The sequence below is a fragment of the Cibotium barometz genome, chromosome 3, assembly GCF_041138505.1.
Source record: "Cibotium barometz isolate CiBa-2024 chromosome 3, ASM4113850v1, whole genome shotgun sequence".
NCBI classification, from domain to species: Eukaryota; Viridiplantae; Streptophyta; class Polypodiopsida; order Cyatheales; family Cibotiaceae; genus Cibotium; species Cibotium barometz.
Genome location: NC_141048.1, coordinates 47102597 through 47165202, shown reverse-complemented (window position 1 = coordinate 47165202; position 62606 = coordinate 47102597). Strand labels below are relative to the sequence as shown.

The following is a 62606-nucleotide window of genomic DNA, read 5'->3' as shown; positions in this document are numbered from 1 at the left end:
TTCTTTTCACCACGCCCTACTTTTCATGATGTTCCATACCCTATTAGCCTTCTCAATGATCTAATGCTTATCTTCCACCATCATATGGTACACTTGATTTGTTGTATGCTGGACAATGTCCTTAGGCTTTCTAAATGCCCAAGCTAACCAAGGTTGCTAATCCTCCAATCACCAATCGGTGTAAGGCGTACCCTCACCTTCTCCCATAACTCTACTTATCCACGTGGAACCCAAAAATATTGATGGATTTTTCGAAAAGACAATAAGCGGCCTCTACATAGCAACAAAGCATCCATAATTCACACTAGTCCCAATCAAGCCATTCTATTGAATTTTGGTCGCTCAACAAGTTTGTTATGCTAATCCAGAAGTCGTGAAGTAGCCAACACCTCAATTGCCATAGAATTCAACTGTAACCGTTGATCTAAAGGCTTCCATTTAGTGTGTGCCAACACCTCCTTCCATGAGATCATCAAATGAGAAAGGAGAGGTGAAGCCACCACTCAAACCTGTTGGGAACCATTCACTACATCCCACCATGTACCATCAATCCTGGTATTACCATGTACAAGTGTGACCTCCTTTATGAGGGCCTTAGTAATTACCATCCATGGCTCTTAAGATACACACATATCTTGCAATAAAGGCCATCTCCTAGCGACCATATGTAATCTGACATCTAATAGGATTGCCCCTCCACTCCTCTTCGAAGTAGTAACATGGTCCCAAGAAATCCACGTCTACTCTAGCTTATTTCCTACTCTTTTCCATAGCATAAATCTAACTGGTTGTTGTATCTGATGCAAAACTTTACCGATCCATGGCAATAAAGGCAAGAAAAAAGATATCAGGCTAATCATAATGGATTGTGCCACTTTGAGCCGAACATGCCATAGGCCCCAACCCTGAGATTTCCAATACACAAACTTATCATTTATCCTTGTAGAAATCCATGCCAACAAAGCCTGTGAATCAACATGTACTCCAATTGGATAACCCAAGTGGCGGGTGATGCATCCCCTTGTATGACTTGCCCAATCCATCCCAAACCAAGCAAGTCGCTCTCAGTACAACTTATCAAAGAAGATTTTTGCATATTAACGTATAACCCTGAAGCAAGACCAAAAGTATCCCAAACAGCCATAGCCTTCTGAACATTATCTCTTTGAGCCTTAAGGAATATAAAAGAATCATCTGCCAATGCTTGGCCAAACATCTGCTCTCCACTTCAAAGACTAAGCCCTACAACTTCACCGTCCTCCACTAGCTTATCCAGTCGAGGAAAGATTGAATGTGTAACAATTGCGAATAAGAGAGGGCTAAGTGGGCATCCCTGCCTGACGGATCTCGTCAAATGAATGGGCTCAATCACCCTACCATTAATCATAAGCCTAGCACTGCATGTTGGCTACTAATAGTATAAATCAAAGAAGACATGCGAGGGCCAAATCCCATAGCCTACATAAGCTGTGAAAGAAAAGACCAACTAACGTGATCATAAACCTTTTCAATATCCAATTAAATCATAACCACCTCTTGCCTCTCGAAGCCCTTGCATAATCAATTCCAATTTTCACATTCAATATATTATGAAAAATATTTCGACCTTTAATAAATCCATATTACCTTGGATGAATCAAAGTAGGAAGAAATCATTGCAACATGTTGGCCAAGACCTTTGTAAATATTTTATACATGGCCCCCCTCTCCATTGACGTAGATTAGCTAGGGATGGAACTTTATACAATAAACGTACAAGCCCAATCTTCCAACTCGTAGGCATGATACATGTATTCCACACCTCCTAAAAAATAAAAGCGAGAGGGACCTTCAACTCATCAACATACTTCGTGTTGAAAAGCTCATTGTTGGGAAGCCCATCCCATCTTGGACTTTTCCCTTTATGCAAATGCTTCAACACATCTTCCACCTCATCCAAAGAAATATCTCTTTCCATTTGCAGAAACGTTTGATACCTCTGCTGGTGTGTGACGAACAAAGTGAAACAAGACTCTTTCCATTTGCAGAAACGTTTGATACCTCTGCTGGTGTGTGACGAACAAAGTGAAACAAGACTCTCTAGTTGCAATGACATCAGAAGATATAACCTCCTGTGGACCCAACAAATGGCAATAAAAGTCCATACACACATCTAGAACACAAGTAGGATTAGTAATCCATACTCCTTGCCTACCTTGCACGCTAACAATATTCTCACGTGCATGCTTTTGCTGCAAACAAGCAAAGAATGTATGTAACTGACAATTAAAATCCATTAGGGCATCCATTTAAGCCATAAGCTTATATCTCACATATTGATTCTCATGTAATGCTGCAACCTCATGGGACAACCAATCAATAGCTATCTCAATGTCAGGGCAAGAACTGTCCTCTTGATGAATGACCTAGTTCAAATCAACCAACAACAATTCTAGGTTCCGCAACTTCTCCCTAAAATATGATGCATTATGAATTCCATACTAGCGAGCAAGCTTTTGAATATTGAACATACAACACTCCCAAGTTGACACCCCAACAGAGATTACATGGCGTCGAAAGTTTTGTAACACCTGCAACATAAACTGATGGAAAACAGTATGCTCCAAGAAAGTTTGGTTAACCTTAAGAGGAGCCTTTCCCTAAATGACCTATAAGTATCCACATAATGGCTATGCATCTCTAATACCAAAGGGAAATGATCTGACAAAATATGATTATATTCCACCTGTATGGACAATATCTCTGGCATAAACAAATCATGCTGGCAAATATACATTCGGTCCAAATAAGCTCTTGTACCTACCTACTATTGAGAGGCATATGTAAATCCTCTCTCATGCGGGTGTAGCCATGACCATATATCTTATTTCAAAACTTGATTGGCAAACACATTCCAGCTGAGCCTCTCCAGCCCATCCATAATAGAGTGAGGTGTAGAAGCATGCTCCAGCAATTCACATACATTAATAAAATCACCCAACACAAAGCCAGGCTTAGTGTTGCACAAAGACAATAAATCGTCCCATAACTGATGAGACGAAGTGCAACACCATTAGGCGCATATAGTCCCCCACAAGCCATAATGTTTCATTCATAAACTCCACTTCCACAACAATGAACCGCCCTCGGACATCCTCCATAACCAATGATGGCTTAAACTGAGATTTCACTGCAATCATGACTCCTGATTGTGTAGTGGGGTGCCCACTATAAAACACACAAAATTCCTTGTAACCATACACTTGTCCAACCATGCAATGTTGTTTATGCTCAACAGCACAAAACATATCCCATTGACCTTGAAACATAGTACGCCACATTAGATAATTCTTGGATAGTGAACACACATCTTTTACATTCCAAAGAGCACATCAAAACAGAAAGCCAATCAATGAGAGGTACCACCATCGACCTCTCTTTCCTTAAAATATTGTATAGGATCATCAATGCCTTCTCTCTCCATCTGTTCCCATACTCTTCATAGCAAAACATCCACCCGTTCCTTCTCACCTAAACTGCAGGCATCATTAGGTGATGTATCATGTCTCCACTTGACATCCGGATACTTCTTGTCCTAGGTTGAGACCATAGCCCCTTTTTTATCAAATAGAAGAGGAAAATTTACCTGATTTTCTTTCACAACTCAAGGTCTCAGATTATATTGAGAGTGTGATACCCTGCCTTGGTTATCTTTCTCTCGAGTCCATCTTGTGGCACCAGGACAAAATGATGAAGAGGCACCATGACCAGCACCCACATTTTGATTACCACTAGAGGTAGATGTCTGGCACCTCTCTTTGCCCCACCACAAGCCAAGGTCTATCTTCTGTATCTGCCAAAACTTGTTGACCTTTATCTACCACTTGCTCACTTTGTTTTACTACTTGTTTGCCCTTCTCTATATTCAAACCAGATGGCAAAACAGGAGCTAATGAATCCTTATGAGTCGGGACCCTGGGACACATTCGGTTGTGGTTGAGCATTCACCTTCTCTCTTGATACTCTAAAATGAAGTAACCCATCTCTCTACAACGGAAGCCATGGCATGCAAACGATCCCCAGTTTAAATCGAAATACAAAGGTTCAAATCCATCCATGCCTAACCTCAATTCTCTCTCTCTCTCTCTCTCTCTCTCTCTCTCTCTCTCTCTCTCTCACACACACACACACACACACACGCACGCACGCATGCATGTACACACAAAAGAAGCTATAGTAGTCAACAATACACAAATTGTTGTATTGCAAGCAAAAAATAATGTCACCAACTAGCATAATGATATTCTATAAAAGGAAATGCATCAAATAATGTTTGACAAAATCAATAAGCTAAAGGAGTAAATGCATCAAATGTTGTTTGACAAATCACTAAGCTAAAGGAGGAAATGCTTAATTTACAAGCAAAGAATGCACAAACAATCCTTGGCATGCAAGTAATGTGAACAAAATTATATGAAATGCAACATCACAAGGACAAACAAGGTAAATGGTTGTACTAGCATAGCAAGAAAACATGTGTCTTTGCAAGCTAGTAGAAGAGCTACATAAAGTACATCACAAGGACAAACAAGGTAAATGGTTGTACTAGTATAGCAAGAAAACATGTGTCTTTGCAAGCTAGTAGAAGAGCTACATAAAGTACACACTAATACCATGGAGGAAATTAAAAGAGTAGAAGAGAAGGTAGATGCTCAAGCAAAACAAAGGTTCATTTGGAAGGCAATCATGGTCAAATATAGGCCAACTTAAAAGTGACAAAATATGGCTCTTACCTTGAAGTTCATGGGAACTACAATGATGAGACAATCACCCAACCATAGTCGAATTTAGACATCAAAGGAGAAGGCAATCACTAAATAATGAGGACACCACTACTAATAGAACAACCTACTCTAATTGATAAGGGATGTCTTCTCCTCATCTAAGGGAGGTGTGATTTAATGATGAAACATGTTAAGTGGCTCTTGATATAGCAAAATTGTTAATCATCTAGGATGCATCATCCGTATCAAAAAATTAGCAAGAGAAATGGAGAGCTCATGAAAACCTCATAACTATGATCCCATGTAAAAAATGTTGAAGGTGCAAAAGCCCACCATTCTTCTTAGGGTAGGAGGATGCAAATTAGACAACAGCCATGTGGTCAAAATATGGTTCTAAACTAAAGAATGGGACATTGTGGATTATTTTGTCAAAATGCAAGGCCATTGGCACCACATGGGTATCCAAAGTTAAGCATCCTCTCACGGATCTCTCTAGGCTTAGATCATGACCAAGGGATTTACAAAAGTCGAAGGATTTGGATTCCAAGATACTTTTGTCCTCATAGCCATGTTCACCACAATTTGCATCGTCTTAGTCTTAAGACCATAGGCACGTTAGCCTAATGTCAAGTTGGCTTTGCTCAAAGGTTATCTCAACGAGAATGTATATGTTGAGCACCCATCATGGTTTGTGGTTCCCAAATTAGAATGTATGGTTTATAAGAAATTTATATAAACCTTACATGTTGAGCATCCATCACGATTTGTGGTTCCCAAATTTATATGCTATGAAAAGCATTAAACAAGCTAAAACAAACCCCTCGAGCATGAACCAATGAATTGCTACACATGTATAATTATTAATTTCACAAGAAGCACTTCAAATGCAAACTTTGTAAGAAGTTATAGATTGTGGCACACATAAATATATAAGATCTTCCATGGGTAAAGAGTCAAGGTAAGCTACTTCTTATTGATCCATGAGATAGCTCCAAATCCTTGAGAGAAATAGAAGCTTGTCACTAGATTCATGCTATCAAAATAACTTGCACAACTTGAGTCCTAGAGTCCAATCGAGCTCGTGTCCAAAGTATTGGTGATGTTGTTACCTTTGATTTATTCCAACACTTCATCCCTACTTGAGAACCTACTCAACAATTTTGTTCCACACACACCTCCTCCATTAAAAAAATCGATTTTACATCCACCTACATGAACCTTCTTATTCCACCTCCTATGGAGTGGGAGTATCTTCACTTGTAATTCCACCTCCTATGGTTTGCACACTCGTTATCTTCACCTTCTAATCTTTTTCCTTGAGAGAGGTAGCTTACGTGTCTCCTTATACCATTCTATTTGCTGTACAATGGTTTCTTGGTCGGTTGATGAAGCAGAGGAAAATTCCACTCCCTTTGATATGGGTGTCCCAAGAACACCACGTCACAGCTCACCACAATCTTCCTTACTTTAATTAGAGTCGTAACCCTTTGACTTCTTAATTATCTATGCAATTATTATGTTCTCATTAGTTTCTTATTGGGTTACAAGAGAGTTCAGACTCTTGGGCCCAATTCTTAGTAAGAAGTACATTAAAAATTTGAAAGGATAAAACAAACACATGAGAGAGAGAGAGAGAGAGAGAGTAATGAAGCAAACTAGAACAAAAATGTTGTACCCATATAGAATATGGCATATGCACATATGCATAAATGCATGCTCTCAAACATACATCCCTAAAACTAAAAGAATGTAGACATACAAGATCTCCACATTGGCTATAAACTAAAACTACACATTCCAAACCTTGAAAATCCCCGAAATGATAACAAATAGATCTTCCTACAATTGTAGCCCTCAAATGCAAAGAAGTAAAAGAATCAAATTTAGTAAATTAAGTAATAAAATTCATTTAACTATAAATAGATCATTGAAGTAAAAGAATCAAACAAGTAAATTGCGCAATAAAATTCTTTTTACTTGTGCAAAGATGAGAAAGAAAGTAATTTCTTCATATTTACCATATGTTTACCATCTTGCCACACATAGAAACATAGGCATACCCGAGCTTAAGACATTTCTTATATATTTACCATATATTCTTACAAATAATCAAGGTGATGACGGTTATTCTTGCCATACATACATATGCATAGTCGAGCTTAAGACGATTATCATATAAAATTTTCTAAAACTTATACATGAAAGGAACACAACACAATCAATACACATAGGGATTTCAATTGTTTACCAAAACAAAGAGTCATTGAAGGATACACATAGGTTATCTACTAGCAAGAAAAATACCATCAAATGAAATGATTTATCTCCTAGTTTTTGAGTCTATATCATGCTTTCTAGCCTTGGGCCAATGTAAAGGTGTTTTTTAAATTTGTGAAGCTTTACATTTATCCTCCTCAAGTCTATAACCAAACACATGACCTAGAAGCATTTTTGCATGAATTCTACATAGAGAAGCTTTATCACTTAAAGAGACATAAGTTTGATGAGCTAGATTCACTACTTGATTGAGCTTCATTTTCACTTTTTCTATTTTCCTTTGGTATAGAACAACTTGTATCCCTAAGGCTTTCTTCAACTTGAACGGAAAAGTTTTCTCAACAGCCTTCAAAAGAAGAGTCCTTTTGGGAAGAAAGGTGAAACTTAGTACCTTTCACAAAAGCTCCTTCAGATCAACAGAGAATTTTCTACAATGTGATACTCAAACTCAGAAGTCCTGTACAATTTTTGAACTGGTATGTTACAAATGGGTAGATCAAAAATCATGTGTGTGCACGTCCGCCCCGCGCCCGTGCCCCCATTGAGGGAGGGCTATTTCGGTGCACTATTTTGCGAGCACCCAGCCCGCTCGACCATCACATCATACAGCTGTTTTCCATTTTGTGAATGACAAAAGAAGGCAAGAATCAAACCGTGCACAATTTTCATTTCCATTTTATAAACAACAAAAGAAAGCAAGAGTAGAATCATGCACAATTTTTATTGAGAGCACGAGAACTTGCACTCGAAAAAGCTTTGGCCTCTTTTACAATTTAAAACTCAAGAATTAGGTGAATCGGAGCATGATTGTGTTTACATCTACAATCTCATTATAGCTCCAAAAATGTGTCATTGATACATGACATACCTGCCCCCAAACTCCCTTTTCTCCCCCCTGTTTAGCTAGTCTGCCCTTCCCTTGCTGGGGCACCTAGTCGACTACGCTGCCTCTTAGTTTTGAGACAAGCTCTTTCGTCGACGTGGTGGCACCTCTCCAAGCTTGTGTTGTCATGAACCACTCCTAGCTTGTTAACCATGACATAGAGACAACACCACAGTTGACACCCCTATCCGAGATCAGGCCATGGGCTTTTTCCAGTTATTGGGAGACCTCCAAGACACAGGTCATCAACAAACCATCACCCACCGAGCCTCTCCAACTTCTCTGGCTTCCATTGCCGTGCTGGTGCCCACCACTGACTTGTCTGGCTGCCATTGCCGTGCTCGTGCCCACCACCACTGACTTCTTTGACTGCCACCACTGGGTCCATCGATGGATGGCCGTGTGCTCTCCCTCATAATGTGCATGGCCACCTTGGGCTAAGTGATGCGAAAAACTAGGGTTAGGGTTAGTAGATCCAGCAGCTATGGAGGCTTGAAGATATCCATGGTGATGTGTGTGATAGAGAGAGAAAGAAAGAGAAAATAACCAACTGAGCAATGATTGCACGACTCAATGAACTGTTCATTGATTGATAACCTTACATCAATAACACATGGCTAGCCCTATGACATCACTGGTTATTACATTCACACACAAAATGGCTATAAGAGGTTGTTTACACACATACTCACATAAGTGACTGTTCACACACACATACAAGTGGTTACACAAACAAGGGTACATATATACGATGGATACACACAGAGACTCCGAAATACCCAACAAGTGATAGTCATGGCTCGCACATCTCTTTGGGCCTTTTCCCAATGTGGGTGGTAAGGCCACACATGTGAAGGCGGCCAGGCATAGCAGCAGTCAGCCAAACAGCACTTGAGCAGTCATTGGCTCATATGAAGCAATCATGGAGCATAAAAACAGGCTGACAGCTTTTTAACTACCGACTAAGAGGATTGGTGCATATATATACCTGGGTAGCCAAATCATCATATTTATCTACTTTTCTCAATGTTGGACTTCACAGAGCGTTCTCTATAGGCGAAGTGCTAGCCAAGGGAGTGCAGTAGGTCACAAGGCTGTAATTTGATGTCTCCAATCTTAGCCACATCTTGTACTTGAATTTCAGTTGTATTACTTCTTTCTTGTACATAATACAAAGCAATAGTTTAGGACTCGTGTGTTTTGTATGTGTGATTCCACCACACTCTTCTTTCTATCTCTAGACAACCCTAGCACATAGACGCAAATGTTCTACAGTTGGTATCAGAGCCTAGGGAACATGTATTTTTTTTTCCCTTTTTGGGCACCCATGTGCGTTGATTGCTTGGTTAGAGTAGAGCACTTAGATTCCAAGAGTGCACAAGTTTGGATTTGAGAAAAGTGACTATTTGGGTTCTCTTCATTGCACCTGGGTTAATGAGGGTATAATTCGCCTCCCTATCCCACCAAACCTGGTTTGGAAAAGTGAATATTTGGTTTCCCTTCATTTCACCTAGATTAATTGGCTTATACTATGCTTCCCTGCCCCACCAAACCCAATTTGGGAAAAGTAAATATTTGGGTTCCCTTTTCGCACCACCTAGGTTAATTAGGGTATAATGTGCTACTTGGTTGGGAAAAGTGAGTAATTGGGTTCTCTTCATTGCACTAGGGTTAATTGGGGTATAATGTGCTTTCCTGGTGAGCTTAGTTTATCTTACTACCCTACACAAGATAATGTTGCAGATCTATTTACGAAGGCTTTGCCACCAAGAGAGAATTTTTAAGTTTTTCGAAAAGCTTTAGGCTTGCTCTCATACAAAGAGTGATTTGATACCTTGTACAAGTTCACACTTGGAAGGCAAATGCACACTTATGGTAGTGCTACGCGTGAACAAGACCTAACCAAGGACACTTTTTCCAATGTGGTTTTTGCCCTTGGATATCCATTATGAAAGGACACTCTATCTATTGCTTTGTACTTTCATATTATTAAGATAGATGGATATATGTGGATGGTTGACTCCACCACCCCAACCGATTCTCACTCTCACAATTATGTGTACTATGCCTATCTCCATCTCTCATGTGTGGTTGTGAGGTGAAACCCTCTCTCTCTCTCTCTCTCTCTCTCTCTCTCTCTCTCTCTCTCTCTCTCTTTGCAGGATAGATTGTCATACAGAGCTTTTGAGGCATCTAGACAACTGGCTGAGGTAGGAGACAGAGGCTCATGGTATGCATAGGTCACACATGGGTTCTCAGAGCATGGCCTAGACATGGATCATCTACCACCATTCCCAGTATGACAGGGGATGCACCACATATCCGTCTCTCTCATAGTGAGAGGAACATATTATTGAGACAGGACCTATGGCAGCTCTATACACGAGAGACATGGATATCACCTACACAGCCTCTTCCACCAAAGATGCTATACTACAGAGATCACTTCATAAGTATCACTGATGATGGATTTATAGAGAGGCCTAGATACATGGAGGGCTTTTTACCACACGGCTCCCGAGTAGCTATTGGTCGGCTTAGAGTCTCATCACATCGATTGGAGATCGAGAGTGGCAGAGCAGCACGGATCCTCCGAGAGGAGAGGGTATGCAGATTTTGCAGAGAGGAGGTGGAGAGTGAGGAGCATTATGTATGCAGATGCAGAGCATATACAGCCATCAGAGAGATATCCCATTTTATTTAGAGAGCCACATTCCCTATGCCAGATCTTTGAGGCAGCAGACCAGCGCATAGGAGATTCATCCTAGACATACAATGTCACAGAGAGTCATCATTACAAGCTCAGACAGCTCCAGAGGGGGGATGACAGACACAGATTACTACATTTTTTCAGAGATCCACCCCACTTCCAGCCCCTACACAGTAGGGAATTACTCTCCAGAGAGCAGAGACACTCAGAGCCCATAGGAAACAGAGGACACCTGGCTTTCGGACACCACGCCTATACCAGAGAGAGATGACAGAGATCAGAGCTCAGTTTCATAGAGGGTGTAGAGCGACTGGCTCGCTTCAGAGCAGACCCAGGCATGTTCTTCAGGGAGTTGTGGACACCCCCTTCAATGATGTATACCATTCTATACCCCTAGTATGGTATAGGATGGAGCTAGCTAGGTTGCATATCATGATTGTATACTCCATGCATATAGCTTTGCATTCTCCTAGTAGTAGAGCTCCATCACCTCCCCCACTCATTGTACTTATTGCACACCCAGATTCAGCTTTTTTAGTTCAACACTTTTTCATTTTGTTGGGATGATAGAGGATACCCCACACAGGTACACTAATTTGTCTCATAGGCCGAGTTCGGTCTTTTAGAAGACGTTAATAAAATCTCTCTCTCTCTCTCTCTCTCTCTCCTCGTTGCCCTGCTGAACTGTTCGCCGATTCGCTTCGCTACCGCCCACTAGCCCTTCCGCCTCGTTGCCCTGCTGACTGTTCGTAGATTCCGCCTCGCGCTGATTCGCTTTACTTTTGCTACGGTGGCCCACCTTCCTCTCCGGTAGGCCCATGTGATTCTGCCTCGCTGATTCGCTTCACTGTTCGCCGTCGCCTTGCTATGCTGGCCCGCCTTCCTCTCCGATAGGCCCTGTGATTCCGCCTCACTGATTCGCTTCACTATTCGCCGCCGCCTCGCTATGCTGGCCCGCCTCCCTCTCTGCCGCTAGGGTCTGTGCCCCCCTTTCCCCACCCACTCTCCTATAGAATTAAGGCTAAGATTGTGGTCAATTCGGTTGCAAGGGCAATTGTATGTTGTTAGAAGACAAATCCTTTTGCCATCAGTTGAGTCTTGTATAGGGGCAATTGTATGTTAGAAGGCAGATCCTTTTGCCATTAGTTGAGTCTTGTATAGATCCATCAGGTTTCTACTTTTACAAGGGCAATCGTATATTACCCCCTCAACCTATGCAAATCCTTTTGCCATTAGTTGAGTCTTGTATAGAGCCGTCAAATCTATACTTTTCTTTGTATGTGCACTTAGTGTTGATGACCTTACATTTATGTGGATACTTCATAACATTGTCCTAAGTGAGGTTCTTCGTGATGGAGTCTCTAAGACTGCGTAGCCCCCATTCAATTTGCATCTTCTTACACCTCAGCAAGACTTATGGGACTTTATTCCTTCATCATCGCTATCATGAGTGCGTAAGTAGTACTAAGGTTTTCTTGGGCCTTTTTTGCACCTCTAATTGATGTGTGTTGTTCCATACATTGGGGATTATTATTATCATCAAAGAGATGCTTCCAGAATGACTTCCTTACTGGTTCTACACACTGGGGTTATGTTCACCTTCTTATTCCACCTCCTATGGAGTGGGAGTATCTTTACTTGTAATTCCACCTCTTATGGTTTGCACACTAGTTATCTTCACCTTCTAATCTTTTTCCTTGAGAGAGGTAGCTTACATGTCTCCTTATACCATTCTATTTGTTGTACAATGGTTTCTTGGTTGGTTGATGAAGCAGGGGAAAATTCCACTCCCTTTGATATGGGTGTCCCAAGAACACCACGTCACAGCTCACCACAATCTTCCTTACTTTAATTAGAGTCGTAATCCTTTGACTTCTTAATTAGCTACGCAATCATTATATTCTCATTAGACATACAAGATCTCCACATTGGCTATAAACTAAAACTACACATTCCAAACCTTGAAAATCCCCGAAATGATATCAAATAGATCTTCCTACAATTGTAGCCCTCAAATGCAAAGAAGTAAAAGAATCAAATTTAGTAAATTGAGTAATAAAATTCATTTAACTATGAATAGATCAATTAAGTAAAAGAATCAAACAAGTAAATTGCACAATAAAATTCTTTTTACTTGTGCAAAGATGAGAAAGAAAGTAATTACTTCATATTTACCATATGTTTACCATCTTGCCACACATATAAACATAGGCATACCCGAGCTTAAGACATTTCTTATATATTTACCATATATTCTTACAAATATTCAAGGTGATGATGGTTATTCTTGCCATACATACATATGCATATACGAGCTTAAGACGATTATCATATAAAATTTTCTAAAACTTATACATGAAAGGAACACAACACAATCAATACACATAGGGATTTCAATTGTTTACCAAAACAAAGAGTCATTGAAGGATACACATAGGTTATCTAGCAAGAAAAATACCTTCAAATGAAATGATTTATCTCCTAATTTTTGAGTCTACATCATGCTTTCTAGCCTTGGGCCAATGTAAAGGTGTTTTTTAAATTTGTGAAGCTTTACATTTATCCTCCTCAAGTCTATAACCAAACACATGACCTAGAAGCATTTTTGGATGAGATTTCAAATCTTCCAAATTTCTCTAAGTCTAGAGAGAGGTGAGATCAAGAGTCTGAAGAAAAAGAGGTGTGGCTGAGAGGACATGAACCCTTTCTATAAGTAGGATACATCAAACTCTCTAGGTAAAGTATTCCAAATCTCATAGTAGACAAAGGGTAACATTGCTTCGAAACAAAAGCTCAACTACTTAGAAACATATGTTAAAGAGGCCTTACAAGCTATAGCTATGAATATTGGCTTTTAGACTTTTATGGAGTTTCCACACTTCATAAAGATAAGAAAGCCTCAAGTTATAGCTAAAAGTGAACAACTGGCAAAGGTTTTTGTACCCTATAACAACTATTTTTTAAGATAAAGAGCAAGCAGAATACATTTACGATGAGGAATTAAACTGCTAAAATGCACCTTTTTGCAACAAGTAATAACAAAGCTGTGTCTATGTAGAAAATGACGAAATCATGAATTCTACATAGAGAAGCTTTATCACTTAAAGAGACATAAGTTGCATGAGCTAGATTCACTACTTGATTGAGCTTCATTTTCACTTTTTGTGTTTTCCTTTGGTATAGAACAATTTGTATCCCTAAAGCTTTCTTCCACTTGAATGGCAAAGTTTTCTGAACAGCCTTTAAAAGAAGAGTCCTTTTGGGAAGAAAGGTGAAACTTAGTACCTTTCACAAAAGCTCCTTCAGAGCAACAGAGAATATTCTACAATGTGATACTTAAACTCAGAAGGCCAGTACAATTTTTGAACTGGTATATTACAAACGGGTAGAGCAAAGAGCGTGTGTGTGCAGGTCCCTGCCCGCGCCCGTGCCCCCATTTAGGGAGGGCTATTTCGGTGCACTGTTTTGCGAGTGCCTAGCCCGCTCGACCATCACATCATACAGCTGTTTTCCATTTTTTGAATGACAAAAGAAGGCAAGAATCAAACTGTGCACAATTTTCATTTCCATTTTATAAACAGCAAAAGAAAGCAAGAGTAGAATCATGCACAATTTTTATTGAGAGCACGAGAACTTGCACTCAAAAAAGCTTTGGCCTCTTTTACAATTAAAACTCAAGAATTAGGTGAATTGGAGCATGATTGCGTGTACATCTAGAATCTCATTATAGCTCCAAAAATGTGTCATTGATACATGACATACCTACCCCAAAACTCCCATTTCTTCCCCCCTGTTTAGCTAGTTCGCCCTTCCCTTGCTGGGGCACCCAGTCGACTACGCTGCCTCTTAGTTGAGACAAGCTCTTTCGTCGATGTGGTGGCACCTCTCCAAGCTTGTGTTGTCCTAAACCACTCCTAGCTTATTAACCATAACGTAGAGACAACACCACAGTTGACACCCCTATCCGAGGCCATGGGCTTTTTCCAGTTATTGGGAGGCCTCCAAGACAAAGGTTATAAACAAACCATCACCCACCGAGCCTCTTCAAGCCCTCCAACTTCTCTCGCTGCCATTGTCGTGCAAGTGCCACTGACTTCTCTAATTGCCACTAGGTCCATCGATGGATGGTCGTGTGCTCTCCCTCATAATGTGCATGGCCACCTTGGGCTAAGTGACGCGGAAAACTAGGGTTAGGGTTAGCAGATCCAGCAACTATGGAGGCTTGAAGATATCCATGGTGATGTGTGTGATAGAGAGAGAAAAAAAGAGAAAATAACAAACTGAGCAGTGATTGCACGACTCATTGAACTATTCATTGATTGATAACCTTACATCAAGTGCACATTAAAGGGGGCAATAACACATGGCTAGCCCTACGACATCACTGGTTATTACATTCACACACAAAACGGCTATAAGAGGTTGTTCACACACAACCTCACATAAGTGACTGTTCACACAAACATACAAGCGGTTACACAAACAAGGGTACATATATACGATGGATATACAGAGAGACTCCAAAATACCCAACAAGTGATAGTCATGGCTCGCACATCTCTTTGGGCCTTTTCCCAATGTGGGCGGTAAGGCCACACATGTGAAGGTGGCCAGGCTTAGCAGCAGTCAGCCACCAGCACTTGAGCAGTCATTGGCTCATATGAAGCAATCATGGAGCATAAAAACAAGCTGACAGCTTTTTAACTGCCGACTAAGATGATTGTTGCATATATATACGTGGGTAGCCAAATCATCATAATGGAGCAGCGGTATGGGCGCCAGGCCTTGCTACCCATTGGTGGACACAGATAGAGAGACCACAGGCCCTCATGATGGCATGCATGATACGCAGCAAACCATCAGTACCTCATGACATTATTCGAGCAGAGTTTGCTGCGCCTCCTATGATGGTAGAGGCCATATTTCAGACTATATGCCTGCTAGACAGATTCAGAGAAATGCCACATGACAGATTGTCATACAGAGCTTTTGAGGCATCTAGACAGCTGGCTGAGGTAGGAGACAAAGGATCATGGTATGCACAGGTCACACATTGGTTCTCACAGCATGGCCTAGACATGGATCATCTACCACCATTCCAGTATGATAGGGATGCACCACATATCCGTCTCTCTCATAGTGAGAGGAACAGAGTATTGAGACAGGATCTATGGCAGCTCTATACACGAGAGACATGGATATCGCCTACACAGCCTCTTCCACTGAAGATGCTATACTACAGAGATCACTTCATGAGTATCACTGATGATGGATTTATAGAGAGGCCTGGATACATGGAGGGCTTTTTACCACACGGCTCCCGAGTGGCTATTGGTCAGCTCAGAGTTTCATCACACCGACTGGAGATTGAGACTGGCAGAGCAGCACGGATCCCCCGAGAGGAGAGGGTATGCAGATTGTGTAGAGAGGAGGTGGAGAGTGAGGAGCATTATGTATGCAGATGCAGAGCATATACAGCCATCAGAGAGAGATATCCCATTTTATTCAGAGAGCCACATTCCCTACGCCAGATCTTTGAGGCAGCAAACCAGCACATACTGGGAGAGATTCATTCTAGACATACAGCGCCATAGAGAGACATTATTACAGGCTCAGACAGCTCCAGAGGGGGGACGACAGACACAGATTACTACATTTTTTCAGAGATCCATACCCCTCCTAGTCCCTACACGGCAGGGAATTACTCTCCAGAGAGCAGAGACACTTAGAGCCCGCAGGAGACAGAGGACACCTAGCTTTCGGACACCACGCCTATACCAGAGAGAGATGACAGAGATCAGAGCTCAGTTTCACAGAGAGGGTACGGAGCAACTGGCTCGCTTCAGAGCACACCCAGGCATGTTCTTTAGGGAGCTGTGGACACCCCCTTCACTAATGTATACCATTTTATACCCCCAGTATGGTACAGGATGGAGCTAGCTAGGTCTCAACTACTTAGAAACATATGTTAAAGAGGCCTTACAAGCTATAGCTATGAATGTTGGCTTTTAGACTTTTATGGAGTTTCCACACTTCATAAAGATAAGAAAGCCTCAAGTTACAACTAAAAGTGAACAACTTGCAAAGGTTTTAGTACCCTATAACAACTATTTTTTAAGATAAAGAGCAAGCAAAATACGTTTACGAGCGCAACGAGGAATTAAACTCCTAAAATGCACCTTTTTGCAAGTAATAACAAAGCTGTGTCTATGTAGAAAATGACAAAATCACCATGAATTCTACATAGAGAAGCTTTATCACTTAAAGAGACATAAGTTGCATGAGCTAGATTCACTACTTGATTGAGCTTCATTTTCACTTTTTCTATTTTCTTTTGGTATAGAACAACTTGTATCCCTAAGGATTTCTTCCACTTGAACGACAAAGTTTTTTCAACAGCCTTCAAAAGAAGAGTCCTTTTGGGAAGAAAGGTGAAGCTTAGTACCTTTCACAAAAGCTCCCTCTTCAGAGCAAAAGAGAATATTCTACAATGTGATAAACTCAGAAGGCATGTACAATTTTTGAACAAGTATGTTACAAACGTGTAGAGCAAAGAGCATGTGTGTGCACGTCCGCGCACGTGACCCCATTGAGGGAGGGCTATTTGGGTGCACTGTTTTGGGAGCGCCCAGCCCGCTCGACCATCACATCATACAGCTGTTTTCCATTCTATGAATGAAAAAAGAAGGCAAGAATCAAACTGTGCACAATTTTCATTTCCATTTTATAAACAGCAAAAGAAAGCAAGAGTAGAATCATGCACAATTTTTATTGAGAGCAAGAGAACTTGCACTTGAAAAAGCTTTGGCCTCTTTTACAATTTAAAACTCAAGAATTAGGTGAATTGGAGCATGCTTGTGTGTACATCTACAATCTCATTATAGCTCAAAAAATGTGTCATTGATACATGACATACCTACCATTAAACTCCGTTTTCTTCCCCCCCTGTTTAGCTAGTTCACCCTTCCCTTGCTGGGGTACCGAGTCGACTACGTTGCCTCTTAGTTGAGACAAGCTCTTTCGTCGACATGGTGGCACCTCTCCAAGCTTGTGTTGTCCTGAACCACTCCTAGTTTATTAACCATGACATAGAGACAACACCACAGTTGACACCCCTATCCGAGATTAGGCCATGGGATCTTTCCAGTTATTGGGAGACCTCCAAGACACAGGTCATCAACAAACCATCACCCACCGAGCCTCTTCAAGCCCTCCAACTTCTCTGGCTGCCATTGTCGTGCTGGTGCCACTGACTTCTCTGACTGCCACTGGGTCCATCGAGGATGGATGGCCGTGTGCTCTCCCTCATAATGTGCATGGCCACCTTGGGCTAAGTGATGTGGAAAACTAGGGTTAGGGTTAGCATATCCAGCAGCTATGGAGGCTTGAAGATATCCATGGTGATGTGTGTGATAGAGAGAGAAAAAAAGAGAAAATAACAAACTGAACAGTGATTGCACGACTCAATGAACTGTTCATTGATTGATAACCTTACATCAAGTGCACATTAACAAGTGCACATTAAAGGGGACAATAACACATGGCTAGCCCTATCACATCACTGGTTATTACATTCACACACAAAACGGCTATAAGAGGTTGTTTACACACATACTCACATAAGTGATTGTTCACACACACATACAAGCGATTACACAAACAAGGGTACATATATACGATGGATACATAGAGAGACTTCGAAATACCCAACAAGTGATACTCATGGCTCGCACATCTTTTTGGGCACTTTCCCAATGTGGGTGCGGTAAGGCCTTACATGTGAAGGCGGCCAGGCATAGCAACAGCAGTCAGCTAGTTTTTGAGCAATCATTGGCTCATATGAAGCAATCATGGAGCATAAAAACAGGCTAACAGTTTTTTAACTGCCGACTAAGAGGATTGGTGCATATATATACGTGGGTAGCCAAATCATCATATTTATTTACTTTTCTCAATGTTGGACTTCACAAAGCGTTCTCTATAGGCGAAGTGCTAGCCAAGGGAGTGCAGTAGGTCACAAGGCTGTAATTTGATGTCTCCATTCTCAGCCACATCTTGTACTTGAATTCCACTTGTATTACTTCTTTCTTGTACATAATACAAAGTAGTAGTTAAGGACTCGTGTGTGTTTTGTATGTGTGATTCCACCACACTCTTCTTTCTATCTCTAGACAACCCTAGCATAGAGACGCAAATGTTCTACAGTTGGTATCAGAGCCTAGGGAACCTATATTTTTTTTTCCCTTTTCGGGCACCCATGTGCGTTGATTGCTTGGATAGAGTAGAGCACTTAGATTCCAAGAGTGCACAAGTTTGGATTTGAGAAAAGTGACTATTTGGGTTCTCTTCATTGCACCTGGGTTAATGAGGGTATAATCCGCCTCCCTATCCCACCAAATCCGGTTTGGAAAAGTGAATATTTGGGTTCCCTTCATTGCACCTAGATTAATTGGATCATACTATGCTTCCCTACCCCACTAAACCCAATTTGGGAAAAGTAAATATTTGGGTTCCCTTTTTGCACCTAGGTTAATTAGGGTATAATGTGCTACCCGGTTGGGAAAAGTGAGTAATTGGGTTCTCTTCATTGCACTAGGGTTAATTGGGGTATAATGTGCTTTCCTGGAGAGATGAGTTTATCTTACTACCCTACACAAGATAATGTTGCAGATCTATTTACGAAGGCTTTGCCAAGAGAGAATTTTGAAGCTTTTCAAAAAGCTTTAGGCTTGCTCTCATACAAAGAGTGATCTGCTACCTTGTACAAGTTCACACTTGGAAGGCAAATGCACACTTATGGTAGTGCTACGTGTGAAAAAGACCTAACCAAGGGCACTTTTTCCCCTGTGGTATTTGCCCTTAGATATCCATTGTGAAAGGACACTCTATCTATTGCTTTGTACTTTCATATTATTATGATAGATGGATATATGTGGATGGTTGACTCCATCACCCCAACCGATTCTCACTCTCACAATTATGTGTACTCTGCCTATCTCCATCTCTCGTGTGTGGTTGTGAGGGGAAACCCTCACATTCTCTCTCTCTCTCTCTCACCTTGCTGCCCTGCTGAGTGTTCACCGATTCGCTTTGCTGCTGCCCACTAGACCTTCTGCCTTGATGTCGTGCTGACTGTTCATCGATTCGCTTCACTCTCCCCCACTAGCCCTTCCGCCTCGCTGTCGCCCACCACTAGCGTTGCCCTGTTGACTGTTTGCCGATTCGCTTCGCTTCCGCCCACTAGCGCTTCCGCCCACTAGCCCTTCCGCCTCACTGCCCTTCCGCCCACTAGCCCTTCCGCCTCACTTCGCTTCCGCCCACTAGCCCTTCCGCCTCACTGCCCTGCTGACTGTTCGTCGATTCCGCCTCGCTGATTCGCCTCACTGTTCGCTATGGTGGCCCGCCTCGCTGATTCGCCTCACTGTTCGCTGATTCGCCTCACTGTTCGCTATGGTGGCCCGCCTTCCTCTCCGGTAGGCCCTGTGATTCCGCCTCGCTGATTGGCTTCACTGTTCGTGGCCGCCTGGCTATGCTGGCCCGCCTTCTTCTCCGGTAGGCCCTGTGATTCTGCCCCCTTATTCGCTTCACTGTTTGCCACCGCCTCGCTATGCTGGCCTGCCTCCCTCTCCACTAGGGTCTGTGTCCCCCTTTCCCCACCCACTCTCCTATACAATTAAGGCCAAGATTGTGGTCAATTCAGTTGCAAGGGCAATTGTATGTTAGAAGACAAATCCTTTTGCCATTAGTTGAGTCTTGTATAGGGGTAATTGTATGTTAGAAGGCAAATCCTTTTGCCATTAGTTGAGTCTTGTATAGATCCATCAGGTTTCTACTTTTATGAGCGCAATCGTATATTACCCCATTAACCTATGCAAATCCTTTTGCCATCAGTTGAGTCTTGCATAGAGCCGTCAAATCTATACTTTTCTTTGTATGTGCACTTAGTGTTGATGAGCTTACATTTATGTGGATACTTCACAATGTCCTAAGTGAGGTTCTTCATGATGGAGTCTCTAAGACTGCATAGCCCCCATTCAATTTGCATCTTCTTACACCTCAGCAAGACTAATGGGACTTTATTCCTTCATCATCGCGCTATCATGAGTGCGTAAGTACTAAGGTTTTCTTGGGCCTTTTTTGCACCTCTAATCGATGTCTGTTGTTCCATACATTGGGGATTATTATTATCATCAAAGAGATGCTTCCAGAATGACTTCCTTATCTGGTTCTACACACTGGGGTTATGTTTAATATTATCATCAAAGAGATGCTTCCAGAATGACTTCCTTATCTCGTTCTACACACTGGAGTGGGAGTATCTTCACTTGTAATTCCACCTCCTATGGTTTGCACATTGGTTATCTTCACCTTCTAATCTTTTTCCTTGAGAGAGGTAGCTTACGTGTCTCCTTATACCATTCTATTTGTTGTACAATGGTTTCTTGGTTGGTTGATTAAGCAGAGGGAAATTCCACTCCCTTTGATATGGGTGTCCCAAGAACACCACGTCGTAACCCTTTGACTTCTTAATTATCTATGCAATCATTATGTTCTTATTGGGTTACAAGAGAGTTCAAACTCTTGGGCCCAATTCTTAGTAAGAAGTACATTAAGAATTTGAAAGGATAAAATAAACACATAAGAGAGAGAGAGAGAGAGAGAGAGAGAGAGTAATGAAGCAAGCTAGAACAAAAATGTTGTACCCATATAGAATATGGCATATGCACATATGCATAGATGCATGCTCTCAAACATACATCCCTAAAACTAAAAGAATGTAGATATACAAGATCTCCACATTGGCTATAAACTAAAACTACACATTCCAAACCTTGAAAATCCTGGAAATAATAACAAATAGATCTTCCTACAATTGTAGCCCTCAAATGCAAAGAAGTAAAAGAATCAAATTTAGTAAATTGAGTAATAAAATTCATTTAACTATGAATAGATCAATGAAGTAAAAGAATCCAACAAGTAAATTACGCAATAAAATTCTTTTTACTTATGCAAAGATAAGAAAGAAAGTAATTACTTCATATTTACCATATGTTTACCATCTCTCTCTCTCTCTCTCTCTCTCTCTCTCTCTCTCTCTCTCTCTCTCTCTCTCTCTCTCTCTCTCTCTCTCTCTCTCTCTCTCTCTCTCTCTCTCTCTCTCTCGCCTCGCTGCCCTGCTTATTGTTCGTCGATTCGCTTCGCTGCTGCCCACTAGCCCTTCCGCCTCGCTGCCCTGCTAACTATTCGTCGATTTGCTTTGCTGCCACCCACTAGTGTTGCCTTGTTGAGTGTTCGCCAATTCGCTTCGCTGTCGCCCACTAGCCCTTCCGCCTCATTGCCCTGCTGACTGTTTGCCGATTCCGCCTCGCTTATTCGCTTTGCTGGCCTGCCTTCCTCTCCACCGGTAGGCCCTGTGATTCCGCCTCGCTGATTCGCTTCATTGTTCGCCGCCGCCTCGCTATGCTGGCCCGCCTTCCTCTCCGGTAGGCCCTGTGATTCCGCCTCGCTGATTAGCTCCACTGTTTGCCGCCGCCTCGCTATGGTGGCCCGCCTCCCTCTCCGCTAGGGTCTGTGCCCCTTTCCCCACCCACTCTCCTATACAATTAAGGCCAAGATTGTGGTCAATTCGGTTGCAATTGTATGTTAGAAGACAAATCATTTTGCCATCAGTTGAGTCTTGTATAGGGGCAATTGTATGCTAGAAGGCTAATCCTTTTAGCTGAGTGGTGTAAAGATCCATCAGGTTTCTACTTTTACAAGGGCAATCGTATCATATAAAATTTTCTAAAACTTATACATGAAAGGAACACAACACAATCAATACACATAGGGATTTCAATTGTTTACCAGAACAAAGAGTCATTGAAGGATACACATAGATTATCTAGCAAGAAAAATACCATCAAATGAAATGATTTATCTCCTAGTTTTTGAGTCTACATCATGCTTTCTAGCCTTGGGCCAATGTAAAGGTGTTTTTTAAATTTGTGAAGCTTTACATTTATCCTCCTCAAGTCTATAACCAAACACATGACCTAGAAGCATTTTTGTATGAGATTTCAAATCCTCCAAATTTCTCTAAGTGTAGAGAGTGGTAAGATCAAGAGTTTGAAGAAAAAGAGGTGTGGCCGAGAGGACATGAACCCTGTCTATAAGTAGGATACATCAAACACTCTAAGTAAAGTATTCCAAAGCTCATAGTAGACAAAGGGTAACATTGCTTCGAAACAAAAACTCAACTACTTAGAAACATATGTTAAAGAGGCCTTACAAGCTATAGCTATGAATGTTGGCTTTTAGACTTTTATGGAGTTTCCACACTTCATAAAGATAAGAAAGCCTCAAGTTACAGCTAAAAGTGAACAACTTGCAAAGGTTTTGGTACCCTATAACAACTATTTTTGAAGATAAAGAGCAAGCAGAATACGTTTACGACGAGGAATTAAACTCCTAAAATGCACCTTTTTGCAAGTAAAAACAAAGCTGTGTCTATGTAGAAAATGACAAAATTACCATGAATTCTACATAGAGAAGCTTAATCACTTAAAGAGACATAAGTTGCATGAACTAGATTCACGACTTGATTGAGCTTGATTTTCACTTTTTCTATTTTCCTTTGGTATAGAACAACTTGTATCCCTAAGGCTTTCTTCCACTTGAACGACAAAGTTTTCTCAACAGCCTTCAAAAGAAGAGTCCTTTTGGGAAGAAAGGTGAAACTTAGTACCTTTCACAAAAGCTCCTTCAGAGCAACAGAGAATATTCTACAATGTGATACTCAAACTCAGAAGGCCTGTACAATTTTTGAACTGGTATGTTACAAACGAGTAGAGAAAAGAGCGTGTGTGTGCATGTGCGCCCCTCCCCCGTGCCCCCATTGTTGAGGGAGGGCTACTTCGGTGCACTGTTTTATAAGCGCCCAGCCCACTCGACCATCACATCATATAGCTGTTTTCCATTCAGTCAATGACAAAAGAAGGCAAGAATCAAACTGTGCACAATTTTCATTTCCATTTTATAACAGCAAAAGAAAGCAAGAGTAGAATCATGCACAATTTTTATTGAGAGCACGTGAACTTGCACTCGAAAAAGCTTTGACCTCTTTTACAATTTCAAACTCAAGAATTAGGTGAATTGGAGCATGATTGTGTGTACATCTACAATCTCATTATAGCTCCAAAAATGTGTCATTGATACATGACATACCTGCCACCAAACTCCCTTTTCTTCCCCCCCCCCCCCCCCCCCCCCCCCCCCCCCCCCATGTTTAGCTAGTTTGCCCTTCCCTTGCTGGGGCACCTAATCCACTACGCTGCCTCTTAGTTGAGACAAGCTCTTTCGTCGATGTGGTGGCACCTCTCCAAGCTTGTATTTTCCTGAACCACTCCTAGCTTATTAACCATGACATAGAGACCTCCAACACACAGGTCATAAACAAACCATCACCCACCGAGCCTCTTCAAGCCCTCCAACTTCTCTGGCTGCCATTGCTGTGCTGGTGCCCACCGACTTCTCTGACTGCCAACTGGGTCCATCGATGGATGGCCGTGTGCTCTCCCTCATAATGTGCATGGCCACCTTGGGCTAAGTAATGTGGAAAACTAGGGTTAGGGTTAGCAGATCCAGCAGCCATGGAGGGTTGAAGATATCCATGGTAATGTGTGTGATAGAGAGAGAAAGAAAGAGAAAATAACAAACTGAGCAATGATTGCACGACTCAATGAACTGTTCATTGATTGATAACCTTACATCAAGTGCACATTAAAGGGGGCAATAGCACATGGCTAGCCCTATCACATCACTGGTTATTACATTCACACAAAAAACAGCTATAAGAGGTTGTTTACACACATACTCACATAAGTGACTGTTCACACACACATACAAGCGGTTGCACAAACAAGGGTACATATATACGATGGATACACAAAGAGACTCCGAAATACCCAACAAGTGATACTCATGGCTCGCACATCTCTTTGGGCCCTTTCCCAATGTGGGCAGTAAGGCCACACATGTGAAGGCGGCCATGCATACCAGCAGTCAGCCACCCAGCACTTGAGCAGTCATTGGCTCATATGAAGCAATCATGGAGCATAAAAACAAGCTAACAGCTTTTTAACTGCAGACTAAGAGGATTTGTGCATATATGTACGTGGGTAGCCAAATCATCATATTTATCTACTTTTCTCACTGATGTTGGACTTCACAGAGCGTTCTCTATAGGCGAAGTGCTAGCCAAGGGAGTGCAGTAGGTCACAAGGCTGTAATTTGATGTCTCCATTCGCAGCCACATCTTGTACTTGAATTTCAATTGTATTACTTCTTTCTTGTACATAATACAAAGCAGCAGTTTAGGACTCTTGTGTGTTTTGTATGTGTGATTCCACCACACTCTTCTTTCTATCTCTAGACAACCCTAGCACATAGATGCAAATGTTCTACAGTTGGTATCAGAGCCTAGGGAACCTGTATTTTTTTTCCCCCTTTTCTAGCACTCATATGCATTGATTGCTTGGATAGAGTAGAGCACTTAGATTCCAAGAGTGCACAAGTTTGGATTTGAGAAAAGTGACTATTTGGGTTCTCTTCATTGCACCTGGGTTAATGAGGGTATAATCCGCCTCCCTATCCCACCAAACCCGGTTTGGAAAAGTGAATATTTGGGTTCCCTTCATTGCACCTAGATTAATTGGCTTATACTATGCTTCCCTGCCCCACCAAACCCAATTTGGGAAAAGTAAATATTTGGGTTCCCTTTTTGCACCTAGGTTAATTAGGGTATAATGTGCTACCCGGTTGGGAAAAGAGAGTAACTGGGTTCTCTTCATTGCACTAGGGGTAATTGGGGTATAATGTGCTTTCCTGGGGAGATTAGTTTATCTTACTACCCTACAGAAGATAATGTTGCAGATCTATTTACGAAGGCTTTGCCAAGAGAGAATTTTGAAGCTTTCCGAAAAGCTTTAGGCTTGCTCTCATACAAAGAGTGATCTGCTACCTGGTACAAGTTCACACTTGGAAGGCAAATGCACACTTACGGTAGTGGTACGTGTGAACAAGACCTAACCAAGGGCACTTTTTTCCATGTGGTTTTTGCCCTTGGATATCCATTGTGAAAGGACACTCTATCTATTGCTTCGTACTTTCATTTTATTATGATAGATGGATATATGTGGATTGGTTACTGCATCACACCAACCGATAATTATGTGTACTCTTCTACCTATCTCCATCTCTCGTGTGTGGTTGTGAGGTGAAACCCTCACATTCTCTCTCTCTCTCTCATAGCCCGAGTTCGGTCTTTTGGAAGATGTTAATAAAATCTCTCTCTCTCTCTCTCTCTCTCTCTCTCTCTCTCTCTCCTACTGACTGCGCCGATTCGGTTCGTTGATGTCGCCCACTAGACCTTCCGCCTCACTACCCTGCTCACTGTTCGCCGATTCGCTTGGCTGCCGCCCACTAGCCCTTCCGCCTTGCTGCCGCCCACTAGCGCTGCCCTGCTGACTATTCACCGATTCGTTTCGTTGCCGCCCACTAGCCCTTCCGCCTCGCTGCCCTCCTGACTGTTTGTCGATTCCGCCTCACTGATTCGCTTCACTGTTCCCTATGCTGGCCCGCCTTTCTCTCCGGTAGACCCTGTGATTCTGCCTCGCTGATTCAATTCACTGTTCGCCGCCGCCTCGCTATGCAAGCCTGCCTTCCTCTCCGGTAGGCCCTGTGATTCCACCTCGCTGATTCGCTTCACTGTTTGCCGCCGCCTCGTTATGCTAGCCCGCCTCCCTCTCCGCTAGGGTCTGTGCCCCCTAACCCCCACCCCCTCTCCGCAAGGGCAATTCTATGTTAGAAGACAAATCCTTTTGCCATCAATTGAGTCTTGTATAGGGGCAATTGTATGTTACAAGACAAATCCTTTTGCCATTAGTTGAGTCTTGTATAGATCCATCAGGTATCTACTTTTACAAGGGCAATCGTGTATTACCCTCAACCTATGCAAATCCTTTTGCCATTAGTTGAGTCTTCAAATCTATACTTTTCTTTGTATGTGCACTTAGTGTTGATGACCTTACATTTATGTGTACTTCACAATGTCCTAAGTGAGGTTCTTCATGCTGGAGTCTCTAAGACTGCATAGCCCCCATTCATTTTGCATCTTCTTACACCTCACCAAGACTTATGGGACTTTATTCCTTCATCATCGCTTTCATGAGTGCGTAAGTACTCAGGTTTTCTTGGGCCTTTTTTGCACCTCTAATCGATGTCTGTTGTTCCATACATTGGGGATTATTATTATCATCAAAGAGATGCTTCCAAAATAACTTCCTTATCTGGTTCTACACACTGGGGTTATCTTCACCTTCTTATTCCACCTCCTATGGAGTGGGAGTATATTCACTTGTAATTCCACCTCCTATGGTTTGCACACTGGTTATCTTCACCTTCTAATCTTTTTCCTTGTGAGAGGTAGCTTACGTGTCTCCTTATACCATTATATTTGTTGTACAATGGTTTCTTGGTTGGTTGATGAAGCAGAGGAAAATTCCACTCCCTTTGATATGGGTGTCCCGAGAACACCACGTCGTCATAGCTCACCACAATCTTCCTTACTTTCATTAGAGTCGCAACCCTTTGACTTCTTAATTATCTATGCAATCATTATATTCTCATTAGTTTCTTATTGGGTTACAAAAAGAGAGTTCAAACTCTTGAGCCAAATTCTTAGTAATAAGTACATTAAAAATTTGAAAGGATAAAACAAACACATAAGAGAGAGAGAGAGAGAGAGAGAGAGAGAGAGAGAGTAATGAAGCAAACTAGAACAAAAATGTTGTACCCATATAGAATATGGCATATACACATATGCATAGATGCATGCTCTCAAACATACATCCCTAAAACTAAAAGAATGTAGACATACAAGATCTCCACATTGGCTATAAACTAAAACTACACATTCCAAACCTTGAAAATCCCCGAAATGATAACAAATAGATCTTCCTACAATTGTAGCCCTCAAATGCAAAGAAGTAAAACAATCAAATTTAGTAAATTGAGTAATAAAATTCATTTAACTATGAATAGATCAATGAAGTAAAAGAATCAAACAAGTAAATTGCGCAATAAAATTCATTTTTACTTGTGCAAAGGTGAGAAAGAAAGTAATTCCTTCATATTTACCATATGTTTACCATCATGCCATATAAACATAGGCATACCCGAGCTTAAGACATTTCTTATATATTTACCATATATTCTTACAAATATTCAAGGTGATGACGATTATTCTTGCCATACATACACATGCATACCCGAGCTTAAGACATTTCTTATATATTTACCATATATTCTTACAAATATTCAAGGTGATGACGGTTATTCTTGCCATACATACATACCCGAGCTTAAGACGATTATCATATAAAATTTTCTAAAACTTATACATGAAAGGAACACAACACAATCAATACACATAGGGATTTCAATTGTTTACCAAAACAAAGAGTCATTGAAGGATACACATAGGTTATCTAGCAAGAAAAATACCATCAAATGAAATGATTTATCTCCTAGTTTTTGAGTCTACATCATGCTTTCTAGCCTTGGGCCAATGTAAAGGTGTTTTTTAAATTTGTGAAGCTTTACATTTATCCTCCTCAAGTCTATAACCAAACACATGACCTGGAAGCGTTTTTGTATGAGATTTCAAATCCTCCAAATTTCTCTAAGTGTAGAGAGTGGTAAGATCAAGAGTCTAAAGAAAAAGAGGTGTGGCCGAGAGGACATGAACCCTTTCTATAACTAGGATACATCAAACTCTCTAAGTAAAGTATTCCAAAGCTCATAGACAAAGGGTAACATTGCTTCGAAACAAAAGCTCAACTACTTAGAAACATATGTTAAAGAGGCCTTACAAGCTATAGCTTTGAATATTGGCTTTTAGACTTTTATGGAGTTTCCACACTTCATAAAGATAAGAAAGCCTCAAGTTACAGCTAAAAAAGAACTTGCAAAGGTTTTAGTACCCTATAACAACTATTTTTGAAGATAAAGAGCAAGCAGAATGCATTTACGAGGAGGAATTAAACTCCTAAAATGCACCTTTTTGCAAGTAATAACAAAGCTGTGTCTATGTAGAAAATGACAAAATCACCATGAATTCTACATAGAGAAGCTTTATCACTGAAAGAGACATAAGTTGCATTAACTAGATTCACTACTTGATTGAGCTTCATTTTCACTTTTTCTATTTTCCTTTGGTATAGAACAACTTGTATCCCTAAGGCTTTCTTCCACTTGAACGGCAAAGTTTTCTCAACAGCCTTCAAAAGAAGAGTCCTTTTGGGAAGAAAAGTGAAACTTAGTACCTTTCACAAAAGCTCCTTCAGAGCAACAAAGAATATTCTACAATGTGATACTCAAACTCAGAAGGCCTGTACAATTTTTGAACTGGTATGTTACAAACGAGTAGAGCAAAGAGCGTGTGTGTGCACGTCCGCCCCATGCCCGTGCCCCCATTGAGGGAAGGCTATTTCGGTGCACTGTTTTGCGAGCGCCCAGCCCGCTCGACCATCACATCATACAGCTGTTTTCCATTCTGTGAATGACAAAAGAAGCCAAGAATCAAACTGTACACAATTTTCATTTCCATTTTATAAACAACAAAAAGAAAGCAAGAGTAGAATCATGCACAATTTTTATTGAGAGCACGAGAACTTGCACTCGAAAAACCTTTGGCCTCTTTTACAATTTCAAACTCAAGAATTAGGTGAATTGGAGCATGATTGTGTGTACATCTACAATCTCATTATAGCTCCAAAAATGTGTCATTGATACATGACATACCTGCCCCCAGTCAACTACGCTGCCGCTTAGTTAAGACAAGCTCTTTCGTCGACGTGGTGGCACCTTTCCAAGCTTGTGTTGTCCTGATCCACTCCTAGCTTATTAACCATGACGTAGAGACGACACCACAGTTGACACCCCTATCCGAGATCAGGCCATGGGCTTTTTCCAATTATTGGGAGACCTCCAAGACACACGTCATCAACAAACCATCACCCACCGAGCCTCTTCAAGCCCTCCAACTTATCTGGCTGCCATTGCCGTGCTGGTGCCCACCACTGACTTCTCTGACTGCCACTGGGTCCATCGATGGATGGCCGTGTGCTCTCCCTCATAATGTGCATGGCCACCTTGGGCTAAGTGATGCCGAAAACTAGGGTTAGGGTTAGCAGATCCAGCAACTATGGAGGCTTGAAGACATCCATGGTGATGTGTGTGATAGAGAGAGAAAGAAAGAGAAAATAGCAAACTGAGCAGTGATTGCTACTCATGGCTCGCACATCTCTTTGGGCCCTTTCCCAATGTGGGCGGTAAGGCCACACATCTGAAGGCGGCCAGGCATAGCAGCAATCAACCAGCACTCGAGCAGTCATTGGCTCATATGAAGCAATCATGGAGCAATCATGGAGCATAAAAACAGGCTGACAGCTTTTTAACTGCCGACTAAAAGGATTGGTGCATATATATACGTGGGTAGCCAAATCATCATATTTATCTACTTTTCTCAATGTTGGACTTCACAGAGCGTTCTCTATAGGCGAAGTGCTAGCCAAGGGAGTGCAGCAGGTCACAAGGCTGTAATTTGATGTCTCCATTCTCAGCCACATCTTGTACTTGAATTTCAGTTGTATTAATTCTTTCTTGTACATAATACAAAGCAGTAGTTTAGGACTCATGTGTGTTTTGTATGTGTGATTCCACCACACTCTTCTTTCTATCTCTTGACAACCCTAGCACATAGACGCAAATGTTCTACAGTTGGTATCAGAGCCTAGGGAACCTGTATTTTTTTTCCCCTTTTCTGGCACCCATGTGCGTTGATTGCTTGGATAGAGTAGAGCGCTTAGATTCCAAGAGTGCACAAGTTTGGATTTGATAAAGGTAACTATTTGGGTTCTCTTCATTGCACCTGGGTTAATGTGGGTATAATCCGCCTCCCTATCCCACCAAACCCGGTTTGGAAAAGTGAATATTTGGGTTCCCTTCATTGCACCTAGATTAATTGGCTTATACTATGCTTCCCTCCCCACCAAACCCAATTTGGGAAAAGTAAATATTTGGGTTCTCTTTTTGCACCTAGGTTAATAAGGGTATAATGTGCTACCCGGTTGGGAAAAGTGAGTAACTGGGTTCTCTTCATTGCACTAGGGTTAATTGGGGTATAATGTGCTTTCCTGGGGAGATAAGTTTATCTTACTACCCTACACAAGATAATGTTGCAGATCTATTCACGAATGAAGGCACTCAAGGGTTAGGGTTAGGGTTTACAGAAGGCAATCAGGCGTGGAAACCAAGAGAGAGGAGTGAACACGACTTCCAGTATGCTTCAATGATAAAAAGTGAAGTACAATGGCCACATGATAGTGACCCTAAAAGATAAGTGTTCACATGTCCGGCCATAAATGTGCCGGGTGGACCAAAACACTTATAAACTGCATATAAGTGAAACTGACCTAAACTGGGGGAAAAAACCTCCACTAACTGAAGTAAAAAGTGCCCCAGTAATCTATTGATGATCACTAGCACTCCTCTGGGTGCATACACAGCATAAAACCCAACAAACCCCCCTGGAGTGATATGTGATCACTGTACATCATCCACCAAAAGGAAACAAATTCAAAGCATTGCGGAATGCTTCAAATTTCGGACGTGGTAATGCCTTGGTGAAGATGTCTGCCACATTCTGATCTGTAGGACAGTAGATCAGACTGATATCTCCTGCCTGGAGTCTCTCCCGAACAAAATGATAGTGAATCTCAATGTGTTTCGTGCGAGCATGAAACACAGGATTCCTGGCCACAGCAATGGCACTCTGACTATCAGTATAGATAGGTGTAGGCTCCTCCACTGAAATATCCATATCAGTCATGAGACGACGCAGCCAAACACACTCAACAGTAGTAGTGTAGGCTGCTCTGTACTCTGCCTCACAAGACGAAGTGGCCACTGTGGTCTGTTTCTTGCTTAGCCAAGAAATGCATGAAGCGCCAAGGAAGAAACAATTTCCACTAGTGGAATGTCTGGTATCAAAGTCACCAGCCCAATCTGAATCACTGTAAGCATGTAACTGCATGTCACCCCCCTCAGGATAAAGCAAACCAAGAGACGAGGTACCCTGCAAATAACGGAATACACGCTTCACAGCTTGCCAATGTGACAACCGTGGGCTGTGCATGAATCTGCTCAACTGAGAGACTGCATACTGAATATCTGGCCTTGTATTACACAAGTAAATGAGGCACCCAACAGCCTGAGCATATGTAGTGGCATCAAAGGAAACACTGTCATCTTGTAGTGACAGTTTCATCCCAGGCTCCATAGGAGTACTAATAGGCTTGCAATCCTGAAATTTAAACTTCTCCAGAAGTTTAGCAACATAACGTGATTGCAACAACCCAATGCCTCTGTTATCCTGCACAAACTGTATGCCCAAATAGTAATGTACAAGGCCCAAGTCAGACATGTCAAATGTCTGTTGCAGTATCTCCTTAAAAGCTGCAATTTTGTCATCATTTGATCCCATGAGCAAGAGATCATCCACATAAAGACTGATGACCAGCAGATCTGTCTCTTCTTTCTTCACATACAAAGTGGCCTCTGATGGACTGTTCACAAATCCCTGAGTGAGTAGAAAAGCATCTATTTTTGCATACCAAGCTCGTGGAGCTTGTTTCAAACCATACAAGGCCTTTTTCAGCCTGCATACTTTCCCCTCATGACCATGTTCTGCAAATCCCATGGGCTGAAATACATAAACTTCCTCCTCGAGGTCCCCATGTAGGAATGCAGTCTTTATGTCCAACTGATGAACAACCCAACCACGATGTGCAGCCAATGCAATGACACACGTAAGTGTCGACATACGGGATGTAGGAGCAAATGTCTCCTCATAATCAATGCCCTTCTTCTGTGCATAGCCCTTTGCAACTAGACGGGCTTTGTACCTGTCAATGGATCCATCTGCATGTCTTTTCAACTTATAGACCCATTTAGTACCAATTGCTTTCTTGCCTTTGGGCAGATCAACCAAATCCCATGTTTGATTCTTTTTAATAGAATCAATCTCATCTTGCATGGCTTTGTTCCAATGCACATTATCTCGTGCATCCACAAATGAATCAGGCTCATCATCATCCTGTAAACTGGCTGCCATAACCAGATTCAAATCCATGATGTGTGCATGCTCATTGGTCCTTGTCTCCCTACGAGTACGACCAGCAAGAGGACCCTCTAAATGGCTGTCCTGTAATGTCCTCAAATACCATCTAGGTATATGTCTGACCTGTGGTGCCTGCTGTCCCATATTTGGTTCAACTTCTGGCTCATTTGGCTGCTGAATTTCTGCACCACCTACATCATTTGCTAGCTGTCCAGTACCCTCATGAGTTGGATCACCAACTGTGGAATGAAACTCCATGGGTAGTAGACCTTCAAACACATCATTTTCAGCCTGATTTGCCTCATAACCAGCCATGGATATTTCTGATTTTTCATCAAAAATCACATCCCGACTGATGAATATCTTCCTGGATAGTGGGTCATATAACCTGTAGCCCTTGCTCTCACGGCTATACCCAACAAAAATGCATTTTGTGGCTTTATCATCAAGCTTCCTCCTCAACTCTTTGGGTATGTGTGCATATGCAAGACACCCAAAGATACGAAAATGCGATACAGAAGGCTTGCGGCCATGCCAAGCCTCAAAAGGAGTGATAGAGACCAATGCCTTTGTGGGACATCGATTCAAAATATGACAAGCACACATTACTGCTTCCACCCAAAAGATATGTGGTAGTCTTTTTGCCTTTAGCATACATCTGGCCATCTCCATGAGTGACCGATTCTTCCTTTCTGCAACCCCATTCTGCTGTGGAGTGTAAGGAGTAGTATACTGATGTTTTATACCTCTACTCCCAAGAAAGGAATTCAGCACATGTGACATATATTCCCCCCCTCGGTCAGAACGGAGAGTCTTCAATTTGCATCCTGACTCTGTCTCAGCAAGTGCTACAAAGGCCAAAAATGCATCATATACCTGTGATTTCTGTGTCAAAGGATAGACCCAGCATATACGAGAGAAGTCATCAATAAATGTTGCAAAATAAAAGCAACCACCTAATGACTTCGTCTGCATGGGACCACAAAGATCACTGTGTATAAGTTGCAACTTTGCAGTTGCTCTTAGAGCCTGATCACGTGGGAAGGAAAACCTGTGCATTTTTCCCAAAATACATCCTTCACAAATATGATCTGGAGGCTTCTCCATGAGAGGTAGATCTGTAAACATATTATGTCGCTGCATAAGCATAAGACTCCCAAAATTTACATGCCCCATGCGAGCATGCCATAACTCCGCATCAACCATAGCTGGAGTAAGAGTGAATGCATTATAAGCAGACTGATCCACTAGCTGAAATGCATCCAACTGATAAAGTCCATGACATAGTGTACCAGTAAGCATCAAGGTCAAGGCATTAGCTTTGTCTCTGACCATGCATTTATCATCATCAAAGTGGACTTGCATTCCACAATGTGCTAAAGAAGAAATGGACAACAAATTCTTCTTTATCCCTGGTACATATAAGGTATCTGTAAGGCGGAGAATAGAGCCATCAATGGCTGTGAGCTGAATCTCCCCAATGCCACGAACTGGATATGAAGCATTGTTGGCACACTGAACAGTTTTGCCAACAGGGGCAGGGCCAACATGACTAAACAAATCCCTGCGAGATGTGATATGCTTTGAGGCACCACTATCAAAATACCAAGTACATGCATGCTCTGTCAAACTGAGTGCCTGTGAAGACCAAGAGGCATCATAGCTGCATGTATAAAAACAGTAATCCCTGTCCTCAACAAAAGAAGCAGTCTCTGGAGGAGCTTTAGAAGTATCATTAACTGACATCCCAGCTTCCTTTGCCTTCTCTTTGGCAATCCTCTTCCTACATTCCGTGATGTAGTGACCTGGCTTCTTACAGTAATGACATTTGCCCTTCTTCTTGGGCTGTCCATCACCTTTCTTGGTATCCTGTGAAGAACCACCATCACCTGAATTTTGATTTGCACTCTTTGGCTGAGATTTTCCTTTCCCCTTTTGACCTGTAGTAAATGCTTGTTCAGCATTTGTGTTCACATTCATATTCTTCCTCATTTGCTCCTCTTGTAATAAGAGAGCAACAAGTTCCTGATACTTGAGGGGTTCAACAGCATTCCTCATGCTGAGGTTCAAAGAGGTATGGAAAGCCAAGTAAGATCTTGGCAAAGAGTGCAAGATGGTGGACACAAGCTGTCTCAGGAATAATCTCATCCACATTGATGAGTTGCTCTCTCAAATCCTGCAGCTTGTTTAAGTGGCTAGACATATCATCTCCTTCATTCATCTTCTGATTTTCCAGCTCTCTTTTCAAAAATGAGATCCTAGCCTCATTACGAGCAGCATACATCTGCTCCAAAGTCACCCATGCATTCTGTGAAGAGCCAGCTGAACGAATATGAGGTATAATGGACCTCTGTACTGACAATGCAATGAGTGACAAAGCTTGTGCATCCCTGGCATCCCATGTCTTTTGAGCATTTGTTCTCTGAACAGGCAATGGCTGTCCTAGAGCCTGTACCTGTTGTCCTCGTCCACGAGCACCCCCTTGGGGAGGAGTCTCTGGAGCCAATGGACCTGGACGTGGTTCATCACCACTAACAAAATCCCAAAGACCTTTTGCCACAAGCACATTTTTCAACATAAAACTCCACAAGGAGTAGTTCGTGCCATCCAATTTGTCTTCCTTAGACAAATATGTGAATACATCACTTTGCTGTTGATTTGTCATTATGCTTTACGCACAATGTTGTACCTGTTTACCAACAAACCCAATAACAGAAACCCTGATAACAACTGTACTCCACTGAATACAGTTCACCCAAATCTGCCTGCACTCTCAATCCTCTGAATGTGCAGCTCAATGCACCAATGACTGAGTAGAGCAGCAAATGGCGTACACAATGCCAAAATGCCCCAAAAATGCCCAAATTTGCTGCACCCAAACTGTGCAAAAAACCTGTATAGTTCTTTGCTAGAAAATCTGCCTGTTGTACCTGTATATTTTTCACAGAGAAAATAAAAATGCCCAAAAACTGAATTTTAATGCTTACCACCGAATGACTGTGTAGGTTGTGGTATTTCTGCAAGTACTGTTGACTGTACTATGCTTGTACAGTCTACTGGTTCTGTACGGAAGCCAGGTACGAAAGCATACAGACGTATCTCTGCAGGTACAGTCGCCAGGTACACAGCACTGAATGCTGCACTGTTCTGAATGAGGGGTTGGCGCTGACTGTACGGAAGCAAGTCGCCTGTTGCAGTAGTGGACTGAGGACTCAAGACGACCAGCGTTGACAAGAGCTAGTACGAGTGCTGACAGGCCATTCGAAGCAGGTACAGTAAACAAGTGCGCTGCAGGTACAGTACGGGTACTGAAGTCGGCTATTTGCAGGCGGCGCAGACTGGCTGGTACACGAGCGCTGACTGAACAGAATGCTGTACGGCGCACGACTGTAGCTTAAGGGTGTACGGGCAGCAGGCGCACAGCTGTAGCTGAAGGCGGCGCACAGTGGGTGTACGGGCAGCAGGTTCTGAGACCTCAGTCTGGCACACAACAATGGCAATGTACGGGCAGTGCAAGGCAGAGCAATGGCTCTGATACCAATTGAAGGCACTCAAGGATTAGGGTTAGGGTTTACAGAAGGCAATCAGGCGTGGAAACCAAGAGAGAGGAGTGAACACGACTTCCACTATGCTTCAATGATAAAAAGTGAAGTACAATGGCCACATGATAGTGACCCTAAAAGATAAGTGTTCACATGTCCGGCCATAAATGTGCCGAGTGGACCAAAACACTTATAAACTGCATATAAGTGAAACTGACCTAAACTGGGGGGAAAAAACCTCCACTAACTGAAGTAAAAAGTGCCCCAGTAATCTACTGATGATCACTAGCACTCCTCTGGGTGCATACACAGCATAAAACCCAACAACGAAGGCTTTGCCAAGAGAGAATTTTGAAGCTTTCCGAAAAGCTTTAGGCTTGCTCTCATACAACGAGTTATTTGCTACCTTTCGCCACCCACCCGTGCTCAGGTCCCCAAGGCAGCAACATAACTCTATCTCTCTCTCTCCTCCCTGCCTGTGGGAAGGACTGCAGAGTAATCTAGAGGAATGGCCCTGAGTCTCCAAGAGAAACTCGAGGCCCTCGAGACGGCAATGAAGGCACTAATCAAGGAGAACAAGAAGACATCCAATTCCAACCTCAATGAGGTGGAAGACAAACTACACCGGCACATGGAAGCACGGGTCACGGACCTTGAACAAGAGAACACAGCACTCAAGGAGGAGGTGAGTGCATTGAAAGTGGAACTAGTAGCCATTGTTGGCCAAACTCTATGGTGCAGTGTTAGAGCAAGAGCTTAGCTTATATGCTAAGCGAGCAAGTTTACGCTCATCAGGACACGCAAGCTTCAGGAGAGCTTTCTCTACCACTGACCATGTATTCACTTTGAGATGTATGATTGATCAAGCCAGAGTGAGGAAGAGAAAGCTCTATTGCTGCTTTGTGGATTTCCGCTAGGCATTTGACACAGTACCACGAGAGAGGCTCTTTCAGCGCCTGCAATCTCTTGGCATACTAGCAGATATGACATGGGGCATCTATGCATTATATGAGCAAGTTTTTGGGCAAGTCAGATGTCCGAGACTATTGCTAGCACCATTGGTGTGAAGCAAGGATGCCCACTTTCCCCCACGCTATTTGGGTTATACATTGATGAGGTGGCTGACTTCATTACACGGGGAGGCGGAGATGGAGTTGATTTAGCAGGTACCTCAGTACATATTATACTTTATGCTGATGATATTGTATTAGTGTCCGAGTCTCCAGCAGGTCTATAGCAGCATCTACATGCACTCGATGATTTCTGCACACAGAGGGGTCTTACTGTGAACCTTGGGAAAACCAAGGTTATGGTCTTTCATACATCGAGACACGGCAGGAATCAGCTGACATTCACTTTCGCAGGACGCCAGGTGGAGGTGGTGACATCATACGTGTACCTAGGGGTTATCTTCTCTATAGCAGCCACACGCTTCACCATGGTTTCACTAGCCAGAGCTAGATTGACACGGGGATATGCAGCATTGGCTATGCTAGAGAGACAGTGCCACCAAGCGCATTTTCAGGAGCCCCGGACGAAGGGGTGGCTATTTGACACATCAGTCACACCGGCACTGATGTATGGAGCAGCGGTATGGGCGCCAAGCCTTGCTACCCATTGGTGGACACAGATAGAGAGACCACAGGCCCTCATGATGGCACGCATGATACACAGCAAACCGTCAGTACCTCATGACATTATCCGAGCAGAGTTTGCTGCCCCTCCTATGATGGTAGAGGCCATATTCCAGACTGTATGCCTGCTAGACAGATTCAGAGAGATGCCACAGGACAGATTGTCATACAGAGCTTTTGAGGCATCTAGACAGCTGACTGAGGCAGGAGACAGAGGATCATGGTATGTATGCACAGGTCACACATTGGTTCTCACAGCATGGCCTAGACATGGATCATCTACCACCATTCCAGTATGACAGGGATGCACCACAGATCCATCTCTCTCATAGTGAGAGGAACATAGTATTGAGACAAGACCTATGGCAGCTCTATACACGAGAGACATGGATATCGCCTACACAGCCTCTTCCACCGAAGATGCTATACTACAGAGATCACTTCATGAGTATCATTGATGATGGATTTATAGAGAGGCCTAGATACATGGAGGGCTTTTTACCACACGACTCCCGAGTGGCTATTGGTCAGCTTAGAGTTTCATCACATCGATTGGAGATGGAGACTGGCAGAGCAGCACGGATCCCCTGAGAGGAGAGGGTATGCAAATTGTGCAGAGAGGAGGTGGAGAGTGAGGAGCATTATGTATGCAGATGCAGAGCAAATACAGCCATGAGAGAGAGAGATCCCATTTTATTCAGAGAGCCGCATTCCCTACGCCAGATCTTTGAGGCAGCAGACCAGCGCATACTGGGGAGATTCATTCTAGACATACAGCGTCACAGAGACATCATTACAGGCTCAGACAACTCCAGAGGGGGGACGACAGACACAAATGACAGAGGATACCCCATACAGGTACACCGATTTGTCTCATAGGCCGAGTTCGGTCTTTTGGAAGACGTTAATAAAATCTCTCTCTCTCTCTCTCTCTCTCTCTCTCTCTCTCTCTCTCTCTCTCTCTCTCTCTCTCTCTCTCGATGTGGCCTTCCAACATAAACTGCTTCGAGGCTGCCTTGCGGCAATCATCCCAGCAAAACACGAAGTGGTGCCTAAGGTGGTCTTCCCACCACAAGAGAGTGGTTCCCATCAAGCCATACACACCAAATGAAGCTAAAAAATATATGAACCACCTGCTACTACCAACGTGGCAGCCATCTTGCGGGTCCAATTGGTTATGAGTCATGACTTCTCCCTCCATCTTCCTGTTGAACTGGAAGCCCTTAGAAGCTTCATTAATTGAGCTTGTTCCTCACGAGGCTTGGAGGAAGAACTCGGCAAACCGGTAGTCCCACGATGTTGAGCCGATGAAGGCGAGCGGGAACTGTCCGGAGAATCCAGTCAAGAGGGACTCCGCAAAGGAGATCGTCCGTGAGTGACGTGAACGTCTCTCCTGCCAACTATGCGCAGATGAAAAATGATAACTATGGGACTAGGACCGAAGCTCATCCATTACATCCTTGCCTACAACCAAAGGAGTGAAAATTCCTCCTGCAAAAAGTTTTTCCACTTTGTCCTCAGAATCGTCCAACACTTGCTCCATAGCACGGGTCCCGGTAGATTCTAAATCCGGAATACTGGGTGTTCGAGGTGCCGAGTCCATCTTATCCAGACGAGCACATATAGCCTCCATTTTAGCTATCTGCACTTCCATGGATGCCTTCATGCTAAGAAACAAATTAATGAGTTGTGAATCCATGAATAATATGCAATGAGGTAAGGGTTTGGTGGGGCAAGGAAGCACAATATACCCCAATTAACCCGAGGTAAGGGTTTGGTGGGACAGGCAAGCACAATTTACCCCAAGTAACCCAGGTATCTTGATGAGTGGGCATGCGACCGAGGAGGCTCCGACGGCATCCTAGCTCACACCACTTTCTTTGACCATGCCCTGGTACTCTTCTACCTGGAGGACCCTTGGCAATAGGACAGTCAGCACATTGCCAGGATCCCATATAACCTCATCAAGGACCTAGAGATTTGCCAATGCATGGAGGAGGTATGGGAGTCCTCCCCCCTAAGCACCACCGCTACAGCTCTAGACAAGACCCTTTAGGACATCAGCCATTTGCAAGTGGTTGCCCAGGATAGGCTCTATGCTTTCTAGGAGCAAGAGAGGAGTCTCAGCTGCAGCCTAGCCTCGTGAGCAGCAGACCCCCAAAACCCTTCGATTGGCACCTGGACGAAGGCCACCGCACTTGAATAGATGCCCTAGAGATTCAGCACGTCGAGTACCACTACATGCGCTCACTTCCTCTTGGGTCAAGCATGGGTATCATACACCCATTGCACTAGGGTGCCACGTCAACATAACGCTAGAGTCAATACACTCAGGACACCTTTTCTGATGGGCAATGTTCAGTTTGTGAGCCCTAGTCTAGGAACATGTCGCCAGGCTCCATCTAGGTCTTAGTGTAAAGTCAATGTGCAAGTCCCACACGCAAGAACTCACTTGCAATTTGTAAATGACATACAAGACTGCCGGACACTTGTTAGACTCATGGTCAGGTGCCCAGACAGCCAGTCTACAGTTGGTTGTGTGTGAACCCTTTGTGCAAAGGTACTAGCTACAGCCAAGAGGTTAAGGGAAGTGGGAAGGCCACAACGGGGGCGGTGGACAACCCTATTAATAGCCCAATAGGCGCCCAAAAGTGCCCAGGACGTGCATCAATGGGGGACATGGATTGGGCACAGTATGAACATGTTTACAGGCATTTTTTATAACATTTTTCTCGTTTTTCCTACTAACAGAAGGATCATTGCTTGGGGGGGGGGAGGGGGGGGTGGAGGGGGGAGGAAATCAGGGTGTCTATTTAAGGGCTTTTACACACTGCCCAGCCGCAACAAGTACCCATCCGTGAAATCAACTGAAGGCCATTGGATCTTGCTCCTTGGCCAGGGTTGCAATACACAACACTGTCAGCGACAAGCTTCCAATTCTTATGGGGCTGCCAACTCACAGTAATCTTCACAGCCTTCTTGGGCCACCTAGAGAGGCCAGAAAAACTGAGGGATGGGTGGAAATCTTGAGGTTAGCCAACGGCTAATAGCATCCTGACAGCATGCATGCAGGGAAAGAAAAAGCTACGAATAAATGGAGTGACTCTCAGGGTGATAAGTGTTTGAATGATAGCATGATGTCTAAACGTACATCATTGCTGGTAGTACGAGTGCTCACTACCAGCCTGGACATCATACTATGGCACTGCATCTCCCCAGCAGCAGTCTTTAATCGGCCTAACCACCTCCTCTAAACTGACGAAAGCTAAGAACAACTTAAAAAATGTCCTCTAAGAACAAAAGATAAAAATTGTGACGATAACATGTATAAAATTCATACAGGTTGAAAGTGAGAATTCCCCCTTTTCGACATACTTACAAATATCACAGGGAAAAAGTGCACTTGGCCTTCTGGCTTCGTTTGGGTTTCTTTGAAATAAACTAGCACTGGGAAACTAGGCCACCACAGCTCCCAGTTCACAAAGGTGGAATACCTGCTAGCAAAGAGACCCACATTAGTACAAGCAACTGCAAAAATTCTATACACCAAAGGAAAAATCACGTTATTTCCCAAACAGAACACAAACCAAAGTGCCATCTTAACTATACATGAAAGTATACTCACAAAGCTTCAAATCATCAGTTCCATCATGCATGGCATACACTACATGCCATGACATCCCCACTCACATCATCAGTGCCCAACAGTAGGTGCAAGTTCATGCATACAGATGGTAGACAAATCTTTATAGATAAACCATCAAACTGAGTTTTTATCACTTCTCCGGTGGTGAAGGGCCACTCACCTCAAGATCATCTTGGATATTCAGAGATAAGAGAAGCTGTTTGCAAGGGAGTCTACGTGTGACTTCTTCAAACAAGAACTTCTATATTTGGGTCACATCATCCCTATTGATGGTGTGAGGATAGACCCGAAGAGTAGCACCCTGCTGATGGCATGCATACAGGTCATCAAGTAACCTCCTCGGCCATATGCACTCAACCACGGCTGTGAAGACTGCAGAGTATTCAGCTTCACATGAGGAAGTCGCCACTGTAGGTTGGTTTTTGCTAAGCCATAACATGGAAGAATTTCCCAACAAAAAGCAGAAGCCACTGATCGATTGTCATGTATCATAGTCGCCAGCCCAGTCTGAATCACTGTAAGCACGTAGCTGAAAGTCACCCCCTTGACATAGAACAATCCATAAGTCTATGTGCCCTGGAGGTATCTAAAGATATGCTTGACAGCTTGCCAATGTTTTGTCCCTGGGCTGCTTGTTCTCCAACAGTAACTTGGGAGAAGTATTTTCATGGAGCTATTGTATTACTCTTTGGTCTCATAGACCCTTTGCGTCTTTTGAAGATGTCTCTCTCTCTCTCTCTCTCTCTCTCTCTCTCTCTCTCTCATGGAGATTCCCGACACTCCCTTTGTTGAGGCATGGAGGGTGGGGAAAGACACCACAAAGGAGCACGCACTCATCCTCAAGTTTGAGGGGGTAGAGGCACGGCAGGCATTCCTCACCAAAAGACGGACATTAAAAGGGGAAAAGACTTACCTCGAGGATGACCTTACACCAGCCCAGGTGGCACGCAGGAGGGAGTGCATGCCTCACATACTGGAAGCGCATAAGACAGGAAAGTGGCCAGTGTACAGAGAAGGGAGGGTGATTATCACCGAGCGGCACTCTCCATAATGGTGCGCGACCTATGGGACCACAGTAGAGATTGTGGTCTGGAACTGCAATGGTGCTCTACGAACAGATGCACATCTGTTCAAAGCAACATTTAGAGGGCGTGACATGGTCCTTTATACAGAGACACACCAGTGTCAGGGGAGCCATTTACCTGAGGTGCGGGGATATAGATGGGAGTCCGTCCACTGCCCACTAGAGGCTCAGGAGGTGTGGCATATTATACAGAGAGGGGCTGCAGCATGTGATATAGGTGGTCAAACGGGATGAGGATGGACAATTCATGTGGGTGAGGATCAGGACGAAGAGGGCCCCAGATATCTACCTTGCAGTGTGCTACTTTGCACCATCCACATCCAGATATCCCACCCGTGGGGAATCTCCAAACCTGCCACTCTATGAGGACATGTTGAAGTTCTCCAGTCTAGGGGATATCCTCCTTGCTGGAGACTTCAACACCCGCACCGTTAGTGCAAATGTACCTTCTTTGAGACAGAGGATCCCATGTACCGGGAGATCGACACTATGGGCACAGATCTCGAGCGGACATCACAGGACATGACAGCCCGGGGAGTACCTCCTGACCCTTGGAGGAGCTCATGGATTAGCCATTTCTAATGGCCTAGCCCAGTGACCTGGCTCCAACGCCTTCACTTGCTACCCCTTCGGACATGGAGCTAGTACAGTGGACTACTTGGTGGGCTCTCTCTCCTTGACACCCCTCATCTCAGATTTGACCATTTCGCCCTGCCCCATTGATGTTGGGGCTAATCATGCATACTTAGCTTTCTCCCTCACATGCCGGTACACCATCCAGCCACCGGCCCTACCACACCACCACCACCCGAGATACCACTTCACCAGGGATACCTCTTCCATCTACTCTGACCACATTTTCCGGACCCTCTCCAACCTCACCCCACACATCCCACTTGATGAGCTTACCACAGCTTACAGCCATCCTTCACGCATCCACCACAGCTGCTTTCCCTCACACCAGAGCCACCCCCGGACCACATGGAGGGACTATTCCACAGAACAGTTGGTATGATTAGGAGTGCCACAAGACCCATGCCCGCCTACAGCGGGGGTTGCTCCGGGCTCCACTACTCACCAGCAGGCACGACAGATCTTCCATTGTCTCGTACAGAGGAAGAAGCGAGCCTACCTAGCTCACCTGGAGCAATTGTACCAATTGTTTCTGGGACGGGACTCCAAGGACGCCTAGAGGCTCTTCCAAGATCGTCGCCCACCGACCCAATCACCTCACCTGACATATGGCATGCATATGCCACCTCCCTTTACCACGTCCCCGGACAACCACCCTCCTAAGCCTCGCCCCTCCCACTCCTCCTGCTTCCACTTGAGCACGGTGAGAGAAGCTATTGACAAGATGCATAATGGGAGAGCACAAGATCATGATGGGCTGATTGCCGAGCAATTCTCACATGCGAGGGATCTGCGAGGGTTTCCCCGCCAGTCAGTCTTCTAATATCACTGTGCCCATTCTGAAAGCAGGTGACCCCATGAATCCTGGTAACTACATGACTATTATGATTGGTCACACATTGGCCAAGATTTATGGATCGATCTTGGAGCATGAGCTCAGAAGATGGGTTGAGGAGTAGAGACTCAGAGCACCAAGGCAAGCAGGTTTCCAGAGAGGACACTCCACACTAGACCACATCTTCACATTACGGGGTATCATGAGGAGGCGAGAGCACATGGGCATCGGATATACTGCTACTTTGTGGATTTCTGCAAGGCTTTTGACACAATCCCACGGACCAAACGATTCCAGGATATGGGTGTACCAACAAAGATGCTTTGGGGGATCCTCACGCTCTATGAGTCTGTCATTGCCAAAGTGCGGGCCCTAGGGGGGAATCAGAGGACATACAGGGGGGGAATCAGAGGAAATATCGGGGTGAAACAGGGCTGTCCCTTATCTCCCACTCTATTTGGGCTCTACATTGATGAGGTGTCTGACTACATAGACAGCAGACAAGGAGGTCCAGGAGCACTTTTGGCAAGAGTTTTGATACCCATTCTATTGTATGCAGACGACATTGTCCTCATTTTTGACTCACCAGAGGGGCTGCAAAGACACTTGGATGCATTACAGGCCTTCTGCAAGGATCGGGACCTCATCGTAAACCTTGGGAAGAACAAGGTTATGATCTTTAACACCTCCCCGCAGTGGATAGGCATATCTGCACAATAGTTTACATATAGTGGGGAGCCAGTGGAGCATGTGACCTCTTATGTATACCTTGGGATCACTTTTACCGAACAGCGTTTCTCTATGCGGAAAGGAGCTAAAACCAGATTGATGCGCGGATATGCAGCTTTGGGCTCACTTGAGAGGCAGTGCTCACAGATATAGCTGAGGACGAAGCTCTGGCTATTTGACACACTAGTCACACCCGCACTACTATATAGAGCTCCCATCTGGGGTCCTAGTTTATACCACAGGAGGAGATGGAGGGAGGAGCCAGCTGAAACAGACATGGAGGATGTATATGATGGGTGGAAGCCGACGGAGAGGCCGCAAGTGGTGATGATCTCACACATAATTAGAAGTAAGCCATCAGTGCCACACGAGATTGTGCGGGCGGAGATAGGGGCTACACTGATTGTGACAGAGGCTATTTTCAAGACAGTGACGTACTGGCACAGATTATGGGAGCTCCCACCAAACAGATACCCTAGGCTCGCCCTAGAGTCCTCGAGACAGCTGGCACTAGACGGAGACACACAATGTTGGTATGCCTGTGTGAGCACTTGGTTTAGTATGCATGGCATGTAGATGGAGTCACTCCCTCCATTCCAGTACAGCACAGAGGCGCCCACCTTTACTCTCAGCCGCACAGAGCTGAGCAGGGTCATCAGGAAGGACATCGTGAGACTAGATACTCAGAGGACCTGGCGCCCACCCGTACAGCCCCTAGGGACAAAGATGGCCTTTTACAGGGACCATTTTCTTCGCCTAACAGAGGACGGCTTCATCACACGCCCATGCTACATGGACACACATCTGTCATTTGGGGTGCAATGTGTGATTGGACAGATCTGCACCTCATCCCTTCAGTTGAGAGTGGAGACACCCAAATATGGGTCGGGGGCAGCTGCACCAAAAGACAAGATATGCCAGCTTTGTCACACAAAGGCTGAGACAAAGGCCCACTATGTATGCAGATGCCCAGTATACTATGAGATTAGGGAGGGAGAGGTTCCACTGCCTCTTTTGAGATGGATTTGGACCACTTTCTAGGATCATGGATTTCCCAAACCAGAGATGCTTGGGGATTTTCCTCCTGGAGCTTCATAGACACGGGGAGTCCCTTTTGCAGCCCAGACCAGCGGTACTCGTCAAAGGAACAGTACAGAGCACTCTCACCGACTTCTTCCAGACCAGAGCGACAAGGGCAGATTCACCCACTACACCCGACCTTCAGGCTGACGTAGGAGCTCGGCCAAGAGGAGTGACACTAGACAAAGCCATTGAGCTATGCAGAGCCCGACGCCCCCAACCCCATGGTCCCTGCCCACGCCCACGTCACTACAGGAGGATCAGAGCCATCATCTCCCACCACCACCTGACTATTAGAATTTATGCATCTCAGTGTATTTTGGTTGTACCATTTATTTGGTATTTTATGTCATTTTCTCCTATTTATTTGTCTTGTGCCAGTCGGCCAGCTCACACATGGACTATATAAGGAGTTCCCCCATTATTCACTAAATCATCCACTTCCCTTGCACACGTTCAACATCTCTTGCTGGCCTATTGCCATTGTAAAGCTTCAAGCTAAATAACAGGTGATCTTGTCCACAAGCTCTCTCTACTCTCTCTCGTCTTGTTTATGCTTACGCCTGAGCATTCTCCAACATGGTATCACTCGCTTAGGTTCAGGTTGCTCCATCTGCAAATCTGCCCCCCACCTCATTTGTACCTTGCGTTTTCTGCCCAAGCTCCTCCTGGTTACAGATCAGTCCCGAACAGTGGCTTCGTTTTCATACACTGCTGCATTTTCTGGTCCAGCCAGCCCTTCCCTTGCTGACGGCCAGTTTTGTGGCTGCGTTTTCTCCTACAGAGGCAAGCCAGCCAGGTAATTGGCTGCATTTTCTTCTACAGAGGCAAGTGTTGGAGTTTTGGCTACAAATTCTGCTCCGGCATTAGTAGTTGGTGAGTTTCTTGCATGTGGAGTTGCCAGACAAGTGGCTATACATCTCCTTCCCAACCCTTCCGGTGGGAGGTTCCCGGTGGTTTCTTGGACTGTTTTACTGTTGTCCAGCCTCTTTCTCTCTCAGGTTTGAGAGGGGGCTGATTGGTTCTGGAGCCTCGCTTCATTGCAAAGCACTTGAGAGAAGTGTTTGCAAGCTGAGATCTGTGGTTCTTGCTGCTATGGATATGGCTCCCCCCTATACGAACAAGGAAGACAAGTTGAAAGGACCCAACTATGCCCATTGGAAGCTTCAGATGCGGATCTGGTTCATCCACAAGGGTTTGTGTGATATTGTTCAAGGCACTGAGAGGAAGCCCAAGCGTCCTCAAAACTCTAGGAGGTAGACACAAGATCAGGAGGATGAATTTGCTGCGGAATTACAAGAATAACAGAATCGGGACTCGAAGGCGCATTATGTGCTTGTGCAGACCATCACAGAGGAGGTCTTACCGGCAGTGCAATCTCTCACCAATGCTCATCAGGTATGGTCTAGACTCTAAATTGGAGGATCTCTTTGCTCGAGATTCGTCGACGAGGGCGATTACCTTGCAAGGGCAGCTCTACGGTTTGTTGTTCCCTGAAGGCAGTTCCATGCAGTCGTTCCTCATGAAGGCCAAGGTTATCCATGACCATTTACTGGCTATGGGTGTTGCTTTGTTCTCTTCTCAGCTGGCTGCACTTATCCTCACCAAGCTTCCCCCGGACTATGTGTGATTTCTCGATCTTTGCGGTGGCAACTCACTTCCACTCAGTTGGATTTTGATGATCTTAGCTCCCTACTTTTGGAGTCGTCGTCCGTTCTCGTCTCACAGGGTAAGTTGAAGGTGTCAATCAACAGTTCTAACCAGGCACTTCCCTCAGTTTTTAGAAGAAAGGTCGGAGTCGTTGTTTCTCTTGCAAGAAAAGAGGACATCTGTCCAAGGATTGTTTATCCAAGAAGAAGGACAAGACCAAGGGCAAGGCTTCATCTCAGACAAAAGGCAAATACACGACACACGATAGTGATACAGATTCTAGTACTACTTCTAGGGATTCCAGGGCGCTTCCGACTCAAGAGAACCCAGATGGTGTATTTCTCTAGTACACATGCAATTTTCCTCCATGTGCTTCTAGCCAGAAGAGGCTTGTGGGCAGGAGAGGGGGCTTATTACAGCTCCACTTACTGGTGCATGGGGACCGTGATTCAGAGTTCCAAGCATTAGACATCTAGCAAGACATGGTTATCTTTTGTGTGGTAGAGATTATGAACTGGATCTGTTCTGAGTTCATCGTTGGAGGCTTTTGGGACATAATGTGTTCCGTCCACTGTTGGGGATTATGGGCGCGGTGTGTCCAGCAACTCATCATCTATTCTTGGAGTTCACTGCACACTTGTGTGGGAATTCATGGCCAAGCAAAGTTCTTATTGTTCATGGTGGCATTTTGTTTGGAGGAAACAAGTTTCAAGTATTCGTGATGCTGGAGGGTCCATGGTTGCATCTTCTTCCGACTCTTGCACACTATGAGCTACAGAGGGGGTGCTAGAATTTATGCATCTCAATGTATTTGGGTTGTACCATTTATTTGGTATTTTATGTCTCTCAAAGGTGTGAACTGTAACAAGGGCTGGAAGATAATCTGAGAGAAACACCCACCCACACCCATCACATCTCCATCCATATGGCACACATATGCATGATCCCTGTACAAGGTACCAAATCAGCCCCCAATCCCATCACCATCACATCCACCTTTTTCACACCCAACATGGTGGCCCGAGACATCCAGAGACTCAAAAGGTAGATCAAAGGACCACGAGGGCACCTTGGCAGAGCACATCTCCCAAGCGGGGGAAACTCTAGCACCCCTCCTGGCCCATATGTTCTACCGGGCTCTTTCGGAAGGCTTCCCACTCATCTGGACAGCCCATATACCATCACACTCATCCATAAAGCCGGAGATCCCATGGACCCCAACAATTACAAGACAATTATGATTGGCCGCACACTGGCCAAACTTTATGGGTCAGTAGTTGAGAAAAAGCTCAGCACACTAGCAAAGACACAGGGACACAAAGCATCAGGGCAGGCTTGCTTCAGCAAGTCATTCTCCACTTCCGATCACATCTTCACCCTCCCAGCCATCATAGAGGAGGCCAGAGCACAACACCAACGGATTAACTCCTACTTTGTGGATTTCCACAAAGCCTTTGATACCGTTCCCCAAGCCAGACTACTACACGGACTCCAAGATTTGGGGGTAACATTGGACATGATCTGGGGGATTTTGGGGGGAGGAGGTGTATCACTGGTGGCAGGCATCCTTGTTTCCATACTACTTTATGCTGATGACATTGTGCTTATTGCTGATTCTCTAGAGGCTCTCCAGAGGCATCTTGACACATTACAGGACTTTTGTGCACAACAGGATCTCACGGTAAACCTTGGGAAAACCAAGGTTATGGTCTTCAACACATCCCCTCCTTTCACAACTCGACTGAGTTTCACCTACATGGGCAACGTGGAGATTGCACACTCGTGTGTGTGCTTGGGAGTCGCTTTTACCGGATCGGTCTTCTTGATGAGCCATGCTGCACTAATGCGAGGGTATGCTTCTCTCACTCTCACGGATAGGCAGTGCTTCAAGCCCTTTTCCAGGAGCCGAGGACCAAGATGTGGCTATTTGGCACCTTCGTCACTCCGGCATTGATGTATGGAGCACCCTTTTGGGCACCCGATCTCACAGCGGCCAAATGGCCAAAGATAGGGAGGCCTCAGGTCATGATGCTCTCCCGTATGATACACAGCAAACCATTGGTCCCACATGATATTATCCTAGCAGAGTTTGTTGTTGCAACACTCATGGTAGTAGAGGCACTCTTCCAAAGTCACATACATTCACAGGATCGGCGCCATGGTCCCCTGGAGACTCATGATGCTCACCCTAGAGTCCTCCCACAACTAAGGATTAGCCTCGAGATTAGCCATGTCCATGTGCGCACATGACATCCCCTCCTGCTAAACTTGATGACGGGATTCCAACTTTTCACCCTGGATGACTGTCATTATCCCCTTGTCTCCTCATGGACTCCCAAACATGTCGTCCTTCCTTCTTGGCAAACTTTCCTTGAAAACCTTGCCATGTCTCTGCCCTGACACTATAATGGTCTCCTTCCCGAGGTTGATCCTGGCATCCTTGCTCCACGCCCTTGGACCGTTTTCCCGAAAGCCTTCCTTTGTATGCCCCAAATGGTGTACCGACCCTCAAGGCTGCCATAACCTTGGGTTTTGCTAACACCGACCGGCCCCACGGAATTTCTACCCTGGTTGTGTTACTCTCCTTGGACCTGTGCACCTTCCTGGGACACTCTCAGCAGTTCGCCTTGATGAGCCTGATGCTCTGATACCAATGTCACATGCGCGGAAGTTCTGTGTGTCTTCTTTCAGCCCTAAACAGCTGAATAGAAACCTTGATGCAAAACATCAACAAAGACACAAAGAGGAGAGAGACGTGGCTGTATTTTCAATATATTATATAGCACACAAAGCTGTCCATAGGACTATACAAACTCTGTGCGGCCCTTGGCCTTCCAAAAGAGAGAAACTAATGCCTATCTATGACCTGCGCCAACGTGGGGATTAGATGAAATAGCCTAAGCCTTTATATAGGCCCCATTATCTAGCCAACCTGCTTTCAGCCTGTTCTAGGACAAACCCAAAAATATAAATGCTAGCTGACATCATCATTAGATTGCTATAATCTGGCCGACCTGGTCCTTGTCCTCTAGGTGTATTTTGAGCCCTGCTAGTGCCCTAAACTCTTGTTTATCTCCTGCCCTAATTAGGGATTAGCTTGGAGATCAGCCATGTCCATGTGTGCACATTGCAACACCACCATGGATTACATACCCACAGCTTCATCAAGCCACACATTCTAGAGTACCGATCACCCGCCAGACCCCACTATGGTGTGCCTCTAGATCGGGCCATGGCACCAAAGTGAGCCTGACGTCCCAAGCTCCTTGGACCTCGCCAGCAACACAGACATCAGCCCCAACTTTGAGGAGATCTTAGAAGGTGTCACCATTTGGCCACCCGATTGGTCCACCGGTGCTTTCTCATTATGTACGTACATTGGACTGGCGTCCATGGCACTTGCACTTCACGTGCGGGTGGTGGGATGGAAGGAGAAGGATAGCCCGTTGGAGGATGCCAAGGGCATTTGCGGGCGTATGGGAGTGGCCGAGACCTCTATTATTGTCGGTGCATGGAGAGTAGGGAAAGACATTGCCAAGGAGCGGCCACTTATCCTCAAGTTCATGGACCTAGAGACATGGCGAGGGTCGTGCGAGTTGTAACACGCGGAAGCTCTGGGAGTCTTCTTTCAGCCCTAAACACTCCTGGAAAATCATCTGATGCAAAACGCAGATATGGAGAGAGAGTAGAGAGAGAGAGAGAGATGCTGGAAATTCAGTATATTCATATAGTACAAAAAGAGTACTCTTCTACAGCCCCAGGCTGCCTCAATCAAAAGGTGATAAACACCCTAAATCTGGTCCAAAGGATTGAATGAACCTAACATTGAGCACCTACGCCTTTTATATAGGCCTTGGACCCCCTGGACTGCGGCAGTCGGACAGCCGACAGGCCCCCCTTTTTCCCCATATATGCTGGTCGGCCACTTGAAATGCTGAGGCGATGAAGCGCCTTCTTCTGATCCAGCCGACTCCTACTGTGATGCGATCGCCAGCACCTGTGTGCAGCCAACAGAGCTTGTGTGCCGTTTTCCTTCTCTTCCATGTTTTGCTCCAAGTCCAACACTTGGTCCTCTTCTGTATCTTGTGCTCAAAATCGTAACTATATCTGTTTCATACTCTTTATCTGGCTGCCTCTTCTAGATCAGCACCTGAGATGACATCCCCCTCTGCTAAACTTGATGACGGGATTCCAACCTATTCTTGGATGACTGTCATCATCCCAAAATTTTCCCGAAGTCCCTCTGTCATCCATCCATCACTGGCAACCCTTTTCTCTGAAAGCCCGGCCCGTTCTCCAAACCACTCTGTCACAAACTAAGATCTATGCATCTCTTTTCCATCTAGGCCACAATCCATTCCTGCCCTGACTCTGAACACTGTCTTGGTCTTCATTCTTGAGAAATGAGTCTGGCACTCACATCACCCTTGGAGGGAAACCTCCCTTGGGACCGTTGCCCGAGAACCTATCTGGCTCACAGGACTGCCATCCCCTCTGGCTCTATGGAACACCACCAACAAACCTCCTGGGAGCTCTTCCCGATTCTGTGCTCCTTGCCTTGGGCTTCGTATCCGTGTACTTTCCTGTACCTTGGACCTATACACCATCATATGGGACTGATTCACTGTTTAGCTTTGCTGAGCCTGATGCTCTGATACCAATGTAACACGCGGAAGCTCTGGGAGTCTTCTTTCAGCCCTAAACACTCCTTCAAAACCATCTGATGCAAAACGCAGATATGGAGAGAGATGCTGGAAATTCAATATATTCATATAGTACAAAAAGGTTACTCTTCTACAGCCCTAGGCTGCCTCAATCAAAAGGTGATAAACACCCAAAATCTGGTCCTAAATCTGGGCCCTAAGGATCCAATCCCTAAAGGACTGAATGAACTAGCCGACTCCTACTGTGATGCAATCGCCAGCACCTGTGTGCAGCCGACAGAGCCTGTGTGCCGTTTTCCTTCTCTTCCATGTTTTGCTCCAAGTCCAACACTTGGTCCTCTTTTGTGTCTCGTGCTCAAAATCCTAACTATATCTGTTTCATACTCTTTATCTGGCTGCCTCTTCTTGATTAGCACTTGAGAATGTCCATGGCATCTTTCATGCACATGACACGAGTACAGTGGACTACTTGCTGGGACCATTATCTCTCACACCACAGTCTCACCTCGCCCCAAGTCAGATGTGCTATTGGCCAGATCCGCACGTCTTCACATCAGCTGAGGATAGAGACCGGTCGATATGGAGCCGTCTCCCTTGCCCCTGAGGAACAAATTTGCCAGCTCTGTCTGCTGGAGCCAGAGACTGAGGAGCACTACATATGTCGGTGCCCAGTGTACTACAAGATCCGGGGGTGCTTTCATTGCCTCTTCCAAGATGGATTTTGGCCATTGTCGGACTACTCAGACCATCATTGCCTTGGGCTTTTTCTCCTCGAGCTGCGCAGACACCAAGACCACATCCTACGCTCCAAATAGGGGGGACATGTCCGAGACACAGGCCAACCCTTACCGACTTCTTCAGAGCAGCAACGACCCCGCGCACCATCGACCACAAGTCGACTGGGCCCACACAGGCACCTCCAGGAGTCGCCCTAGACAGAGCTAGAGAGCTATGTAGAGCACGGCGTCCACGACCCGCTGGGCCGAGGCCCCAGCCGAGACATTATCAGAGGATACAGGCGATATTGGCACGACATCGTGCGGCACGAGCTCGGCACTTCAGCCTGTCTATGCTGGATCGACCTTTGCGAGACATTATGGGATGAGTCTATCTCAGCTGCTTCCCATAGCCTACCATTTTTCCAGTTCCACACTTTTATCAGATATGCCTTTTTCTGGCAGTTGTATCAGGCCACTAGTTCCTCTTTGGCCACATGTTATAGCTAGTTGTTTTTCAGTTTATGCTTTTCATTTTCTACTCGGGACATTTAGTTTCCTTGAGTTTTGGATGTATTGGTACTTTTGTCTCATAGGCCACTTTGGTCTCTTGTAGACGTTAATATATCTTTCTTTCTTTCTCTCCTCAGTTGCTGGTTGGACAATTGCACTGCTTTGGATGGAAAAAATAAATCCAAACCAGCTGGCCACAACTTGGACAAAGATTGTATTCTACCGAGCAAAGAGCAATCATACACACACACATACATACATGCTACATGCTGGTGATATCCTCTTCATCAGGTTCAAAAAAAGAGCTATTCATTACAAGGATTTCTTACTTCCATCTATTTTTACCACCCACGAATACATTCTCTCCGGATTCTTGCAGTTGATCACCAATTTTCACTTCCTATACGTAACAACATAACAACCACTAGTGCAATCAGTAGTGTGAAAAATCAAATCTAGTGAGAGGGAATGACATGAATACTATCAGACACTGGAAGGCCATGTATATCAACAATTACTATGATATTGCCATGAAGAGCTTGTTCACCTACATAGCTTGTTCAGACTGCCTTTAAAATAGCATAAAACTAGCTGCAAAACAATGAGCATACCAGGGCCTCTTGATCAAACACAAATTTAACTCGAGTAGTCTGCAAAAAGAGGTTTAAAGAAACAATAAGATTCAAAGTATCCTTTTTCAACCATTAAAACACCACTCTTCTCATGATTCATGTAGACAGAACAACAAATGGTTTTAAAAACAATAAGCTATACCTTTTCGACTGTAAAAACACCAATCTTCTGATGATTCATGTTGACAGAACAACAAATGGTAAAAACAAGGATACCAGTGAAGAAGAATGATGACAATATTTCTGGCTATTCTATCTCCCTAGTTCAGGTTCACCCTGGTCCAATCATCTGTGCCATCTCTCACCTGTTTTCTTTCACCCCCCTTGGCATTGCCATAGTCCATAACAAAGTAACCAATTGGCATTCATCACAAAAAATTGGACTTGCCTCCACATGCCAAGCTAGGATGCGAATCTCCTCACCAATTTCTCCAAGCTGTGAGAAGAGATGCAGTTAAAAGAACAAGCTGCAAGTCCAAGGGCAGTTCATGGCACTTGCTAAAGCCCTCTTTCTTAACCTCTGGCAGAGAATGGTCCATCTCTCAAAATGAGAGGACAAGGGACTACATCATGTGTTGATGGCATGTGCATGACTTGGATATCCTTTGCCTCATTTCTGTAGACAATAGCTACACTACAGTGTCCAGTGATGCTACTGAGAAAAAGAAGTTAACAGCTTGACGTCTCTGGATGAATAGGAGAATGGCTCTCTCAAGAGAACCATTCTGTAGTTAATGGTGGTGGGCAACCTGTGGAGCCAGGAGCCCATTGGTTCAACCAGCCAACAGTCATTCTCCAACATAACAGCTGTGTCATGTGGACCAATCAAACACGCAGCAGCCTAAGACTCAAATCAGGAGAGGACATGTCAGCATGAGCGGAATGGGATGGAGACACCCACCCGATTAAAAGATAGTCTGACCATCTTCAAATCCATTTTTCATGCAAGATGAACCACTCTTCATTTGACCCTTACAATAATTAAAGTCATGTAAAAGTTGAAATCGTGTTCTTACCTTTTGATTAAGAAATCAGCTTACCTGAAAAAGCAATAAAAGCCCAAGAAGACCTATAGGTGCAGCAGCCAACAAGTTGTCCGTGTAGATCAATGTGGCTGCACCACCTGGCAAAAACATTTATTTAAAGGGGTCATTTTACTTTGTAGCGGACCAACTTTCCGTAACTGCTTCTTCCAGCCCAACACAGTCTTGCAAAGTGGTGCATGCAAATCATTTCCACTGAAACAAGGTAGCCTTGTTGTGAACTACAAAATAGCCAGGTGAAGTGGGCAGGCCAGCAGCCCCAAAGGGGGTGTCCACTGTCAACTTGACGCAGACAAGACCTATGAAATAGGCCGTACTCTGGCCGCTGCTCAGAAAACTATTACCTAAAATTTAGTAGTCAGATCAATGCCAACAAGTCAACCCTTTGTAATCGCTTCTCTAGCTCAGATAAACCTACTACGGGTAGAGTCTTCTTCTATGACTTGAATTTTCTTCCTAATGATCTTGATGGGGAAATTACCTTAGTTGCTCTAATGAGAACTAAATAGGGATTGGATTAATGGCAAGATTTAGAGGTCTTTGAAATCTCTCTCCAAACTTCTTTGGGGTGAAGGATGAAGGAAATTGAATGAGTAGATTTCCAATATACCTGGTTTTCCAAATGGATATTGGTTGAGTCATACATGTAAAGCCACATATAAGAGAACTGTGTGCAAACATATATTTCCTGGAGGGCATACAAATACAGTTTTTTGTGTAAGACACTATAGTCTAGAGGTTACGTTGGGTACTTTGACCTAAGGATTTCCTACTAGAAAACCCGAGTATGTTTGGGTCACATTGTGTATGGAGACTCCAACGTTTCTAAAACTGCACGTTGTTGAAAGATATTACAGTGAAACTTAATAAGAAACTTGTCCAAGTGCCACCCCCCATCTTCTGCTCCAGCTTTTCCCCCTGCTCCTCCCTCTGCCCCGACTTCATCGTAGACGGTGAGCCCCCCCCCCCCCCTGCCCCCCCTCCCCCACGTGGCTCCGAGACGTTGGCCCCCATTCGCATCTATGTGGTTTTGCACTGCTCTAAGCCTTCCACCCCAGAGAGTGGCGCGATGTTCTCCTTCCCTCTGAGTGCAGTACCGGTGATAGATTGGAGCACGCTGTCGATGTCTGGCGCTATCCACAAGCATGCCATAGAGGCCTCACATGATCTGCATCTATGTGGTTTTGCACTGCTCTAAGCCTTCCACCCCAGAGAGTGGCGCGATGTTCTCCTTCCCTCTGAGTGCAGTACCGGTGATAGATTGGAGCACGCTGTCGATGTCTGGCGCTATCCACAAGCATGCCATAGAGGCCTCACATGATCTGCATATCAACAACGTGCTCACTTGCTTCTGGTTATTGGCACGGATGGAGGTGGGTGGCTCTGGCCACAAGGACCCGGGAGGGAGATGGTGTCCTCTAGTCTAGAGATGCTCCTCTTTGCGTTTCTTCATGTTTCAATGGCACTACTCCTGTAACACGCGGAAGCTCTGGGAGTCTTCTACCTAAACACTCTTGGAAAACTATCTGATGCAAAAACGCAGATACAGAGAGAGGGTAGAGAGAGAGAGAGATGTGCTGAAAATTCAGTATATTGAAATGGTACATAAAGGTACTTGTCTACAGCCATAGGCTGCCTTGAAGAAAAGGTGGTAAACCCCAAAATTCTGTCCCCCCTATGGGACTCCTACTGACCCAATCCCTAGAGGATTGAATGGCTAACACAATGAGCACTTGGTGCCTTTTATAGGACCTTTTCCAAGCTTGGCCAACTGGCCGACTGCTGGTCGGCTCCACAACCATAAATCTCTTCAGCGCTGCCCGACTGGACTCCAATCTACACATACTGTAGCGCTTGCAGCCGACACACTTCTGGCACTGCTCACGTCCTCCTCCATGCAGGCGACAGTCCTTTCTGGCAGCCGACAGCTTCTTTTGGTTCTTCTCCAAGCCTTGCTTCAGTCTACACTACCAAGAGTGCTCTGTGCTCTGTGCTCTATCATCCTGGTTTTTCTACCAGGTTCATACTCTTTATCTGGCTGCCTCTTCTAGATCTAGCCCTGAGAATGTCCATGGCATCTATGATGCACATGACATCCCCCTCTGCTAAACTTGATGACGGGAATCCAATCTGCTCTTGGATGACTGTCATCATCCCAATCTTTTCTCCACAACCATAAATCTCTTCAGCGCTGCCCGACTGGACTCCAATCTACACATACTGTAGTGCTTGCAGCCGACACACTTCTGGCACTGCTGACGTCCTCCTTCATGCAGCCGACAGTCCTTTCTGGCAGCCGACAGCTTCTTTTGGTTCTTCTCCAAGCCTTGCTTCAGTCTACACCGCCAAGAGTGCTCTGTGCTCTGTGCTCTATCATCCTGGTTTTTCTACCTGGTTCATACTCTTTATCTGGCTGCCTCTTCTGGATCTAGCCCTGAGAATGTCTAACGTCTTCCAAAAGACCGAACTCGGCCTATGAGACAAATCAGTGTACCTGTGTGGGGTATCCTCTGTCATCCCAACAAAATGAAAAATTACTGAACTAAAAAGCTGAATCTGGGTGTGCAATAAGTACAATGAGTGGGGGAGGGGATGGAGCTCTACTACTAGGAGAATGCAAAGCTATATGCATGGAGTATACTAGGAGACAGAGAGAGATGCAATAGAGATCAAGTATGAGAGAGAGATAGCACAACTGGAACGGTACTCATTGGTGTAAGAATGAAGGACCCAAGTACATGCTTTTATAGGCACTAGGGCCTTATCTTTTGACCTAACCCTTAATAAGGGGTGTTCACAACAAAACAACCTAGACACAACCCACACCACTACGGCTCATATAAACACACCCCCCCCCCCGGGGCACACAAGGAGCAAAGGTGGTGAGACCTGAATGCAAAAGAAGCAACCAATCTCCAACTCCATCACATCACTATAGAGAGGCGACCTAGCCATGGGCACCTCCCATGGCCATAACTATTCCCTCAATCATCTTATGATCGAAGCTGAGATTATTGCTTAGTCGCCCCTGCCGACTCCTAGAGGAGATTTGGGAGAATCTGGATTTTCACTCTGGTTTAGCCACGTAGGATCCTTGGATGCAAGCCTTGGAGAGATCTGCAGTTTATTAGAGGAGACAGCACAGAGCAAATTGGCTAGCTTCCACAAGCAGGAAAGGAGCATCCGTTGGAGCCTAGCCTCCTTACACAGCATCTTTAGGAAAGTACCCTAGACAACCCGTGGATTCACACCCAATTGGTTGCAGCCCATACAAAGCTTAGTTCCATCGAGGAGCGAAGGGTGGAGTATAAATATCGTGCTAGAGCTTCCTTTTGGACCCAGGCAGGAGACAGGGTCATCGGAGATCTCTTTGAGATATCAGGCCCACACAAGCGGAGGGATGGTATCCGCAAGCTACTAGAGCCTCCTTTTGGACCCACGTAGGAGACAGGGTCACCGGAGATTTCTTTGAGATATCAGGCCCACACAAGCGGAGGGATGGTACCCACTATAGGTTGCGAGGCCATAGTTCCCCCCCATGTGCAAGCCATTGTCACTAATTTCTTCTGCTCTCTTCTCACACGTGTCTCCCTATCCTCTCAAGTGTTGGAGTCTGGACGTGCATGAGTGGGTCTGGCAGCACACGAGAGAGGTGGTCCCTCCCACTCTCCGGACTTTCCTGCTGACACCCTTTACTGCACAGGAGCTTGCGGAGGCTCTAACGGGTTTCCAATTTCCTTATTTCTTCAACATTGGGATCTCATGGAAGGCGGCTTCAAAGCTGCCTTCAATGAGATCATGATCACAAGATGCATGTCGTAGAGGCTGTCAGAGGGATTGATCCATTTGATTCCCAAGGAGGGTGGTGACAGATTGGAGATTCGACAGTGGAGGCCCATCACCCTCCTAGGGACTGCCTACAAAATTCTAGCCACGGCCATCAGCCGGCGACTCCAACCTTTCCTCCCCAATTTGATCCATGGCACCTAGATGGGTTATGTCTAGGATCAAGCATTCTGGACAACGTCTGCACTTTTTGGCAGGCGACTACTTCAGCCAAGTTGAGACAACAAGATCTTATTGTTCTTCTTGTGGATTTTGCGAAAGCCTAAGACAAGGTAGACTGGGGCTTTTTGGAGGGGACGATGTGCCAGATGGGATTTCTCGAGGAGTGGGACTAAGGTGTTTCTGGGCTATACTCAGCTTCACATAGCCAAGTTCTCATTCAGAGCGCTAGAGGTGACGAATTCCCGCTTTCTCGCTTGGTCTGACAGGGTTATCCACTGGCACCTTATCTATTTTTATTTGTTGCCGAGGCCATGAACAGTTTTCGCTCCGCTCAGGAGTCAAGGCTCCAAGGGCTGCGTCTTCCCATTCGCGTGCAGGAGAAGCTACTTGATTCAGATTTTGCCAATGACACAATAACATACCTATCTGGAGATGAGTGGAATCTCCATAAACTTGCCGAGGTGATAGAGATCTTCTACCATGCATCTAGAGCGCAAATCAACTCGCACAAGTCATGTGGTTTCTGGGTTGGCTCATCGCCTACCCCGACTTGGAGTCCACTTGAGGCTTTTCAGTGGATCCCGAGTGGCACTCCAGGTCATTATCTTGGATGCCACGTAGGTATCGATATCTCCCCGAAGCAACAGCTAGCCCCTCTTCTAATGAGCATTCAAAAAAAGCTGTTATACTGGAGTTCAACCAAGCTTTCCTTAGCTGAGTAAAGGTCTCATCATAATCTATGCCCTTCTCTTGAGCATGACAAGCCTTGTCTTGCAGTGACTAAATGATCAATGCTACCGTCAGCTTTATGCTTAACCTTAAAAACCCACTTCGTACCAATGGCCTTTTTACCATAAGACAAATCTCCTAAACACTAAGTGTCATTATTGAGAGTTGAGTCATACTCATCCTGCATGGCCTGCATCCAATGATCATTTTCATGTGCTTCTTTCAAAGGAAGCAGGTTCCTCTTCATTGCATATACTGGCTATGAGAGCATGATCCATAAAAGGATAAGATGCATGGTGAGAAACTCCACATGTCTTGCTAGGTAAAGGTGTAGCTAATTTGCTATCTTGCAATGTTTGCAGGGCTAAAGTCACGAGCCCACATCTCTATGAAGATCCATCTCATACACTAGGTCAAAGGGACTCCTAAAACCGGGATCCTAGCCTAGAGGAAGTCCTTCCAAGGCTCGCCACCCCGAAGAAGACCACGAACTATCAACTTGCCCAAAAGGGCGCGGCTCTTAATAGAGGGGTTGATGATGCCCAAGCAAAACCCTGTGTCGCAGCTGAATGATTACTCTCCGGACAACCTTGGCCAGGGTAGGCCTCCCATCGCTACCAGCCCAAAGAAAGATGTGGATTAACCGCTAAACCTAACCAATGCAAGCCCAGGAGAAGGCCCAGAAGGAGGTGATGGGTAGTACCACATGACCACGACCTGGGTCGTAACAGCCTTCACGTCATGAAAATCTACTCACAAAATTTCAGACCATCAAGACAATCATGCATGGCATAGATGACCCTCTACAACATCCCAGTCATGAAATACTGCCACCCAAGAGTAGATGCGAGCTCATATAGGAAGAAGTATCCACATTAGGACTAGTCTCCATAAGTAAACCATCACATTGAAAAAGGAGGAACAGGCATGATAAAGGCTAGCATATCGCTACAGAGAAGTGCACATCAAATGTAGCTGGGTTCATTCAGCTTAGAAAACAATAAGAACACATGAAGTCATCATTTCAGCTTGCTAAAGACCTGCGCATGCCGCCACACCACCCCCCCCCACCAACACACACACAAAAGAGGGTAGCTGATCAGGCAGATACACTGGTCCAGAAAATAATCACCTAGAAGAACGATTGGAATTCTGTAGTCAGGATCCGGGACAATTGTCTCTCTAGCAGTCTTGACATTCTTTCCAGCCTGCCAAACGATTTAGACCACAAAAAGGCCTTCAGAGAAAAACCAAGCGTACTGCATTTGATAAATAAATGTGCACACAGCAAAATTAAAGAGCTATTGTACATACTTTTTGTGTATCAACAAAAACCCACCCCTGTAGCACAACTGCAGGCGCTTGGGGATGAAGGGCTGGCCTGGTTCATCAACTTTCATGTGCATGTGGTGTGGGCTTCCATGTCAGCCCTTGATTCTGATGTGTGTATACAAACACTTACACACGTACATGCCTATGCATAAAACTTACATGTGCTTCCATGTCTGCCCTTGTTATTTACATACGTAATGCCCACACAGATGCATGCTTACACATATAAATGTAAGCATGCATATACACAAACAAAAGCCAAATGATATGTGTATTTGTCCACTCACATATGCACGCATGCATACATAAATACATACATGACATCTACATGTGCATAAGATATGCATATGTATACATTCATGGACATATACATGAGTATATTACCACAAACACACACACACATGAACACATGCCCGCCTGCACGCTCTCTCTCTCTCGCTCTCTCTCTCTCTCTCACGCACACGCACACGCACACGCACACGCACGTTCCTTTCAATGTGCAATATGAAGTGGGCTTGTTTGCATGCCTACCCTTGCTTCTACAACCAAGCCTTGTGTTTTCTTGCCGAGCCCTTGAACAATGGATTTGGGTAAGCTTTCCATCGATGGCATTTTCTTCTCCAGAGCTCTACTCTGTCGCAAGCTTGTTCGTGATAGAACTCCATTGGTGCCCACTTGAGGATTTCTCTCTGCATCAGAGATATGGAGAGAAAAAGTGCGAACCACTTAACAATACAGCTTTCAGAAGCTGAATTTTCACTGATGTAATCTGCTATAATGCCATTACGTAGTGTACCTTGATAAAGTTGGCTTGCCCTCGGCGCAGGAGCTGACAGAGGTAACGTACAGGAAGCCATGGCTGGATCACAAGGAACTGGATAAAAGTGCCTTAATATAAATTTTTGGTAGTTTGTTAATAAGTTGATAATGGTTTTTTTTATTAAAAAATAACAATTGTAATAGTTTTTTATAATACTTTTTTTTGTATTGCGAGGATATTTTATTTTTAGTTTATAATACTTGGTAAATTACTTCTTGGCTCATGATGGTGGACATGATTGTGTATAGCACAATCTAAGGCCCGCGTTCAACATGGAGGCTGAAGTGTAGGGATGCTTAGGTGTTGCATGGCGAAATTTAATTGGAGATGTCATGCACGTCTGGTCCTCAAAAAATGTCCGACCAATAGAGGCTAGAATTCTGTGGACATTTGGGAAAAAGATAAACCCCATGTGAGGGCTAGAGTTTTACCAAGTGGCATTTTTATTATTTGAACCACCC

At 44.5% G+C, this 62606-nt stretch overlaps 1 protein-coding gene across 1 annotated transcript; it reads right to left on the bottom strand.

The window, feature by feature from the left end:
• Window positions 1-28647: 28647 nt before the first annotated feature.
• Window positions 28648-62267, bottom strand: LOC147640157 (uncharacterized). Its single transcript, XM_086777955.1, has 8 exons — window positions 62122-62267; window positions 61857-62014; window positions 61126-61201; window positions 55254-55336; window positions 54193-54231; window positions 53911-53981; window positions 41411-41525; window positions 28648-29228 (listed from the first exon to the last, which is right to left on the bottom strand). Exons 1-8 carry the CDS (start codon window positions 62180-62182, stop codon window positions 29160-29162), a joined length of 672 nt encoding a protein of 223 aa, XP_086634081.1. The 5' UTR covers window positions 62183-62267; the 3' UTR covers window positions 28648-29159.
• Window positions 62268-62606: the final 339 nt, after the last annotated feature.

Excerpts from the sequence above, each read along its gene's own strand:
- LOC147640157 (XM_086777955.1), bottom strand. The coding sequence starts at position 62,182 with ATGGCTTCCTGTACGTTACCTCTGTCAGCTCCTGCGCCGAGGGCAAGC. Across the intron at positions 61,202-61,856 it reads GCTTGGTTGTAGAAGCAAGG|GCTGGAAAGAATGTCAAGAC; the intron begins GTAGGCATGCAA and ends ATCGTTTGGCAG. Across the intron at positions 54,232-55,253 it reads GGCTTTTATTGCTTTTTCAG|ACTACTCGAGTTAAATTTGT; the intron begins GTAAGCTGATTT and ends CTCTTTTTGCAG.